This window comes from Mercenaria mercenaria, chromosome 7, assembly GCF_021730395.1.
Source record: "Mercenaria mercenaria strain notata chromosome 7, MADL_Memer_1, whole genome shotgun sequence".
Lineage (NCBI taxonomy): Eukaryota > Metazoa > Mollusca > Bivalvia > Venerida > Veneridae > Mercenaria > Mercenaria mercenaria.
In genome coordinates, this window is record NC_069367.1 from 4,255,798 (window position 1) to 4,327,886 (window position 72,089).

The window sequence follows — 72,089 nt, forward strand, 5'->3', positions numbered from 1 at the left end:
ATTATGCTTATAACAGCTTTAGTGTTTTGTAAATACGTGTTGCTGGGGTATATTTGTGTTGGTTGGATGGGATTGGGGGTGTGTTTGGGGGGGGGGGGGGGAATAGCGGCGGCACAATAATGGTCAGTTACCGCTGACTGATGTTCACGTTTCGTTTCTAGTTTACGTTTGGTTAAACGTCACACTCATCCAAATTCAGGTTATATGGCGTCTTTCCAGATTTCAAAACGTATGAAGAACCGAACCTCTGTGACCCTCCTGGCATCATTTAAGGCACGGGCGGGCATCTTAGTAGAACCACCGACCTTCCATATGTCAGCTGGATGGTTTTCAAACATAACATAGTTCTAAAGTCTTAGTCAGGTTTCGAACCGATAGCGGTTAAGTGCAAGTTAACTCGGCGGCCTTACCCGTCCGACAATTGAAGCCCGACTTTTGCTTTAAAATTTAACTATGCCTTTCTTCTGTTACATAGTTGAACGTGATTTTCGTGTCTGCTTTGCTTATCTAACTGTCGTATATATGGAAATAACACATGGATTTTGTCTGAAGGTGGTACTCCGCATTTAATATAATCTGATGTTTGTATAATGCCACAACTGTCAAATGTGAATTAAAGGCCAATGGTTGCAGTTATCTACATTCTATTCAGTTTTACGAAGGACTACCTAGTAATTAAGTACTACCATCGACCTCTGCAGGGAACACCATAGCATTTACTCCTGCCCACCCATTGTTTTGGTATTGATGTAAAAAAGATATGTGGATATTATATATTTTGAATTTCTTAATATGTAATCAAAGTCTGACCGAGAGAAGTATATTTGCTCTGGTAACAAAAAGGGATAAATATGTTTGGCTTTTGGCTACAAAAGTAATTAATGTAACAAGGATAAATAACGCGTTTGTAACTTTGTTGCTGGGTTTTCCTACCTGATATACCTCAAGAGCTAAAATTATCCAAAGAATTAACGATATTTACAAACATTACGTCATGCATTCTATGACGTCAGTGATATGATAATCTCAGTCTATGCTTTCAGCTGAATAATACAATAAGTAATCTAAAATGGGCGCAATGGTGTAAAAACTTAAATCCACCGCTTTAAATACGAAAGGTGCTCGAACGATAAAACACTTGGTTATTAATAGGACACGGGTACGATTCCCGGCCTGGGCACTGAAACTAAACCTGTACCGGTTATAACTCCTGGAGAGACTAGGAAGTCGGGTACCGGTGCTGTGTACTAGGCAAGTTAAGTAACCAGACTGTAAATCGCCGAGAAAACGTTACATTTGAAACGCGAACTAAAATACATCTAAAAAAACATTTAACTGAAAATGATATAAAATTATTGTGTTTAAAATATCAATTGTAAGCATTTTCGCATGATTGTATTACGTATGTGACAATAAATTCATTACATTTGTGATAAGCATGTGCTGAATTGCTCCCCGCCACCCCCCACCCCCCCACCCCCCCCCCACCGAAAAAAAAAACAAAAAAAAAACAAACTAGAAAAACAATAATATCCGCATTAGAAGCTTGCAGCTGATTATTTATAAACAAGGCAATCTCTTCATATCCTTTTTATGCGCTTGAATCAATTATACGCACTAAACTTAGACGTCTGGGGTTGCAAAATACATTGTCGCCAAATGCATAGCTACAATCTTCAAATGAATTGCCGTCAATTCATAATCTGCAGTAAAATGCAACACAATGGTATTTGTTATACGCAGACATCACTGATATAATGTTTTTATAATAAAGCTTTTCTTTCTTCTTTCCAAGGCTAGGATGCTGCTTGAATGTTTTAACTTACTGTTTTATTTATGTATATTTTAACATTTAGCTTGCTAAATTTCTAAAATGAACTGGTCCATCATTCAATTTGGGCAATACTATTAATTATTCTAAGGGATGTTCACAGAATATTTACTGACTGAATAACGAATAGTGCAGACCATGATAACCATCTTGGTCTGCACTTATCGCACTAGCAACATCACTCTTCGCCAGCAGGCTAAGATGTTAATCCTCATTTTCAATTATTCTCCCTTTCAGGGAATTATGATTCGGTATACATATAAACCAAATAATTTTGACAAGTACACCTGGCTATATTATTTTATCAGTCGGGAGATAGTAAATACTTTAAAGGCGAGCTTTAACGAGCCTTACAATGTTTTTCTTCTGTAAAGGGTCTAATAACCTAATAATGCCACCTATTGTATTTTAAATACTTTAAAAATTGCATTTAATATCAGACTTAACATTAAATACGTTATTTAGCCAATTAAAATCCACTTTAAAGAAGACGCGGGAAGTTTACGTCCGTAAATCAAAATGAGGTTATGACGTTTTAGATTAAGATAGCAATAATATACTTTCAGTTAAGTTTGTTTTCATAGTTACTGAATTGCTTGCATGTCAATAGTAAAACGTATTGCCCTAGGTCCGAGGTATTTGAAAAATATTAAAACATATTGCCCTAGGTCCGAGGTGTTTGAAAAATAGTAAAACATATTGCTCTAGGTCCGAAGTGTTTGAAAAAGCCATTCAGTAAGTTCTTTTATTACAGAACGTTAGAAGTAAATTTCAAAGTGTTTCACTATAATTCCAGTATACATGTGTTTATCTACAAACCAGTCAATAACATAAACTATTGACCCCCAATTTAAATAAAGAGTCATTAAATGATATCTATAATCTATTTATATCACATTTTCTTATCATCTGAACTTTTATTGTGTGAACGCATTTTATTGTCCTTTTGTCTTAATAGTCTTCGTTCTTTTGTCTAGTATTATTTATTATGCATATAAAATATAAGCCATGGATTTGTTGTAATCTACGCCATGAATAACTAAATAGTAATAAATCATCTGCCTACAGTTTGATCTAGACAATCTCAAACGAGACCATAAAGAATCGTACATATTTACAAAAACATAAATTCATCAAAAAAAAAAAAAAAAAAAAAAAAAATACACCAAACATTTAATTCCAAGAATAATCGGAAAATGCCAAAATCTCATTCGGGAGAAAACGTATTTGAACGGAGAATGCAGATTGTCATTACGGGTCAATTAATTAAATATGGTGTCAACTTTTATATTGCGATTTCCTAAATACCACACGAAAAAATATCTATATAAAATACTCATTTAATCAATTATGAAGCGAGCAAAATCTCATGACCATATAAGGTAATTGAAACACACTACTGGACGCACATGCCATTAAAAGGGTCATGAAATTGGCCTTAATTTTTTCAAACGTTTTTAACAGACTTTTAACAGGTCACCATTAAAATTCACGCATTACTTCTTACTATTTAATGGGATTTTCATGACCATAGTTTTAATGCCATACATTAAAAAGCCATGAAATAAGTATATTTAAACCCTGGTAAAATATACCTTGATAAATGACTTCGATGGCCATGAAAAGCTGCTTAAATAAACCATTAAAATAAGTTAACAGGCTCCTTAAAACTGCATGAAATTTTTTAATTGGCATGAAATTAATGTGCCATTAAAAATTACCCCTTTATTCCACATTAAATAGTAAGAACTAATGGGGCCATTAAGGTTTTTAATACTCTGTTAATGGCCGTGAATTATTACAAAATTGATTTATGGTCTCATTAAATATGTCAGATTCAATTTTAATTGGTTCGTAATATTGTAATGGTATATCAAATTAAGGGCCATGAAAATTTGCCATCAGAATTAGACATCTTAAGATAATCAACTTCATATTGATATTTGCCGTATTGATTTAAACTACGTATTACTACACATGTAATAGTATCTATACATATGTACTGTTTTGTAAAATGCTAGAAGAATATTTGTTTCTTCTTTTTTTCTCTTATTATTTCACCAGCCTCGTAACCAGTAACAGCCTCATACAAACATTTGTCTTATTTGTATCCTTATTCTGTCATATGTCCATATGAAATTAGAAAATAAATGGATATTGTATTGTATTGTGTAGTACTGAGAAGGGTTTACAGGTACGGTTGAATAGATCAAGTGACCATGTGGGTAGTTTTAAATATTCAACATTATAATATTGACAAACATTGTGACCAAGTTTTTATTGGTACAGACATAAGGCATCAGGTGTATTCAAAATGCAACTGTTGATGACAATGTCAGCGCACAATGGGCACTCACAATTTAGCTCTACCTCAGTACTTTGTGCTCAGGTGCATGCACTTAAACAGCTAAGAGCAAATGTTTGAGGGATTGCATCACAAGTAGCTTCCCCCATCCCGAATGAAGCATACCGCACTCTTTGATTCATTGAAACGAAGAAGCAATTGATCTGCCCATACCCCAAATGAATTTAAATCAGACTGTAAATCTTCACAATCATGTGTACTGTTCTTTTCTCTATATACCTTAGTTTCTACTCAAGGATTAGAAAATTTGAAAATCATCTTAACTAGTCTGAACACATTTTATAATGTAAATTCCTTACTCCACCAATTTTCTTATACAAATGCTGATTATTTGGACAAGACAACCAAAAACAGAAAAAGTGGCATGCATCGATACATATTTACCCTTACCAAAATACTGTAGATTGATGTTATCAATGAATTAATTTGTTTTCATCCGACTTTCATTGAAATAAATCCGATATTTTGCAAGAACACAATTTGGCAAACATTTGAATAAAATGGCGTAACTGCATCAAGGGGAAATAACTTTAATGCAACTAAATATAACATTATGATATATTTTAGACGATGTGTGAGTAGTATGTGTTTATTGTGATTAAAGTCCATTTTAGAACAATATGGGACTGGAATTATAAGCATTCAACAGGAGTGCAAGCCAAAAGCCAAAAAAAAAAAGAAAATAGACGATACACATTTTACAGAATATAGGATTTAATGGGCATCACTACGCTGTTAAGGGCCATTAAGTTTACCCTTAAATGAAATCGTACAGAACCTGAACATGTAATGGGCATAAAATCAAATTTAAGGGCCATGAATAATCCTGTTAAATTCAAAATATACAAAATTTCACTTTTTTTCTCAAAGCCATTAACTATTTTAGCTACCAAACTAAATTTTTAATGGTATGATTCATGGTAAAAAAATGTGTGTTTTAATGGTATTTTAACATGTAACCCATTAATATTGTGAAACCTGTTCAATAAAGTGATGCAAAAATTAATGGGGTTAATTAACGGTTTTTCCTATTTTAATGGATATTTTACAGGGTTTTAAACCAGTAGTGACAGTTACTTACCTCTGTTTGAAGCGTTTTGAAATAACAAAATAATCTTATATTTAAATAAGAAATAATATATTAAAATAAACATGAAGCTTAAAATGATAACGTGCGAAATTAAAAATGTTCACGCATTTTATCACAACAAGAAAAAGGAGCTAGTTTAAGCATACATTGAGTCGCAACAGTGTTCATTGCGAGTGTAAATTGTTACAACGTTTCTATTAGTTCGAAAGACCAGGCCATCCACTTTTTGCAGGCGCTGTAAGCATGCTCTTACACGCAACAAAGGCAATTACAAATGAAGACTGACAGGTTGGCAAACAATAATTAGTTTAATTAGACTATTATCACGAGAAATGCTCCTGTCATTAAGAGAATCATCTATTAACATTCAATGTAAATTTAAAATTTATTGTTTCGAAAACAAACACAAAGATATACCTCATAAACAACATCATCATAAAATCAGGTCTTTGAATTTTAAGACCAAATTTGAACAACGTTGGTAAAATTAAGCTAAACTGTTACGCAATTGATAATGGTAGCCCTGCTGAAGTTTTTGTTGTTGTAGTAATAAAGCAGAATCCCGCTAACGAGAACAACAGCAATTCTTTTTAAAAAGGGGTTTTAATACCGAGCTTGTCATATTAACAGATCATAAGAGAATTATGAAAATATAAAACATAAAGTTGTCAAGTTATTTAAAAATTACCAGATACACGTGATTTGTGTTTTTAGCATTCATGAAATTCATGATCGAACAATTTGAAAGGTTAAATGTTTTCTTTGTTGTGTGAAAAAAACAACAACAAAAAAACAAAACAAAAAAACAACAACAACAGTTAATTAAGAGAGCATATTATAAGTTGAAAAAATCTTTTGTTTTAAACAGAATAATAAATGAATATATTTTACAATATCCGGTATTTCATTACTATTTCTTACCTCTGACTTGACAAAAAGTGGTATTGTCAGTTGAGTTATAGGTTCTGAAACAGGTGATCTTATCAGCAAATAGCGGGGTTGTGCTTTAAAAGGGGATTGCCGACGAAATAATTCTGTTCTAGTACATAGTGGCTTTATAGTGGTAAATTGGGATTTTCAGTCTATGCTTTTCCAAGGGTATTTCTTACTTGACGTTTACTTTGTTGTCATTTAAAAACACTGCACTTACCACTGTAGTAATTATGCATGTGTTTTTCACGCCTCCAGTTATTTAGTTATACAAAATCATTCGAGGCAGTGTAGCAGTATATACGTAGTCACCAAAGCTGTTAGCAAATACGTTTTCCTGGTATATATATGACAACCGACCGTATTGATTTCAATGCTAGTTGCCTTGAAGTTTGGTAGTTTATAAGACGTTGACTCACAATAAACGTCTTAAAACCTTCAAAATGTATCGTTTACAAATAGCAAGACTGGTAATAAAAGTATGAAGTTTTCGAGAAAATTGGTAATAAATATATAAAGATTGTAGAGAGAACTGGTAATCAAATTGTATACAGAATCGGTTATTGAAATAGGAAGATTTTAGAGAAAAGGTAATGAAAAAATGAGTCTACGAAGGAAGTCTGAATAATAAGTACTTCTTAAAAATATATGATAGACAAACTGCGTATTCATGTTCAAAATCTAAAAAAAAAGATAAATATAAACACATAAATAAAGCAATTGATGTTAATGTTGAACATTAAATAATCGTAACATAGAAGATTTGTGCTAACTACAACAAAGAATGAACTGATCCTAAATCTGTAGTTTTTGAGGATAATACAACAGCTTGTAATAACGGGTTTGTCCTTGTTTTGACATAAATGTAAAATTCAGAATAGAACTTTTCACCAATTCAAGTATTTAGCTTGTAGTTAAGTGTGAATTGTATGTACCGCGGTAATTCTAGCGCGAAAAAAGTGCAATTACGCAATATTTAAGTGTATATTGTTTAAGCAATGAAGCTGTAAGTTGAGGGTTACATTGAATGATATATTTTAGGTTCCAAACTATAAGGAATCTATCCTTCCGATTTTCGTCACGAAGCGACGAAAATCGGGATCGAACCCTCTACGGTAACATGCGATATAAACCGAATGAGATATACTATTGAACTAAAAAATGTGTGTTTCCGGCACGTGCACAGAGCGTCTGACTTCGGATTTTTTTGGAAGAATACGCTTTTCCTTGTGCGCAATAAGCGTCCACATAACTTATCCGAACCGCAAAGTCTTGCACATCAGTTATTTCAAAATCTATCTTTAAATTGATACAAACGCATATTTCTGGGAAAGCGGATGGACGCTTCCGGATTGAGGCAGTACCTTATTACATATTATTATACACGTATTAAATGATTTGCTTGAGGACTGAGGGTCAATTGTTTTTGACTAGTGACCGGCAAGCCATTCAATAAAGCTTAGTATTTCATTTAATTTACATCCGGCCAGAAGTTATTTTATCAGCTTTAATTTTAAATTTTTGACTAAGCGCAGTAAACTTACGTTGAATATCGGTCACATCGCACAAACTTTGCTGCAGCGAATTATATGTAATGTAAAATGTATCTCGGGCGATAATTATTGTTGCAGTCATTTAAGCAGAGGCTGTCTGCAAATTAACTGCTGGGTTGAATTGCTTCTTCTCACCAGAGAATTACTATAATCGGAAATCCCGGAAGTTTCTTCTGCATGAAACACACATCAATGAAGTAACACTTTTTTCCTCTTCGCGACGCTTTATTGAACAAATGTTTATTCCGTATTTGCTTCTATACTCTTATTGACTTACTGTGACTTAGATGGTTATCACAAAAACATTGTAAGGTCTCTATCTCTAAAAACGACAAAACCGTATGACTGGCCACGTTAAGGTAACAAGTGTTTGACTGATCCTTTGCAAGGATTTAATTTTGGCCGTGTTTTCTCGTCTGTCTACTGAATGTTGGGAAAAAAAAAAGAAAAAAAAAAAAAAAAAAAAAAAAAAAAAAAACTACTGAATGTTGGAAAATGAAAGATGATCTTCTGGGTAGGGAAGAGGGTTAAATGAAACTGTTAGAATAGTCACATGTGACATGAAGCTCTTCTAAAGTGGCAAATGAAACAAGCTGAAGTTGACTTGTTTAATATCTGTAATATCAAGCAGACGACATGAAGCCAGACCGTAAAAGTCAAGGACGAAAGTCAGGTTGAAAAAAAAAGCCCGCTGCCTTCGCATCCGCAACTCATCACACTGACATGCACACGACTAGCATACATGCACATCTACCTACAGAGCAAACTAATGAGGACAAAACGAACAAAGGAAGCAAAACAGTTGGGCATCGCTATGAAATGGTCAGTGCTAAAATCACTGGGTAGCTTAAGACCATAAGCCAATGGTTTTATATTTGTTTGTGATTTTTTATGCTTTTCCATAACCGTCCACGATAGGCTAGGCCAAACCGAAACTGCATTTTTTTCAAAAACAGCCCACACAATCCGAAGGACAGTCACGACATGAATGATATTCTGAACTGATACAAAACGTTTTTATTTTGAAGATCTTATGACTGTGCAGTATGTAACAGAACGTCGTGTAAAAGGTGATTTAAATAGATATATATTCGTTTCATTAACATTATGCCCAAAATATATGGCGGAAGAAGTGCATACTATCAAACTTACTGATTCATGAAAGGTATTCATGAAGGACATTTAAAGGTCAAGTCGTCTGGTACCGCAGATGTTAGGTGAAAATCTTTCCAATTTATTCTTCATCTTCTCATTGTCTTGATAATCAGAATGTACTTTCTTCCTGACGATGATACAGACAGAAACTAATATAGCGGAAATAATATATTATTACCGTATGTGAAGTTATATGTTGTCAACAACGTTCACTGGCGAATCAGACAACGCTGGATTGAGTTTGCTTATGTCTTTGAAGATGTATGAAGTTCCGTTTTCGTAACTGTTTAGGGATATATGTATAACATATTTCATAGTGGGCCAGTGGTCTAGTGGTAATACACTTGACTGTCAAGCCAGAAGTCTGGGGATTGAATCCCGGTCCAGGCACTGGAAATTTATGAGATGCTCTTGAGTGTCTCCCACCTAAAAGGCCTGTACTGGTTCTTCATAGGAAAGACGGCTTCGCTATACACCGTTAAAGACCCAGCCTGTCTTTTCTCAAAGAGCTAGGTTAAGTCAGCCGGACATGCTTGTATTTATAAAGAATTTTTCTCTATCTGTTCTGGGGCCTTTATCTTACTTTGTCACTCTGGTCAGATTGCTCTGCGCCCTGTGTGGCTGCGTTTGCTAAATGTAAAGCGCCTTTGAACGTGTTTATCATTTGAAGGTCGCTATATAAATCTGGTGTAATAATTATAATAATGATGATGATAATAATAATAATAATAATAATGATAATAATAACAACAATAATAAATTAATGATGAAAATAATTAAGTATAATATTATGTAAACCGAACCATCAGACATCTTCATTGTTATGTTATAGTTGTACATGAATGACATGTTTTAGTTAGGGCAGCACAAGAAATCCTTGAGGGACACCAGTGTACAAGTATATGGCACCATAAGCCACTCGTTTGTTGTACAGATATACTAGGTCTTTAGTTTATTATGTAGTACTGAAACACATAGTATAAGTTAAAATCAAACAATTCAGGTAAATATTTAATTATTATCATTATCTTACAATTTTCTGAGAATGTAATATAGCAAAACATGACGGTTAATACTTTATATTTTAATACTAGCAGCTCTAAAGTATCTAGCTGCAAGCATTTAGTTTCAGGTTTAAGCAGTATACCGACACAGTTATAAGTTATATTTCGACCTTTCTAGTATTATATGGACAGGTAGAGTAAGACCCCGCAACTGATCCTTCGTGCAGCGTTTCCTGGAAAGAATCAGCGGCCCGTCCGTAAGCCAGCAGGATTGCGTCCCGACATGAAAAATTCAACCTCCAAAGCGAAGAGTTTTCAGTTCCCTAATAAATGGGAATCTATTATAGCAAAAATGAATGTTCTCCTCAATTAACCTAAATGACCAGAAATTTAACAACACTGAGTCCATATCCCTAACGGCAGCAATGTTTTTGTTCTGTCTCCTTCGTCTTCAATGAAACTTTTCAACCCTTAATGCCGCTATAGAACTATCGTGGTCACAAATTCAGAAAATACATATTTTATGGATATCCGCAATGACAGCAGGATATTAAATCAATTGCAACTGGATCTGGATGAAATCGAAATTTCATTGGCATGTAGAATATACATCCGATATAAAGTACTATGTACATAAATTCCGTGCTGTTAAGTAAGAAAACGTTTCTGTGAACAATCAGCGACAGAATTTATTGAAACATTCTCGTAGAATACTCAATATTAATCATGTCATTAAAGCACACCGTGGTAATCGCGAATGTATCATGCAATTATCGCTACTTAATTAATATATACAAGCAAAATTGAAGTTTATGGATGGAAAATTGACCTGTTTTTGCATAAATAGCTCATTCTAATTGAATACTTTAACACACTGAGGTATCCTCTGCAATACCATTTTGTGTAACAGAAATATTTTGATTCAGGTTATAACAGAGCACAAGTACAAAATTAATATATTAACACATATCTGAAATAAGAAATATATTTACAACAAATCATAAATCAATACTTAATACTCGTTACAAACTGATGCATTATATATGTGACTTCTTTACAATCAGCTTTAACATCCTTTGAAAAAAAGCACCATAAAGTCCAGAAAACATAAAAACAACCCCTTTTCTACTAACTCCAAAATACTGACATCATTCACGAATTATTTTAGCCTACTAGTATCTTATAAATATAAGCACAAGCCTTGTCAGGTCGGCAGCCCAGAATTTAGAAGTTTATTGATTACACACTCGTCATAGCAGACCCCACCATTGTACAGAAAGCAGCATGCATTCTCTGCATGCATTGAAACACTTCAAAGAAAAGCTCTGAATATTTAAAATCTTTGCAAAATAACAACATCAATCTTCGCTTGACGTGATGTTATTGTCTCCATTATGAAACAATCTGATTTCCTTTCAAAATATTACTGAGTTGAAATCTACAAATACCCTCCACAAAAAAGTATAATGAAATAAATAAATTTACATATGAAGTAATAGTAAATTAAAATTAAGCAGAAAGTGGAGAATGTATGTGAGTAAACCTACATTCAAAGCATGCATAACATAACGTTTATCAGTTCATACTGCTATAAATGATTCAATTTCAATGATAAAAATCTAGCCTTTCTCCGTTGCATGAAGATTCTGTTTACAACTATACTGTTGTAACCAAACATTTAAAAAAAATTAAACAAATGGTCTTCATTCAAAAATTGTGCACAGTCTATCATTAACGGGTTTCTCAATTACTGATATTATTCTGTTTGTGTCAATTTGTTTTTGAAATAAGTAACACTTACTCGATTTCAGGTTAAGTATCATATATTACTATCTATTCAAAGTCTTACACCTTTTCAGAGATTTGTTTTCAAACAAAGAACTTTCATCCATGCATATAATCAAAGTTAACCCCTGTAGAACGCTAAAAGAATGGTCAATGCACATTTTTACATAGTTTTGTCCTGGTAAGGACTTCTCATTAACGTTAAAAATGCATGCTTGCGTATGTAAAACAATGTGATTAAAAGGCAAATTTTAAGTTAACATTTGAATAATCCCCATAGCCGACACCGCAACTCTCAAGCCAAAGATATATCCTTGAAACAAAGTAGGCACATGTTTAAGTCACTTTATTTAATCGCCTATAGTCTACAGAGGTTCGTGCTTGTTGACAAGACAACCACACTTTATGACATAACACACAGGAACTGACCATGAGTTGCCACTCCCTAGAATTGTTCATAACTCAGCTTGTCCTTTAATATTTTTCTACTCTTGTTATGCAAACACTTGTACTGTCCTTCTTGGGTATACCTTTATCTGTCAATTTTGTATAAAAATATTTCACAATATCAGTTTTGCCGCAATCGTTTATTGACTTTCAGCAAACATGTTTATATATTTCTTCAGTAATAATTGCTCTTCCATCCATCATTCAAATTTACACAGTTTCTTGAAATAAAGTTTATTTCAACCAATCAATCTTTACTCCATTTAAAATGTTGCAACCGTTTTGGTTTTTATCAACGTTTTCTTTCAATAAATCTCTACAGTTCATCTAATTTTGTCAGCGCAAAGTTAAATTATTCGTCTGCTTATTTCCTTGTCGGAGGTATTGTCAAGACTCGCTTGCAAATTATCCAAATTGATAATCCCTGGGGACAAAAATATTATCCTTCACCTTATTATCACTTTGGTAAATCAAGTCAAACTATCATTTAATCATTCCGAGATTCATGGCTTTTGCCGAGACGACGCACACTATGTTTACAGGAAAAACAGTTCCTGAAGCAAAAAAACTCTCACTTGCCTTAAAGGTTCTTTTCTAACTAAACTGTGTACTTACATGCATTTTATTTCAACTCTGTCTGAGTATCTAATATTGATAATTATTGCCAATATGTCTGTCCAGGAAATGAAAATTCAAGTTCATATTGTTCATTGGTGCAAGGAAGTACGTCACGAACGACTTGCGTTGTATGTAAATTGTATTTTTGTACTTGTAGCATGCATTGATGCCAAGTTTTGCTTAACCTATTGTTAGAGACCGTGTTCGATATCATTATTTTCATACCGTCCATATACATGATTAATCAAACCAAGCCTGCAACACTTTAAGTTTTGTCATGCTGGTGAATCTTTTAGTTTCCACTTTTTCTATTTTCCTAATATTACGGAAGAATGTACTTTCAAATGCTTTGGTATATATTCTTCTGACAAACTTGGATACAGTGACGATGAAGTACAAAAACAAATGTCTATAAAAATATTTACAGCACACACAGGAAAATTAATAATCAGTCATGTCATGTAATCAGCAGTCAGCAATTTTTATTTGATAATCAACTTCTTTACGTAAGATAATTTAATTTTGTCAAGGTTTAAATTGGCAGCAATCAAACAGATTATACGTGATTGCAAATCTATCACAAAATAAATAAATAAATAAATAAATATATATATATTTCTTTGTTGTATAATATGATCTGTTTCACTGAAAACCATTATGGTAACAAGGGGCTTCCTATGTGTTATACTTATTTAAGCACATGTGCAATATGCCTTATTAACATATCCTGGAACTAAATGGAATCCCTATCCAATTAGTGTAGAAATATCTTGATGTGAACTTTATTGCACAGGTATCATACGAGAGATCAAATATTCATACTATGTAATCCTCATTACATTAACCAGTGCGCCTGTATGCATCTATTAATTTTTTTGTTGTGTTTAACGTAGCACCGTCACAATTATAGGTCATATGGCGACATTTCATCTTTGATGGTGGAGAAAGACCTCAGGGTGCCCCTCCGTGCATTAGTTCATCACAAGCGGGCACCCGGGTAGAACCACCGTCCATAAGCCAGCTGGATGGCACGCCCCGAGAGAGGCTCGAACCCTCATCGATGAGGGGCAAGTGCTTTGAAGTCAGCGACCTTAACCACTCGGCCACGGAGGCCCCTGCATCGCTATGAAACCTGTTCAAAACACATTAATATGTCCTAAAAGTATACATACACCTGTATACAACACATGAAAATCATATATACGGGTTGGGCAAAAGGGTAGTCCAACATTACCTAGGGCAAATATACTCGGTGATAATTCATTTCTGTAAAATATCAATTATCTCAGTAAACGTTTCTCTAGACGTAAATGACCTTGATGAAACGCCTTTTTGCAAAGCAAGTTAAGAAGACCTGTATCTCTTCTCCCTCCTTAATCTCGTCGGAAATCTGTCGGAAGGAATATTCCAATTCCTCGCTCCGAACACTTCTCTCTGTAGACGGAAATGTCTTTCATTCTCAACCTAGAGGCACATATTTATCGTTTTGTTTGTTTTGGGTTTAACGCCATTTTTCAACAGTATTTCAGTTATGTAACGGCGGGACATATTTATCGTAGCTTCAAATATATGAACGAAGCTATTCTACGATTATTCCCTTAGGAGAGAAGTCGCTTTGGTAACAGTTCATCAAAAAACGCCGATGAGTGTTATTTGTTGAGTGAAGAAAATGGACACAATTTTTGTTTGTTGATAGTTTTTGCCTATCTCGGTGGCTCTGGTTTCGTAGATCCTGATCAGTTCATCTCTCTTACGAACCTACTCGGAGTAATTTGAGAGGCATCTGTTGGTACTGGTATTCTCTTTGGAAAAATTGGAGCTTTGCTTTAACTGCTCAGATTTATTGATAAGTTTTTGATCATCACTATTAAACTGGACTAGAGGGTTTAATCCAGTTTTTTACTTACTTTACTTTTAATCAAAAATTACGCCCCTTACTTTATCTATGTTTTGTTTCTTTTTCCTTTGGATGACGGAATTCATTCAAGGTTTGTATTATAGTTTAACTTAAGCCGTTAATTGAGGATTTGAAGGAGTGCCAAGTCAGCCATTGGTTTGCTTGTTTAGTCTGTATGCTTTAGAAGTATCTTCTTACCTTCTTAAGCCTTCTTAAGCCTATAATGGAAGCGAGTTCAAATGAATATCAAATAAGAACCCAAAAAAGAGATGTAGGAGTATCTCAGAATGGACGATTTTAAGTTTAAATATTAAAACATTTATTTACATTCGAAGACAAAATTTATACTAACTAAAGCATCATGATACGAGTGTTTTTAATATCAACATCCGAACAATTTTTGGAACGGAAACCTTAAAGGGAAAGGAAAAGTTGTTCTTACGTCAATTTCTTCAGCTGGAATACCTTAAATCATTAAAAGCAGTGAAATAATTTTCAAAATCAGAGTAAAAATTAGAAAATTATGAGAATTTAAATATTTGGTCAAATTGTCGGCCATTTTGTTTCCATGGCAACAAAAAACAAAATGGCGGGTTTATAAAATTTTCAGATACACATTTGAACTGTATTTACTTATTTCTGTAAAACAATTTCTCTACTTTATTCCAGGTGTAATGAAAGAATTTATCATGTTTGCACCTTACAATTAAAAACATGAAAAATAATCAATTTAAAAGGTTATTTGCTAAATAATGAATTCAGCAATGTATAAATGACACCAGAAACATACTAAAATGGCTGCCTCCATGATCAGCCATTTTCGTAAATTTCAAACTGCCATATCTTTTTCAATAGTAGTCTGATCTTCTTTCAGCGTTATGAAAGTCATACAGAATTAACATATAGTCAGGCTTCCTTATCCTTTAAACAAATGTTATTTTTTTTTACAAAAAAATAGGTATGATTTTAGAAGACGATTTTATTCACAACACAACTTCGAATACTGATGACAGATTGCATCGGTAGGGGGATTAGTTTGAACTAATATGTAACACAGGGAGTGGCAGATGATCTACTTTATAAGACAACATTCCTATTTATGAATCCTTCGCCGAAACAATGATGTAAATAAACTATTAGTAATTCTAATTTAAAAGCAATAAACAGCCGCGTCGAAGTAAATTACAGTTCGACCCTCAGGCAAGCACTATTATCGATTTGCATGGCCAGGAAATGTAGGAGTTTCACATCGAATCATTTCAATGTGAAATCACGCAATTCAAATGGGTATGCAGATCATCTTGTTTCTAATATTTGAATTGGAAATTTTCCTTGATGAAACTCAAGACTTCATCTCATTAGCGAATAGAATAATTTCTTATTTGTAGTAAATAATCTTGTAGTTTTTTAACATCACCATTAATGAAATCAATAGAATATCAAATGGTGATGAAAGGACTTTGATGACTAAGCTGTACTTAAATTTTCTGATAACTAGTTAAGGATGTCATCAAATATCCTGTTTTAGCGCCCCCCCCACTCCCCCTCACCCTTTTTAACTCAGACGGGTGTGTTCGAACAAATGTTTTTTTCTGTTTAACCTCCATATGCATGTAATTCATTGGAGAACATGAACTTTAGTAATGCTTTTCCGCGTTTAGATAATCGTAGACGGCATTTAGTCTAATTTCATTCCTCCAAACCTCTCATAGATAAAGCAAAAACAATGAAGAACATCCTTTCCCACCGTTGTCACGATGTCAACAAAATAATTTTGACATTTACCACTTATTCAGTAATATGTCTTGAATATATTCATCAACACTCCTACCTGTTGATAAGATGTCGGGCTGATTCCATAAGCAAATCACACAGATACACATACACACTCTGCCCACAGGAGTAATCTGCATTTTTACTTAAAAGGTCACTACTAATAAATAAAGTAAAATCCAGCTGAAAGGCTAAGAAAAGATGGCTAAAAATAATATTCTGGGCGACGTCGTATGACGAAGTTAAAGGTTATTTCAGAAGCATCCAGTTGCTACTCTGAAATTAAAAGAACGGTCTTAATCGCGTGTTCAGATAAGTTAAAAATGACCTTTCTATTTGGAAGGGTATGGGCAGTTATGGTAAATGCATTATCTTTATTGAATTTACGTTTTAAACGTTTTAAAAATATCACACTTGCACTATTTGTGTTATGAAATATATTGTATCATTATATACCTTACTACAATTAGTATCAACTTGTACAGGATAGACTTGCTAATATCTGGAAGCGGACACAATAACTTACTATTGAACATTTATGACGTCATTTTACATCATATCATCACGTGAAAATGTAGATAGTTTATACGATCAACTGCCATAAAATTACCCGTTATTGTGCTTTGACATAATGATAAACGACTAACTAAATGGCAATGACATTCTTTTATATAATTCTAAATACTCCTACGCCTATGTTGTCACTCAGGCTACGCCCTTGCGCAACTGTAGGTTTCCTCATGCTTACATCCATTTCAGGCACGCTATTTAATAATTGTGTATCTAGAAGTTTTGGTAAATATATGTACATACATAAAAAAGCAATATCAATAAAATATGTTACAAATGTATTCCTTATTTTGATGAAAATCTATCAAAGTTCGGAAAGCTAATACAAGATATTTTCATGAAGCAGTTCCGTTTGATATTTTGACAGAATCAGCTTCGAAGTTGGCTTTGTCTTTAATTATTTGTCAAAAGGTAGATAGTTGGTTTTAAATTTAGATTGTAAACAAACCTTACTAAAGCGTTGAAATTTTGATCTTTATTATGCGCCGTCAATTGTTTCTGTTTAAACGCTAGAGGTCAATACACTGACCTAGTGGCCACATAATCACGACACAATTTTCGAATATTTTGGCACAAAGGTAATTAAATCGCGAAAAAATTTCCAACCAGATCTACATGAAAAAAAAATTCCACCCAGATCTACATGAAACCTTATTGGAAAATTTGTAGCTGTAGGTCAAGTTTGACTTTGTGTTATCTCAAGTCAAAGACTAGGTCACTAGGTTAAATCATAAAAGGCTTGATAACTTAAGCAATGTTTTACTAGATCTTCATGAAACATGACATAATAAAGGTATAAATTAAGTTTGAATCTGAAATTTAAAGCTAGGTCACCCGGTTCAACCGTAGGGAAAGTTTGATTACTCACAATAGGCCACCTGAGCTACATGAAATCTGGCCAGAACGTTTCAATACTATCTAGTTCAAGTTCGAAACTAGATCATCTGTAATACATTCTCAAGTCACTTAGTCAAATCATATGAAAACAAAACAAGGATAAACATCAAACAGGGGCCTCCGTGGCCGAGTGGTTAAGGTCGCTGACTTCAAATCACTTGCCCCTCACCGATGTTGGTTCGAGCCTCACTTGGGGCGTTGAATTCTTCATGTGAGGAAGCCATCCAGCTGGCTTACGGAAGGTCGATGGTTCTACCCAGGTGCCCGCTCGTGATGAAATAATGCACGGAGGGGCACCTGGGGTCTTCCTCCACCATTAAAGCTGGAAAGTCGCCGTATAACCTATCATGTGTCGGTGCGACGTTAAATCCAAAAAAAAAAAAATAAATAAATAAATAAAATAAAATATCAAACAGGTAATGCCCCGTTCCAAAAACCAAAAACATAACCTCCCCAAAACGAAACTCAGATGTGCACACTGCCAACACACACACTCCTATACAAAGCGGCCCGCCCGCTTAGCTCAGTAGGTAGAGTGTTGGTCTACGGATCGCGGGGTCGTAAGTTCGATCCTCGGGCGGGGAGTATGTTCTCCGTGACAATTTGATAAATGACATTGTGTCTGAAATCATTAGTCCTCCATCTCTGATATATGTGGGGAAGTTAGCAGTTACTTGCGGACAACAGGTTTGTACTGGTACAGAATCCAGGAACACTGATTAGGTTAACTGCCCGCCGTTACATGACTGAAATACTGTTGAAAAAAGTCGTTAAACCCAAAACAAACAAACATACAAAGCAAACACACGAGGACAAAACGAACAAATAAAGGAACACATTTGGGCACCGCCTTTAAACGGTCTTGTACTCTATATACTACATTTACAAACTGTTTTACTAGAGACAATGTCAGACAATGTCTGTGTCATCTTCGAAACTGTGTCGTCTGCTGTCCAAAACACAAAGTTGTCACTCTAGATGCTCTTAGTTTTCTACCTGATATCTTGAAGATACATACTAGTAATATCTGGTCTAGATTTAGCATTTATGAAATCTAGTTTTCATTAAATTGATACATGTTTTTGATATGATATAAAAAATATAATATTAGATCACATGGAAGAAGAAGCAAATAAGTATATTAACAGACGACTTGAACTTCACGAGTCAATACAAACAGTTAGAAACAAATTTAGTATTGTACTGTAAATATCGTAAATAACGTGTTACCGGGCTACATTATTGATAACACATATCCATGTTCTGAAAAAGTTCTATAAATAGCGCACACCAAAATGTCAATTAGTCCTTTAATCATTTGCACTTTACACTTTGGCCACTGTAAGAAGAATCAAAAAATATCTCGCTCGTATTTACGCACACTAGACACCAACTTTACTTCCAGTTTGATGTCGTATCAGATCATTCACTGTAGTGTATATTGCTTTTGTTATTGGCGTTCTGTTAGTAGTTATCCTGAAGGACAATGATGAGGATGGTCTGAAGTACATTTTCAATATTTTTGGATTAAATACAAAAGTAAGACTACTTCTGATTTTTGTTCTTTTTTTTTGCTTTTTCTATTTATCATTAAATATTTCAGTATTAAATAATTACATCTAATTTTTATATATAGCAGAAATATTTCAAAAGTCTTAGTTAAGAGTTGGACAACTTCGCAAGCAAAACATAACTGATATTGATTGGTATAACAGTTTAAGTTATCAATAACTGTCAAAAATTTGTGAAAAAAAAACTTTCTAAAAATTGCAAAAAGAAAAAAATCTCGAAGTCCTTCAGACTCGTTTATAAATACAAAAAAAATAAAAAATTCGATATACATTGTATTCATATTCGGAACATGACTCAACTGCAGTCTCATAAGACGTTTTCTCTTTCAGAATATGATTCAGTTGTATTTTAGATGTTTTTCTTTTCATTACAACCATGACTCGGTTCCAGTATTTAAAAACGAAACGAAAACATCACTTGACTTATCTGAAATTTCTACTTGTAAAAGAGAACTAAAGTATTTTTTTAATGACAAACTACATATTTGTATACTATTTATGGATACATCTTTAATATGCAAAAAAAGAAAGAAAACAAAAAGGAAAAGAAAACAAAAAGCAAGAGAAACAAAACAAAAACAAGCAAAAACAAAAACAACAAAACACAACAACAATAACAACAACAAAATAACAAGACACAGAAAAATCTAAAACAAATCAGAGATTCTTGTAGGTTCAAAGATAATTTATGCTTTAATGTTATAACACAAGCTACAGTTACATTCATGTTAGTCTTAAACAGACACAATCAAACCAAATTTGCTATTATTTTGCTTGGTTGCATTCTATGCTTCCAAAGGATCTTTTAACAGATTTTATTGAACATATTTTTGGTCGCTAAATATTAGTCAGAAGTCGCAGCTTGCTGTTGATGGTTTTGCTGTATTAATTTTGATAAAAGACAAATAGATCACTAAGTTATACTACAGGTCAGCTGTACCATTTCAAATTTATTCTGAAGAGCTCCAAGACTAGTAGTAGGATGACTTGTTTCCAGTTTGAAAGTATCTTGATAAGGTTTTAGTTTATCATGAAGAGAAAAAAGTTTTTTTTTCATTTTTGACATCATTTCATTTGTTTTCAAAGTCAGTTTGGTAGGATATCTTAGTTAGGTTAAAATCTTTTTTTTATTACAATTTTGTATTTCTTTTTTTATTTTTTTTTGTGTTTATGTCTGACTTAAATTGTTAGATTTTTACAAGGAAAAATTACAATTGTTTGGCCATACAGTTGAAACTGTCGAAAAGCTCGGATAGAAATTCTCACTACAACGTAGAATTTGATTAAACCTTGATCTTTTCAAACTTCAAAATATACGTAGAAAATTCAGAAAATAAAAAGAGAGGGCCGCGTGATTGCTTTTCTTTTTTATAGACGTTTTGAAAAAAAAGTACCTCACGCAATTTCTCATAATGGGAGTCTACGAAAAAATCACAATTTTCTTAACATATTTGCGAATATTTTTTTTTCTACATGTAGAGTTTACTGAAACTTCTCACAGTGATAAACAAACATATGGTCGATAATGTGGTGAAATAAAATGTATAGGTCCGTGTTCTTATTTTACCAGACGTTTCAAGCTGATTTGGAGACATTATTTTGAATTGTTTAACGTGTCGGATGTTTTATATTATATTATAACTTCAGAAAGATAGCAGAAGTGCCATTGTAATAAGTTTACTCACGGGATGCCATTAATTCATAGAATGATTTTCATTTTGTACGCCAAATCCAGGCTTTATTTTACGTTTTCCGAAAAAATGACGTAACAACATTACTTCTGGTTTATCAAATGTGAAGAACTAACTTATTTAAAAAGAAGATCCTATTCCCATCTTCTGAGACCTTCAGTATGTCTAATACTTTAAAGACGTAATTCACGGAACCGCTGTTACGGCTTTGGGAGATCAGAGAGTACTTAATCCGTCTTTATTTGACATGTTTTTCTTTTAGGAGATCTTTGAAAAAAATCAGCCTACGTACTGATCTGTCTTTTCCATTAAACCAAAAAAAAAAAAAAAAAAAAAAAAAAAAAAAAAAAAAAAAAAAAAAAAAAAAAAATAAATAAAAAAAATAAAAAAAAAAGAAAAAAAAAATAAGTAATTGAATAAATTTTAGCTCCTATTATTGTTTGCAATGACCTTGAACTTTCCTTTGTGGTCGTAGCAAAGAAATGTATCACATAACCGCTCTTTTGTATAATCATGTGTTTTCTCTATCGAAACACGTAGGCGATTATTATCTTAAGTACTATGATAAAATCAACAATCTTAAAAGCTAGAGAGCTTGTCTTGATAATGTTCCTTTCTAAATACAATGACTTTCAAAAGTGTCAGCTATCATTACGTGTTTCTCACAGCGTCAATTGTCAATCAATAACAATACATTACCTCATATTTCTTTAATTATCTTCTTGATAGTTTTGAAACCTAAGACGAAGCTGCGGATGTTTCTAAATTATATTCTAGTACTTAATACACGTGTAAATGTTGAGTTCAGCTTAACCCGGGACTGGAGAGCGTGGACGGTAGCTGGCATTTCCACTACCGTCCATGAACAGGCTCTATCGATCCGAGCCTGCAACATTTTTAGTTTATGTCGTGTTGGGTGACGTGTGGTTTTCAACTTCTGTTTTTCTACACTACAGTTGTCTGCAGTTTATACTGAAGTGTAGTTTTTGAGACTTTGCTTTCAAAAAGCATGTCTAAATTTGTGTTATAGACTGAAAGTATTAACTATCCTTATTCACACCTCGGGCAAACTTTAGACGTTTAAATTTCGCCGTTGCAGCGCATGGATTTTACCTACAAAAATACAAATAAAAATTCAATAAAGATTTTAGTGATATGTGCATTCATTTACTTGTTTCACAGTTTTAGATATGATAGGACAACCCGATACACACTTGTTCTTGTAAAGCGTAACATAAACGTATCAATTATTTATAAGAGATCTTCTTTAAATTGATTGTACAAGCGCAATCACCTACGTATATTATCATTAGAAATAAAAACTAGTATGTCTGCGAAAATCTCTTAAAGTAGTATATGAATAAGATAAAGGAAAAAAAAACAGAAAAAAAACATACTGTTCAAATATTCAACCGTTTACCTTTTGAATTGAACATCTCTAAATTTATCTAAATACTTTTTCTATTTGAATATCAACTTTTAAATAACTCCTATTTTATTGTCTGTTTAGTTTAAACACATTCATTTCAAGATGAACATTTATGCATGACGACTGTCAAATAAACATACTAATAGGAAAAGAATTGGAACGGTAGAATTAACTAAAGTAGTTTATCTTCTTGCAGATAAATTACATACAATGATGGCAGGCATTAAATGTACGATCTTAGCCTTTAGCCCGCTAATTTCTAAAATGAACTGTCCATCATTCATTTTGGGCGGTAACATTTATTATTTGAAGGGGTTCTCACTAAAAATTTACTGAATGAATAGCGAACAGTGCAGAACGGATGTGCAGGCTTATTTTGGTCTGCACTGGTCGCAAAGGCAGACTCGCCGCCAGCAGGCTAAAGCTTAAATATAATACATTGGAATAATCTCTTTTTTTAGATTTAGATATTATATTTACTGTACTTAAATGGGTAAGATTCACATATAATTATCTTAAAGAAATTTTGTATGATTGAATTCAATTGAATTTAAAAATGCCTTTGAATAAAGTAAAATAATTGACTGCAAAGGCTATGAAGAATCTTTCTCAAGACAAGGTCAATTACCTAGAAGATAAAGCAGCAACTAGTTCTAAAGCGAATCATTTAACAATTTCTCATGGGCACTTGAAATTTTAGTGTTCACGTATTGTGTTGAATTACTTCACTTGGCCATGGTCCAGTGCCCAACAGCAACAAGTTTAACATACGTTATGCTTAAACTGTATTCGTTATCTTGTCATTGGGAATGAATTATATATCTTTTTTGAAAACATACATTTAATTACATTTTGTATTTATGATTTTCTTTTTTTAGGATGAGTCATGACGTAAACGTTAACGCCACTGTGCTTACAGACCACTTCAAAACAGACATAAAACATGAACTGCTTTATGAAAACATTACACAGCCGCTTTCTGCCGTTCCTTACCACCCAATTACATCTTTTATAGAACAATACACAATTCCAGTCATCTCTCTTCTCGGATTACTCAGCAACACGTTGTCATCAATTGTGTTTCTACAGAAGCCTTTGAAAAATAGTTCTTGTAGCATATTTCTGGCAGCGAGAGGTTTCTCAGACAATGGATTCCTGTCAACATTATTGATTATTTGGATTTCACAAACGTTTCAACTTCGATTAGGAACACTTAGTTCTTCATGCAAAATAATCATTTTCATAAGTTATGTATGTGGTTGTATCTCTGTGTGGCTGGTTGTGTTTGTAACATTTGAAAACTATATTCGAATCTGTAAGCCATTTGTTGTTAAACGTGTTTGTACAACGACTATGGCAGAAATTGTTGTTGCTTTGTTGTGTCTTATTTCGGCATGCTTCTACAGTTTCTCTTTCTGGGCAATGAGTTCTGACAATTGCGTTCCACTTTCACAACATGTCAACACAGTTCAGGCGCTCATATATACAGACACTGTTATAACACTCGCCTTGCCTCTCTGTTGTATTATTTACCTTATGGCTGCGATAGTATGCAGCCTGATAAAATCCTACCACATTAGTAACCGGCGGAGAACGTCAGGGACACACAAAGCTACGAGTCCTCTTGCGAAAGTGACAAAGATGCTATTTGCTGTGACTGTCACCTTCTTTTGTTTGAATCTACCTTCGCATATAAACAGACTCATCATTATGATATCTTCTTTTGTGGATGAAAACAACTATCGAAAAGGTTATTCAATTCAGGAAGAAGCTATACAACAAATCACTTTGCTCATGTCATATCTATCACTCTCATTAAACCTTATAGTATATGTCATATTTGGAAGTAAGTTCAGAAAAGTGCTCTTAAAAATGTGCCCTTTATGTGCAACAGTAACAACGAGCAGAAGTGGAGGTCAAATGCCAGCTTTCCAGCATGACGACACAAGAAAAAATAACATTTTAACAAATACACCGGTAAATAGGTCTCTCACCGTGCTTTTGACGGACAAGGACTGGTCTTCAGAGTTAGTGCCTCTGCGCAGTGCATATACAAATTAATGAATTAACTGCACAGATGTCATTCTGTTACCTTCATTAACGCATGAAGATAATCGAAAGAATATATTTCAATTCTATATTGTAATCTTGGAATGAAATTAAATGTAATTTGTATCTCCTGTTATTAGAAGAATGACAATTATATGTCATCGGTACTTTTTATTTATTTTATTTTTTTAGATTTAACGTCGCACCGACACATGATAGGTCATATGGCGACTTTCCAGCTTTAATGGTGGAGGAGACCTCAGGTGCCCCATTATTTCATCACGAGCGGGCACCTGGGTAGAACCACCGTCCTTCCGTAAGCCAGCTGGATGGCTTCCTCACATGAAGAATTAGGTATGTAAGTTTTATTGACTTCTAACTTTAAGACATGCTACAGAATAAATGTATTTTATTGTATTTCAATGATGGTAATTCAACATGCATGGAAAAAATGAGAAACACAAGAGTTAAGTTACAAATTTACTGTACTGTATACATATTAGGCCAAGACAATGTGTTTAATGTCTGAATATATCATTAAGTTAATGTAATTGTATTCACAGTGCTTGATGTACTGAGTTTAGACAACAGTTTTTTTTTTCTACAGTGTATTTTTTACATGTTTCTTAAACTTTGTTGCAAAAATTGACTGAATAATTTTGCAGCTGAAATTGCGAAAATACAGTAATTTAGGGAGGACCTAAATTGTCCACATGTCATCTTGTAGAATGGGTGTACTATATCAGTGTAATCAGAATGATTTTCACGAAGTTCATGTGAAAGTAAAAAGTAGATCACTACGTAAAGCAGGGTGTTTAAGTATTAGGTGTTGGAGTTTCAGAATTGTGTAGGTTTGTGCTGAAAAAATCGTCTGTAGACAATAAGATTTTAAATGTGATAATGCACTTAATTTCAGTCCCCTAAGCAACGTAACAGAGAACTGGTAAGCATTTGACGTGAACATGGGTATAGGAGGCGGATGGGGGAGGGTGTCATTTTGGCATTCATAAGTCAGCAACAATTGCACGGATTTAAAGTTTGACTTTAATTTCTATACTTTCTAAACATAATCACCATTCCATGAAATAAACTGTACTGTGTATAGTTTATCAAACAATAACTTCCTCTAAAAGCACATATTTCCGCCGAGTCAAAATTTCGTGAATTTGAAATTTTGAGTATGTTCGCGAGGGTTAATATTCGCGAAATTGTTTATTTGGTATCCTACTTTAATTTGAATTATACTAATGGTAAAATGTAGGGCTTTGCGAATATAACAAAATTAAATAGAGAAAACTGGAAACTTCACAGGTAGCTAAACACGACAAAAACGAAAATGTTGCAGGCGGTTTGACTGAGCCTGTTCATGAACGGTAGTGGACCTCGCGAAGATTTCTGCTTATACCGTAAGTGAATTGCGTAAATATAAAATCTACATGTTTGCATGTGTAAACAGTACTACATGTAAAGTATTGAAACAGTCTAAATTTCTTTGGATTTAGATTTTCTTCAATTTAGTCATAAAAGATGCTCATTGGATATTTTCCAAAATTGACAAAAGATAAAGATACGTAGTCCGTTGACCGTTATGGCAAGCATGTTTTACAAAGTATAGTAGAAATTATGGACATCAGTGCTTGAATAGTCTTAAGTCTTAAGGGTGCTTGATCAAACGTTACATTCCATCAAATTTGTCTAGGCTTTCTTACAAAAAATAATGGTACGATATTCCTAATAACAAGCTGGAATTATTATTCCCATTTGTATATTTATTTTATACTAGAATGTATTTTATTTACAATTTAGAGAGAGAGTATTCATGCAATATTGTGCTAAAGTATCACAAAGTTTCACAATTATTGTTACACAGTTCAAGATATTTGACAGAAAGTCTCTTCATAGTTGCGGTGACATGAACAACAAACATTCCCAGTAAACTTCAGAAAGTTTGCAAAGGCATAATAAATAAAAGGATAAAACATTTTAAGATAAATTAATTCATGGACAAAAAGTAGTTCTGAGACAGCTGCGCAACAATTCGTTCAATGGAAGTAAACATTTAGATATTTCATAGGATTGTGTCTGATATCCAATAGATAGCAGAGGAACAATACTGTATTTTGTAAAGAAATCTGTAAATTACTATTACTATCGTGGTTATATATTTGCGCAGCAGAATAATTGCATGATTAAATCTATCAGAAGATCCTTTGAAAGCTAAGAACGCAACAAAGCGGAATAATAGCAGACTGCCATTTTTGAATTCCTACAACCAATGTTTATTTGATTAGTATCAGAGGATGCTCTCGAACAAAACAGCATGTTATCAACAGGTCCTGAATGCAAATAACATCTTTATTGTTAAACTAGAAAACAGAATGTGTGACGCAATTGCCCATAGTTTAGTCGAATGAGGTATTTTTTCGTGGCATTTATCTGATTGTTTATTCTAGTAAAACTTCTCTGGTTAATGTAATTTATAGGTATGCAGACACTAAAAAGGAAAATGATGCGAACAAAAGGTAGTCGCATAATGGTGGATTCAAACAAGTTCTTTTTTATTTGCTTTTCTTTGCAATGTTTTGGTGAAATATAATACAAGATCTATGCTTGACATTGAAGTAGCATTTTCTTAATGAGATAATATCATTATAATATTTATCACGGAAACTAAGGTCATACAACACGACTACAATTTGGGGCCTCAGTTTGTATTTTACAGTGAGTTTGTTTGTCCAAAATGATTCTCTTGCACCAAACATGACCCCCACTTTTTTCGAATTAATTTTGTATTCAGTGCTGACTATATTCTTCATAAAATGTAAGTTTGAAATCAATGTCATTTAAAATGAGTCCTCCATGAGAAGTTTTTAACTTTATGTAAAATAACGAAGACCAGCCATTAAGTGTGTTCTTGCCTATAAAGGAACATTTATTATATTGATATCTGGCCAGAGGAATGTTTAAAAATTGGACAAAGCTAAGAAAATAAATATTTTCACCGTTTTTGGTTTGTGTGTAAACAGTCTCCGGATTTAGGTTGCAATTCTGGAATTTTCGCAAACTCAGCTAACTTTGGTTTTTGCTTTTGCCTTGATTTGTTGATATCTAACAATAGTTCAGCTCTTTCTTATATCAAAAGATAAATCTAAAAAGTTAAATGTCACGTATTTTTTATTTATAGTCTTTCATCAATCGAAAGATATATATTGTACATTACTCATGGATTCAGATTTAAAATTGCCTGTTCGCCATTACCGTGGGAGTTATCGAATACATTATCCTTACTAATAACTTTTTTATAAACAAATTAATGTTATTTATTTTAATATGTTTAATGATTATTTGTTCTAAATATACGATTTACACTAAACAACAAATTATTTATTTAAATTATGTTTTACGGTTTACCATTAGTTGCTCCGCGCTACGTCACGTGCATCGCATCATAACACCATATAATGTCGTGACGTCAGGATGCTTTATAGAAAAAAACTATCAATAGTTCTATTACGTTTCCTGATTTCTTTTACATTTCATTATGATACAATATAAATATTTATGATCATTTTATTATTTTTATACATCTTTACCTTTACTGAAGAATATTTTGCAACGGAATTCCTATCATTTATAATTCATATCATTTCGCATTCAAATGTAGTTCCGTACCAGTGAAAAATAAAAATGATGTTTTCACTATTTGACGCAATGGAAATATCAATTTTATTTCACTGGTGAATGAAGAGCATAAAATAAATAGTTATCTTAAGCAGAAGCTGTGCAACGCAACTTGAATGATCCAAACAACGGTTGTGATAGTGATAAATGGGACCTACAGTGTAACATTTTAAAACCTAAAGGTTGATGGTCTTTCGAAAAGCGAACAATTACGTGCAGACGTAAAATGGACATATAAAATGTCGATTAAGAAGATGTCGAGAGTTTTAATTATTTAGGTGTACTTTTAGATTCGAAGCAATGAACAGCTGATTACAGATAAAGCCCTCAAAGCTATGAACACTCTTCTATGTAAAATCAATGAGATTTCTCCAAAGACATTTTGTCAGCAATTTGATGCTTTTGTCGCTGCAATTTTATGCTATTCATCAGAAATATGGGGTTACACTAGAGCAAAAGAGTTGGAAAAAATACACTTGAAATATTGCAAAAGGATTCTCAATGTTAAAGTGTCTACCAGTACTGTATACATTTATCGTGAGCTAGGACGATACCCATTTTATGTTAACCGGTGCATACGAATAATATAATATTAGTTGGAAATTTTAAAAACAGACAATTGCATCTTAAAAACATGTTATTTTACTTCAGTTAAAGACTGTCGAATAACAAGAACAGTTTGGCGTCAAACGTAAAAAGTTAATTATATAAATGTGGCTTTGGTTATGTTTAGGAAAATCCTAGTACAGGTGAACAAAATGCTTTCTAGCGTATTTCAATATTGCGGTGCACTTGCTTCTGAAGTCGAACAATTAACTGAGGAATAGAAAAATAAATAAATGACTCTGAAGAAGTTTTTTTAGATGAAATGTGCGTAACATGGGAATACTGTGATAACTGTTGTTATCAAAGATAATAAATAACCTGAATTTTACAAATAAAGAGTTAGTAGGAACTTATATTTATCTTTTATTCATCAATAATCATTATAAATCTGTTTAAGATTCGTGACAACATTTATCTAACAAATAAAACAAGAACATCAAAAGACTGTGTTCCTTCATTACAAATGTACGTACTACAAAACGTTACGACATGCGTTGTTGGAATATGGCTTTCCTGTCGATCTGAAGCAAGTGTCAGGAGTTTTCTAGCATTTCTAGCATATTTTTTATCGATATATATGACTTCGCTGGAATAAAATAAACCATTTTTTTTATTTGCACTAGTTAAGAATCATTTATGCTGAAGGCGTTTTACGTAAATATGACGTTAGACGCTTTAAATTTATCTATAATAGCTAAAAAATAATAATAATAAATAATTAAAAATAAATAAATAAATAAATAAAAAATCTGTTACATGCACATTAAGAAATTTAATATTTCATTATGTTTGGTTATTCAAAGGAGTAGGAAATGAAAATCTATTTATTAGTGAACTAAAACAAAAAACTAAGGATACATTTAGTAAAGACTGGAATGCAGAATTAATTAACTCAACACGTGCCTCAGCATATAAAAGGTTTACAGAATTTAGTTATGAGTTATATATCTAGATATAATAGTTATAAAACAAATAGATATGCTTTGACAAGATCAAGAGTTTCTGCACACAGATTAGTGATCGAGAGAGGAAGATGACATAAACCTAGTAGAAACATTGAAATATACGAAAGGGCACTAAAATTAGATTAGACGATGAGTTTCATTTTTTGTTGGAACATAGAATTCAGTACATACTCAGATATTACTGGAAAAGACCGAAAATTCTGAAAATAATCATCAGAGAATCCAACAACAATAAAAATTATCAACGTATACATTTAAAGCATTGAGAAAAAAATTGAATATTTTACTAATCACTTTTCTCTGTCTGCCACTGATTTACACTAGATCTTTAAAGCTTATCTCACACTAAAAATTAAGACTATTTGCTATTCTCTGGTTGTTAACTTTTTTTCTCCCCAAACGGTTGACAAACCATCTTTACTGTACTTTTTATATTATTTAATGTTATCAAAATACTCAATTCACATTATGGAACCAAAAGACCAGAACTCACAAACTTTCGATATCGTTACATCGGCTCATGCAGCAGACAACTAGCATAAGTATGAAAAAAAGTATATACCTTTGTCCTCTTTTAGCTTCAAGCCCCAAAATTTATTTTTCCCAACCATCTGGATTCCTGGCATAGGACAGCCATCCCCCATTCACCTTGCTAAAAGCGACATTCATATACATAATAAGATTGTACATTTTCTTGTTTATTGTAATGCATTTCAAGTATATGCCTTTTAGACTAAAAATACAGTACTTTTCGTATTAAAGTAATAGTAGGTTATGTAACATTGTTCTGTACTAGGCGAGTCCAATATCGTTTTCTCAGCTGGGTACGAGTCCAAATATATCTCGTATTGTACAGTACAATGTTAAATAACCTTTTTATTCTATATCTATTTTATCTTAGTTTAATTTATTAAAAATGTTCTACTGAATATTGTATTATTGCCTTTTCTGTATTTTTCAGCTTGGCATGAGTGTAAATATATATAATACAGAACAATGTTAGGCCCTAAATAATCTTTTTATTTTATATTTATTTCACTTCATACGTAATATACGTAATTCATTTAATGTTGTTTTTCTGCGTATCAGTAATAAATAAATTATATGATGCAACCTCCTTACAACAGCCATTTGGCGATTTGGGTGGTTATTATACGTGGATGAGACATTATGCCCACTAACGACTGTATAGATAAAATAGATATAAAATAAAAGGGTTTATTTTACTAGTTTAATATGTACATTCTGATATATCACAGAATTAAAATGTAAGCAACTTCGTTGTCTATGGACCTGAAGCTATGTATTTTTATATTTCTAAATATGAAAAATTAACATAAAAATTACAGAGAGAAAAAAAGCATTTTCATGCATTCTTTGAACTCAGTACATGTACGGGAATTAATGTAATTTTGTGTAATATATCTTACAATTGCCAACCTATTTCTGTAAACCTTACTGGAATTAACTGAGCTATAAATTTTCGAAACCAAGCTTAGACTATTTTTTATACCTCTATAGTAGGTAAGAGTTTTTTGTTTTACATAAAAATACATATTGCTTTAATTCTAATAATACAATGTCCACTTTACTTTCATTTTTACAAGATCCTTAAAGTGCACACATATAATTTAATCTAAAATTTGGATAAAATTCTACGTCTTTCTTGAAACATACTGAATCAAGGGTATTACTTTACTGCAGTCGTGTAATAAGTGCGTTAGAGTTCCTTCATTTTCCTGACAAAATGTACATATTAAATTGTTTTTATAATGATCATTTTGAACAAAAGATAATTGGTTGTTAGAATTCTGTGTAATATTCTCGTTTGCAGCCACTGTATGTATCTTTCTTAAGAACAATTAAAAACATAACTAAAAATTACTTTCCAGTCAGTATTGCAATGTTCATACAATCTCAGACGATCTGTAGTAAAATTTAGTGAAAGTTTTCTATTTTAAAAGATACCGGTAACCCTGTTGTAATAATTGTATTTGTGATATGAAGAGTTTTACCATTTAAATTATTTAACTTTGAGCAAGCTCTTTCAAAACGAATAAGTAAACGAATTAATCATAAATGCTCAAGCTTTTTGCATTTAAATTTATCAACATAGTTTCATCAGTGTATATTAAATGTATTGTAGATATAATTACCATGATTGACAAGTTGCGGAGGCCAAACAGTTTATTTTCCAAAGTTTACGTCCATCGAAGTAACATTGCACATTTTATTGTAAACGAGTTACGTGTCCAAAAACGAGTCAAGTATCGTAAAGTAGGGTACGATGATCTTTATGATTGAATATGAATGTCAAAAATAATAAAGGTTATCTTCATATCTAAAGATAACGCTATTGAATTCGACCACCTGTGATGATGTAAACTTATACAATAGATGCTTGTCATGTATTCGTGTTATATTTGCATTTATTTACATGTTGCAAAATTCATTGTCTTTTGTTTGAATAAACTATCTATCCATCTACAACATAGAGCAGCTAAAATTACTTTCTTAAACGATTCTGAACACGCGGCACATTCCTTTGGCAATCATGGGTGTTAGACAAATTAGATCAGTGCTATTTTACGTTATGTGTGTAATTTTCGTTCCGGGAAGTGCATCGGAATTCAATGCTGAAGACTTTTATGAAATATATTCTAAAAGAATGGATGATATTATGCTTGAAAATAAACTACTGAGGCTCGAGTTAGAAGAGGCAGTTCGCAATATGGGACATCAGGCTGACAGGATAACCATCGTAGAAGAAACCACCAAGATAATGGAAAAGCAGGTTGACAAAGTAGCAAATTTAGAAGAAGCTACCAAAAAGTGTGAAGAAAAAGCTGACAGGATAGCACATTTAGAACAAACCACTAAACAGATTAAAAAGCAAACGGAAAAAATAATCAACTTAAGAAAAGTCACCAAAAAGATGAAAAAGCAGGCTGGCAGGATAACGAAGTTAGAAGAAACTACCAACAACATTAAAATGCAAACGGACATAGTAGCCAGTTTTAAAAGAGCCACCAAAAAGATGGAAAAGCAGGCTTGCAGGATAAAAAAGTTAGAAGAAACTACCAACAACATTAAAAAGCAAGTTGACAAACTAGCCAGTTTAGAAGAAGTCACCAACAATATGGAACAGCAGGCTTGCAGTATAACTAAATTAGAAGAAACCGTTAATAAGATCGAAAACATTGCTAAGGGAATCATGAACATTGAGAATGTGCAGCAGAAACTGAACAATCAGATAGCAAAGCTAGAAAATAATACTTTGAACAATGAAAAAGCTATCTCTGATTTGACACTTCTTGCAAGGGAAAATGACATGAAAAGCGTTAAGGCATCAGAATCGTCTATAATTGCTTTAAAACATGACGTTATGAAGCTGTTTACTGCGGTTCGCAAAATGGTACCCGCAGAGAAAATGTTTCTACGTGGAATGAAAAAGTCGTATGACGAGAAACTCTCAATTTTCACAAACGAGGTGAAATTGCTAATGTCAACATTGAATGATAAATTTCGAGATTTTTCAGAAACGCTTCAAGAAAAAGTAGATAAAGAATCGGTCCATCACACGAAAAATTTGAAAACAAGTAATGCTGAAATCCAGCAGCTAGAAACAAGAATTGTGAACGTTGAAACAAGGCAAGGTAAATATATTTTAAATTATTTCATATCTACATAATATGACACCGGTAAATAATGTTATATTGTTAACAATAAAAAACATCTAATTAAAACTCTAATCCATGCATTTATCAGACAGCAGAGGTGCCAGACCCATGTCAGTAAATCTTTGTTAAATCGGTGTGAAGTTGGCAGTACCTCAGTCGCAGCAGGGCCAATCTGATGTCAGACTCAAACTTCCAGTAGAAATAGTAGTTTTAAATACAGTGCGGCTAGCAGTTAAAGTTAGTAATTGCTTCTGCTGTATGTACAATTTCCGAATATTGAATTTTGTCAAACAATCATCATTGCCTTCAGGCAAATCACGTAACAATGGCAAACCATGTAAACCTATAATTCTGTCAAACAACTACACTGTTTACATTTTAGCAGATGCGCGTCACAACACCAGGAAAAGAAGTATATTTAGTATTACTGATTACCGGTATTTGTTATTTCTTGCATGGTTTACAAGTAAAATGTGTCATATTTAACTATTGTAAATAGACTTTGTTCAATAAAATTCAAAAATTAAATAAATTATAAAGTAGCTGAAAATCAGCCGGATTTATACATGATGACAGGGGAAGTAACACTGTGTTGGAGTTTGCTGTAGGCAGTTACAGCAGTTAATACAGACCTGAAGTTAAAGCTGTTTTTCCAATTTGATATTGTTACTGACATCAGGTATTTTGTATATCCACATGAGTTTCCCTTTTCTTAATGTTAATTAGTTGACTGTTATTCTATCAGCGTCATAATTACCTATTTATTACCTGCTTAAAATATGCAGGATGCATCAGTGCAATATCTAACTGTGATATAATTACCTCCCCAGATTGCTTTCCCAGGCTTGTTAAAGTGAAATGGGAGGGTTTCGTATATTTTCTAAATAAACTAAGCATATATAGTCACTTATATTCAAAACGTTATCTACATATATAATACTTAACTAAGAATTCTCACAAAGATACGGATTACTATCTCGATATTTCGAGTTAATTAGTCGCAATTTCGAGTTACTATGTCCTGATTTCGAGTTATTTACAATAGTTTACGTTGATGTATAGGACCTGGCCAAGATTAGGTATCTGATGTATCCATCGGGTAACCCTATAGGATCATATGATTAAGATGCCCGGGCAGCGTTTTCCAATAAAGATATCACTTTTTAAACCATGTTTAAGACTTGATTAACTCGGTGTTTTGAATTAAGTCCCTCGAAATTTCGAGTTACTTAACTTTCTCAAAAGTTTGAGTTTGTATCTCGAAATTTGGAGTTAGTTTCTCGAAATTTCAAGTTAATAGATAAAACGCTCCTGTCACTAATGCTATTCAATACAATGAAGTAATAGGTGTGTAAAATAAATGAATTCCCCAGCGACGATGGGGTCTAAATTAATCTGAGGTGTAGAGAGTCAGTTCGGCCATCCATGTAGAGTCATTTTTTGGAATATTTCATTTTCTACAGTTTGGCACCACCTCCCCAAAGTATCAGCAGACCTGATGACCATTGACTTGATGAGAAAGTTGTTTCACAGTACACATGGGCTGCTGCCATTCTGGGAAATCCCTTGTCTGGGAAGAACCTGAGACGAGGGGTGAAATGGAGGTTGACTTCAAGCCTTATAGCTGACGACAGGGGGTGGGGGAGCTCTATGGAACCAGAGTTTTGGGTTAGAACGGTTTGCCGATGTAGAGGGTGACGGTTTAGCTTGGTGTTTATCCCTGACAAACTCATGAGTGGGATTTAACTTTGATCTGAGGCTGCTTTTGGAATTTTGCCATTTGTATCAGTTTGGCCGCCCCCAGTTCTGCGACAAACATTGAGTTTTGCCTCGGACTTAGTGGCCGTTGTGAAAAGGGTTGTCTGTCAAACAGCACGAATAGAGGAGTCCCTTAGGAACCTAAGTTTGTGGAAGGACCGGGCGACCGTTATTTTCGCTACGATTGATGAGGAGCCAGCATTGTTACTATCCTGGAAAAAATATATTCTCGCATGCAACCCGGACTTGAGACAGACGGGGTGAATGTAATAGATATTTATATTGGCATATCTCAATTTGATTCATCAAATTGTGCGTTCACAGAAAACGCAACTTTCAAATGCTTACTAGCTTGTCATCAATAAAAATTACTTGTGTAATTTCCATTGATTTCTGCTTTACTTGAAATTGTTAATTTCAAAATGACATTAAAAATTAACTTTCCGCAACCACTGTATTCTATTAATTCAAAAATGTTATGACTGTTGGAAAAATACAATTTAGGCAAGTCAGTTATTGTCTGCCCACATGATTTCTTTTCTTGTTTAATTTCAGCCATATCGAAAATGCTTTTCAATAACATCATTTGCTTGCAATAGTAGTCTTTAACTGATATAGCCGATGGTAATGGTAGCAGTTAACTGATGTTGCTGGCAGAAGTAATAATTGCTGGCAATAGTAATCATTCTGTAAATTGTAGCAGTTAAAACTGTATTTTCAGTTTAAAAAAAAGTTCATTTCCTGCCTTTTCAGTGTTTTAATTAAATATCTGTACCAATGTGTCAAAATATATTTTATTATTTTCACTGTTAAAGAATTTTATATTTATATTTATAATAATGTTAACTAACGCCTGGTCATACATTTTTAATATTGCATTTGTATTCACGCAGTTATATATATATCGTGTGATCTGGCTTATGGGAACATTCTTTTCTTAGATAATCTATGATTGTTCCCGAATTCCTGGTAAATCTAAGAAAAGAAAGATCCCAGAAACCAGGTATGTCTAACGGTACTTTACGGGATGAATAGGATTAGTTTTATCTTGCTAAATACCATCAAATATCTTCTATCGATTTTGTACTCAAAAACTATATTTATAGACATTTCTTAAAGGCTTATACCTAAAGAGACACAAGACTGGTTCTATGTCAAAAAACGAAATATATTCTAGATGATTCAAAATGATAAGAAAGTCATAGGGTCATTGTTGATATTTATGTCTGTAATTTACAAACATATAATCCATTTTGAAATATAAATTCCGTAATTACATAAACAGATGCATCTCAGTTCATATGATATAGCATTATAATATTAACATACACAGTGTCATACTAACATAACATTTATGTCACCTTTTTGATATGTATTTACAATATGTAAGTCTTTACATTTTATTTTTCTGTTTATACAGGAAAAAAGGCAGCTTTCACAGTTAACGGTGCGTATGGACAAACTAATGGAATATTAAAATTCACGTCTGTAAAATTGAACGAAGGGTCCGTCTATAGTAGCAGAACAGGGCAGTTCACGTGTCCCTTTCCGGGTCTCTACGTTTTCATTGCGAGTATCATTGAAACTAGCAGGGGTGATAATTTCATATTTTGTTACATAAGAAAGAATGGTGCTGAATACGTCAATATGTATTCTCGGCAGGGCACAAAAGACAGTAAGTTTGCAACCGACGGGTGGGGACCAGTAACAGGAGCTGCTACAGTACATCTGGTGAAAGGAGATCGTGTATATGTCTGGTGTAGGACTGCCACCAGAAAAAGGCTTCACTGGTCCTCATTTACTGGCTTTCTAGTCAGTGCTGATCCTTAAGATTACCATATTATCTTATAATTGTGTAAACAGAAACGCAGTAACCTCGTACAATTGGATTTTGATTAATGGAATTAGTATTTGATTGAATCAAAGTTACATCTTACAATTTAAATAAGTAAGTACATGCACATAATTATTTAATTAATTATTCATGGTTGTTTAAAATAATTAATTATTGTTCATAAACAAACGAGATCCTTAGAAACATGTGATACGTGTTCTAAATGCTGATTCTTTAATGGAAGTAATTTATTCAAAGTATGGCTTTTGAAACAATACACAAATGAATGAGAAACGGCGGTCAGGTAGTTTGGATCACTCATCCTAAGTTTCCAGGATAGAATTCATGACAGTTCATAAAAGGTGCGAATCCAAACACGAGAAACAAATTTTTATTAGGAAAGTGAACGTCTGATACACTGTACAGTAGAGACGCAATTACAAAAAATAATATTCTTGAAAATAGTTCCAAATATTTCAGCAGGAAAAATATTAAACGTTCGGAACTTGGAAACTGGAATACAATTTGTTTCCACCTGATTGAATTCCTAGTTTGGAATAGTCTTATGAGTGAATATGCATTTGTGTATTATACTCGAAAATATTTGTATGTTGGAATTTGAATGACAGCAATATGCGAAATGTTGGCAGTGGTCGACGACGTCATCGAACACTTTACGTCAAAACATTTGGACGCTTGTCCGGAAGAATTTGATGCAGACGAAATACGGCATAGCGTATGAATCTCCCACTTCGAAGTTGGTTTGGCAGTGAATTTGAGAAAAAGTATATTGTTACACTAAATTGCTGCCGGGAAGTAGAACTGTTTCCATATTCCATCACTGTACTTGTATGTTTCTTTTACGTTCTTGCATTTGTTGAATAAATCGACTCGGACATTTCACGTAGACTGGCATCAGTCGTTAGAGTCATTGAATGTAAAGCATCTGGCCATAAAATCAATCCTCTCTGATACCACTTTCTAAATTTTTTTTACAATATCTCTTGCCTCTGTCTCTAACAACTGGACAAATGCGATTCTGAACCGGACAGATTTCATACTCACTAGTAATCACCATCTCATTAAGATCATTGCAAGCGTGTTCGTGATGTAATGTAACCTTTGGCTGACTGCCCCAAGAGTTCAATAAGCAGTGCTTTGCTTTTATGACTTGGTGAGTAAGGTAGAGAGAGAAATCAATTTTCACTAATTGTAAAAGATCCCAGTAAGTATAAATAAATTACAATTTAAATTTGAAAATGTATAAATTACATCAAAATACTGTCAATTTAATTCTATTTATGAATTGTTTGAACCCTTGATAAGAAAAAACAGTCGGAAGAGATTTGAAATTGAAAAAAAAAATCTTTTTTTTTCAAGATACCTTCAAATCATTTTTGTGAATGAATCAATACACCGCCAAAGTTTTTTTACTTATGTCAAAGGGTAGATTAATCTCTGCAATAAGTCACAAAATTATTTTCCAATCTACAGTCCCCATGCAGATATATGTTAATTAGACTGTAGTGGTCCCTGTGAATGGCATGGTGCAATGTATTACATCAATTATAATTCTGATTAGATAGTGAAGACATGCTGTGCACTAGGGTGCTAAGTAATAACAATTTATAACAAATGACTTGAAAACTGACCAACATAATTGAAGGTGGCAACTTTAGAAAATCATATCAATCTGAAAGTTTATATGTCATATGTGTAGAGAAATTTTTTCAGTCATAGTTAAAATTAAGCCTGTTTAATCAATCAGGTTGTTTAACTCATTCTGCCCTAAAGCGTTATCTCCACTTCTACTCTGCTGATATTTATCTGTCGGCCACCTAGGAGGCTGATAAGCCGATCTACCCTGAATACCTAGAGATGTTTTGAGAGATAACATTGATTTTGTAGTTTTTTGCTTGGGCTATTGTTGTTAATTAGTGACATATGACATCAAGTATGTGTAAATAGGTATGGAATTTGCACTTTGTAAGTAAATTGAAGTAGCTACGCAACAAAGATAATTTCATGCAGCTGTGTAATACATTCATTTCAACAGACTGTTGAATAGACCCAAAACATCAGATTTTGTTTGGGCTTAACAAAATTTATAAAATGCTAAATTTTATCATGCACGGATTTAAACAACAAATAAGAACAATTCTTAAAACATTTTTAAATAAATAAATAATATAATATAAATACGATTGTCATTTTCTAACACTGATTGTACTCAGTTATACGCATCCAGACAATTAAAACGCATCAAAATAAAGTTATTTCTCATAAAAAGTAGTGTATGTATCTAATATGAAGATGTAATTAAATGAAATTAGATGAATATTTTAACTATTTTAGACAAAATTACAGCGCTGAAAATGATATTTATTTATTCATTTATTTATTTACTTATCTTTCTTTTTTTTTGTTTCGATCATATAAAGAATCATCCGTAATATTCAGGCTTTCGAGAAATCACAAAATATAACTCGAACGACGCTCGCATTTACAGCTTTCTTCAACGAAAGCATTTATTTTTTTCACAACATCCGGTTTTATTTATGTCTTAGAAATGTTACGCAACTAAAATTTTGATTGGTCCAATTTATTAGAAAGAACATTAAGATTTTATTTAAGACCAATGAAATGCGACGACTGAAAGCGTCACGCGGAATTCAGAGCTATTATTAGACGCATGTATGCGGCGTGCGGTTTCCAGATGTAGATAACAACACCGCCTAGAAGCGGCACGCGGTATACAGATAAAAAACGACCGACGCATAAATGCGTCGTTCGTAAAGAATGAGTTAAGGAAAAAACAATATAAATATGATTTCAACTTTCCATGATTTAAGAAAGCAGTAACGTTATAAAGGGTGTAGGAAAGTTTGTTCCAACTGGAAAAGTAAATCAGCAAAAACACGAAAAGTAAGACCTGCATAGTTTTCAGTCATATTGAATGCTGATTTGCTTACTCAGTGCTGCTACAAAATGTGGTTAATTGCAGTTTTTAGCTCGACATTTCGAAGAAAATGTAGAGCTATTGCACTCGCCCTGGTGTCGTCGCCGGCGTCGGTGTTGGTTAAAGATTTTGATAAAAGTAAAATATCTCTGTTACTATCAGAGCTATTGATTTGAAACTTAAAATAGTTATTTACTATCACAGTCTACACCAGGAGAAATAATCCCCATAACTCTGATTGAATTTTGACAGATTTATGCCCCTTTTTAATTTAGAACTCTTTCGTTAAAGTTTTTTGATAAAGTCAAATATCTCTGTTACTATCAAAGCTTTTGACTTGAAACTTAAAGTAGTTATTTATTTTCACAGTCTACACCAGGAGACACAATCCACGTAACTCTGATTTGAATTTTGTCAGATTTATATCCCTTTTTAACTTAGAATTTTTTGGTTAAAGTTTTATATAACGTTCAATATCTCTGTTATTATTAAAGCTATCGACTTGAAACTTAAAATAGTTATTTACTATCAAAGGCTACACCATAAGGAACAATCCCCATAACTTTGATTAAAATTTAACAAATGTATGCCCCTTTTACTGGCAAAGCTCTAATTCAGAGTCAAGCAGCGTGCTGTCTTACGGACAGCTCTTGTTCTTGAACTGGTAACTTTTAAAAACTGTGATAAGCTACATTTTTCTTCTGAAATACAAAATGATTATTCTTCAAGCTAGTATAGATAAATTGTCTAGTTTTTGGAAACGCTCGAAGTATTCATGGTGTCAATTTTTAAACAATAATGAAAATGGTACTTCCGGTCTGGTTAACATGCTAAAATATTCACATACACAAAGAATGAAATTCCTTATGATGCTTACTTTTCCTAATATAAACCGAGATGTGTTATGCGTACATTTTAACTGGATTCGCGATTTGGTAAAAAAAAATTGTGCAAAAATAATCACGTCTGCAGTATTTGATAAGTAGTATTTTTATGAAATTAAGTTCAACTGTTGACAGAAATAAATGAAAATTAAGCGGTCAAAATAATTCATGCAGGAAATATTTATATTTTAATACACATGGTTTTAAGGAAATTTCATGAAAATATGTTATAACACTTCACAGACAGATGAAAATGTAATGTACAATAATATGTAATTTATCCCCAATCAAATAACATACATACAAAAGTGCACCAATTAAATGTTGAATTCCTGTTGAGATAAGCCACAGTAAATGGGTGGGTGCAGGGGTCACAGAAAGAGGAAAAGGGGATTTTGTAATGGGCATGTGGACATATTTTTTTAATAGAATGGGAAATGTAGGTTATAGACTGATGTCTACCCATGTCGGATACAATGCCTGAAAGTGCACATAGGATCTTCCTCTGCATTAAATGTCACCATTATAATTATTACATACACCGTTTCAGGTAAAATTTCATACTACTTGTATTTCCATGTCCTTGTTTTAACTGACCACAGAAATGGTTATGCCATAATAGTTATTTGAATTTTTGAATTGCGCAGAACGTCTGGCTACAAAAAATTGTTCTTTTGTAAATCGAATTAGTAAATCGTAAGTAGTATAATGCGCAGTTTAAACTTTCAGTAGTTTTAAAAGTCCATAATAATTTATTGTGAGACGTTAATTATTTTTATTAACTGTTACAGGCAGAATTTGTTAATGGCAGCCTTGATTGTTATGATGCATCAATTTTCTTTTTTTGAAAAAGTAATTTTCATTTGACTGTAATGATTTCTTAAAGCCAAACTAGCGATTTCTAAAGCAATTTTAATAATATTATATTGAAAACATAAACTCCTGACTCCTGTCATATTTTCTACAGTAATGTAAACAAATAAAAAACAAAAAAAAAAAAAAAAACATTTCGAAAGATTTGGATGTTAAAAAAAGTTCTGCAGCAGCTATTCAGCAATTATAAATGCCTAACCAATCACTTCAGTTCTGCATGAAAAAGGCTTGGCTTTCTTTCAATTCTAGAGAAAAATCAAACATCTGGTACAGGTCATTTGAAATAGTTTATTCAATTAATCTTGTTGCCGGTCAGTTTGTGGTGGCTATTGACAGGTGCTACTAATGGCTCTTCATGATGTTATATAACCTCAGAATCGCATTTTATAAGTCTGTTGAGATGAGGCTAGAGAGAAAATGTTTTTCTGAGAAAATAATTTAGTGTCAGTGTGAAGAAATTAATATTTTTACAGACTATTTGATCTCAACAGACTTTGTAAGTCTACATTTCACGTACTGATCCATAAATAAATAGGACCCATCTACAGGATCACTAAGACTTGAAATTTGACCACAGCTTTTCCCCCTTCTGGAAACATATGCGATCAACACATGACGTTTGGTGGCCGTAGGATAAAGCGTTCTCAAATAACTGACCAGTTTCGTTCAGTCTTGATTCATGTGTCATCATCTATTTTGACATACTGACCCCAAAACAATAATAACAAGCTTTTAGCCAAAGACATTAATTACATAATGCTAGATATTATTTGCGCTTAGCTAATTAATTAAAAACTGAAATGCTAACTTTCATAATTATAAGAAAAGGGGACATAATATAACAGAACAGGATAACTGTATTGTTTTGTACTTCCATGATGGTAGAGGAATAATTTGCATAAAAAAGTGTGAAATACACGTATTTAGTTACAAACTGTACAAAAATGTCAATGGACCCCTAAGGGTGTCCTCAAACATCCTGCGGGAGGATACAGCTATTGCAGGAAACCACCTTTATCTACGTTACCTGTACGGGACTTTTCTCCAACTTCAGATTTGCGTTTTTTTTTAGCTTAACATTGAATTACCGGGATCGGTTGTACATAGTTTCTTCTTTACTGCTAGAAATAAAAACTTGTCTAGCCGCATAGTTAGATCCGAATGGATTTTATGTAAGCTGGGATCTGTACTAAACAGTCTTTTTATGTTTGAATTTTGTTTCATTCGATTTACCATTTACCACGTCTTCAAGGTTGATGAAAGCCAGCTGGTACTGGCTTCTGAAACCCGCTTGTGAGAAATTTGTCTTCTTGTTTACTTCCTAGCGTTAATAAATTTTGTCTAATTTATAACGATCATTTATCCACAGTCTGTCTATCTTATTCTTGAAAATATTAATGGATTCACTAACGACCACATCTTCTTGCAGTTTATTCCAGTCCTCAATACAGCGATGAGGAAAAGCATTCAGTCTTATTGACTTAAGACACCTAACCTTCATAATTTGATAAATATGTCCACGTGTCATGTTATCATTAAAGGTAAAAAACTTATTCACATCAATGTTCTCATATCCATGGACAATTTTAGACAGTTGAATTAGATCGGAACGACGGCGTCTATAATAGAGGGTTGGTAAATTTAAACGTTTGAGCCTTTCTTCATATGGCAGATGTTTGATCTCATGAATAAGTTTTGTACTTCTTCGTTGTACATTTTCTAGAATTTGCCTAAGTTTTTTAGTTGAAGGATTCCAAACAGGAGATCCGTAGTCCGGTATAGAGCGGATTTGTGTTTTATAAAAGCACAAAAAAGTGGTTCATCCATATATGTAAATGTACGTTTAATCATTCCAAGAAGCTGGTTTGCCTTGTTTTTTTTTGTTATATGTTTATCAAATTTCAAATTTTATTGGAAAAGAATCCCCAAATCCCGCTCGTCATTTATTCATGTGAGTATCCAGAACTGTCTTTAATCTTGTAGCTATAGTCATGTCTTACATTGCCAAACTGAATGCATTTACATTTAGAAACATTAAATTTCATCAGCCAGTCTTCACTCCAGTTACATAATATGTTTAGATCTTCTTGTAATGACTGCTGCTCTGAAGTATTACTAATTCCTGCATATTTTTTTGTGTCATCTGCAAACATTTGTAGTAGATTTCTGGTTTGATCTGGCATGTCATTCATGTAAATAACAAATAAAACAGGACCTAAGACAGTTCCCTGGGGAATCCCAGACGTAACATTTTGCCAGTCAGATTTTTGTCCATTAATTATGACACGTTGTTTACGACCAGTAAGAAAATGTTCAATCCAATCTAAAAGTTCTCCTTGTATTCCATATTTTCGAAGTTTTTCAATAAGTCGTTTGTGTGGAACACTATCGAATGCTTTTTGTATGTCTAAGTAAATCATGTCAATTTGCTTGCCTTGATCATGAAATTGTAGTATATCATCAAGAACGTCTAGTAATTGTAATACGCAGCTACGTTTATTTCGAAATCCAAACTGTGATTCACTAAATAAATTGTTAGTTTCCATATGATTCATCAAAACATCCTTAACTGATCTTTCACACAATTTGCATGGTACTGATGTTAAAGATATGGGTCTGTAGTTAGTACATTCTGTTTTATCACCTTTGTTTTTGTATAAAGCAGTAATGTGTGCAGATTTCTAATCTTCTGGGATTTTACCATATTCAAAAGTTTTGTTAAATATTGAACAGAGGGGAGGATTTAAAACAGTTGCACATTCCTTTAAAAGTCTTGTGGGTATTTGATTAGGACCCATAGATTTCGAAATCTTGAGTGAATTAAGCCTTTTTAGAGGGGCTATGGTAAATACCACCTAATAAAATCTTTCTATTATTTTTCAGTCGTAAAACAATCTAGCAACTCTCTTTGAATGCGTGGTTGTTTAAAGTCTTACATTCATCAAATGATATTTATGTCTTTTATGTAACTTCCAACACCTCGGCCACACATTGTAGCCATCAATTTTCAATTCCACAATCTGCACATCTGTCGCTATCTGATGTTTCAACAATAGAATCATTTTCAGAATTTCTACTGTGCAAAATCGTACTTGGACAACATGAAACATTATCCACATGGTCACTTTCGCTATACAAAACTGAACTACAAAAACTTGAATCAGAATTGTAAAGATTATTGTCATTCAAAGTAATATATGAACTGTTTAAGTCTTCTTGACTTTGATTAGAGACAAACGTAAAATTAACATCTGAAAAACTTGAACTTTGTGAACTAACTGTAACACAACTATTATGTACATTTGAGCACAAGTTTGAAGAACTAGTATCTGTTGCTACGAAAGATCTGCTTGGCCATATCCCTAGCCTTTGCAGCCCTTTGTTCTTCATGCACTTTCCATTTTGCATACCGTAGTTTTCTCGATGTCTGATCTTCTTCCCTTTTTCTACGTGTCATATCAGATTGACAATAAGTATGTGCGTATTCACCAGATTTTTTCTTGTTAACAGTAGCTGTTAATGCACCCAGAACGTTCTTCTTTGTTGCAACATTATTAAAAAATACTTTGATCGGCCTAGCTGGTAACCTTTTAGGATTATCATGCTCGTCTTGTTTATTAATGTTTGCATTACTATGAGCTTCATTCAGATCTGCTGCTTTCTTTTTTTTCTCTTTTTTTGTTGTTTTGTTTTAATTTAAATGACTTAGCATTGTAATTGTTATTTTTTACATTTCAATAATTTAGTTTTAGCATCAGTATAATTGTAGTGTGTATGAATAAAACACTAGACTAAAAAATGTTTAGTTTCCCAGGCCACTTTTTGCAAAATTCAATGACGCAGTGCGGATTCTTTTTTCTTTTTTTTTCTTTTTCATTAACGACATTGGACGTTTTATATGGAATCCAGTAATGTACATCCATTTTAACATACTTATTTCAGAAAGACATTGCATCTTACGTAGATAACAATTTATCAGAACAATACTTGTTCTGAAGGTTGCATTGTGCACTCAATAGATTCTGATAAAATTACTATATATATATTAAACAAGAAATTGTTGAAGCATGGACACCAGACGAGATTGACGACAGACAAAACATGATCACAAAAGCTCACATTGTCACTAGGTGACAATTGAGCTATAACAAATTATTTATCAAAAGAAATTGAAATGAAAGCACCATGAAAGTTTATATATAATATGTTTAATAATGATTTTCAATTTATTTGATGGGATAACTATGGTGGAATGTTGGCACATTAAACCAATGTCCGGCAGCCCATATCAAACTCTGGTTTGTGGTGTAGGGGATACAGTCCTGGACTTGTAATCTCTGAAACCCTTGACTGAAACAGGGTCGTACGTTCTTTATGTGAGAAAGTACGCAGTTTCTTATGGACTTCAGGGTCTAGCACTGGTCTTTCCCAGGAGTGATGGTTAGGTGAACTGACAGCCTGATATAACTGAAATAATGCTGAAAACGGGCGTAAAACCGAACACAGAAACTGACTCATATAAAAAATAATAATAAATAAAATAAAAAGCAAAAAAAAAAAAAAAAAAAATATAACCACTTCTTTTATATACGAGGGGCTTTCAATATGTAATGTTACTCCGTATGTAGTTCCGTAACCGCTGGTTATTTTTAGATGCGATTTTCGGCACATTGTAGAGCAATTTTTGAAACAATGATATATAAAGTAAATAAAATCGGAGGTTCAAAGTAACAAAATATATAATTTTTAGTGGGTGACTCAGGTATAACTAGAAACATCATTACATAAATTTTTGGTTTGTCCTGGGCATCCAGAATCTCAGAAAAATAGAATAACTTTCCATCTTGAATGGGTATTGAGGGCGATTAATCAAAGTTGCAAGAACTAGTTTTGCAATCGAGAATTAAGGTACTAGTATCAACTTAAAATACAAGAATTTTTTAAACGGTGATTATCGCACCTGTCAAAATTGCAGAGGCTTTTTGTACTCACCTTATCATTTTTTCGAGTAAAAATGTACACACTCAATTAAAAACTGTTATAAACTTTTTTGTTTTAGTTTTCAATTCTTTTTGTGAAGATCATGATTAGTTCTAGTTGTTGAATAGTATATTCAAGAAAGTACATATTACAATCTCAATATTTTGGACATAAAATTGTCTAGTATACCCGAGTACACCTCACTCAAATGATTATTGTTTAACTTTGAATTTACAAATTTTTTATAATTGATATCTCATTGTGTTGCCAATACATTGCTCTATAATGTGCCGAAAACCGCATCTAAAAATAACATGTAGTTACGGAACTACCTACGGAGTAACATTACATATTGAACGCCCCTCGTAATTGTTCTCAATGCAATAAAAAGATATCAATTTGTATTTCTCAGTTTCGTTTTGGCACGAATCATCAATGTATAATGAACGCTTATAGAATAAACAGAACAATAAACGCCTATTAATCAAGATGAACAGAGCAACCGTTCTTGACAATTTATTTGTCCTCACTTATTTTTGTTCTTTCGAACTCATTAGTTGAATTTTCTCATTTCTCGAAAATATAGCTATATTCGCATTTAAATGACATCTCACATTGAAACGAAAACAAAATTATAAACATGTAATTTCTCTAATAAGTCTTTTATCTGCTTAAATTTATAAGAATAAATCAGCGACAATACTAATATGAAGAAATGTAAAATGTTTTCGTATTGAAATGAATTTCTATTTGATTTTCCCTAATTTTGATAGCCTTACAATTTGCATAAATATTATGCTTAATTTTCTAATGTCTTTCTATTAGAGATACTGAATGTGGACATATTTGGGAAGAGGTGTTTGTTCGCAAAAAATGCAAATATAATTGATGTTATGAAGTCAGTCGTCATTTTGTTGTAAAATATGTTAAATTGTCTAAATTTGTTTTTATATATCTTAAGCAGTGCATTGTAAACACGCACTAGAATTGTTCACAAAGGAGTGTTCTGTCGTGTTTTGTATTTTACCAAGCTGCTACAAGACCAATGCAACCAACAGCGTTTTACCATGCAAGTTATATTCACCCTCTCGAAACCTGTCCAGGTTAATGTTCCGTTCATATGTTTATTTCATACGAGATTACTCCTTAAGCTATTGAAATATATTAGTATTAGTATTATCTTTAAAGTTGAGCCCCATGTGGTTCTAGGACGATTTGTGTATGAAAAGAATTGGAACCACTGCCTTACCCTTGCATGATCGTAAGAGGCGACTAATAGGGTCTTAACACTTGGTATTGCAGTAACTCTTTGATTCCAGCAGGTATACAAATTTTGATTCCATACCTCATGTTTTTATTTCGATGTAAATGAGATTTGGAATTAAAATTTGTAGTCCTTTTTGGCGCCATATAACCTAAACTGTGTTGGTGGGTCGTAAAACCCAAATAAATAAATAACTTTAAAGATGAAAAAATATGCTGACTTTGAATTTACTATGTGTCCGTTGGTACATATTTTACTTCGTTTGGATACGAGATCGCCCAGCTTTGCACATCAGTACAAACGCTGGAGACGTGCGTTCGATCCTGTTTTTTGAAAGATGCTTTGCCCCGGGCATTTTCCCGTATCACTTTAGGTTTTGTACCTTTAAAAAGTTTTTGAAGGAAGAACAGGTTGGTTGTTTAACTAACCAACCGCTGTTCTGTTTTGATGGCACAGGAAAACATCTGTATTCAACAACTTGGATTTGCGAACATTCGCAAAAAATGTACTTCAAGCAATTCTACGAGCCAAGACTGCTTTAGGATTTCTGCATTATCTCCAACAATTTCCACATTGGTATAGAACCTTTTTCTCCTACAATTGCCTGAAACATTCTTCAAAGTTGCTCTAGTACTTTGAAAAATACTCGCGGCTTCGGACTTTTGCGTAAAACTAAACTTCTCTTAAACTGTCTGCGTTTCTTTTCATTATTCGTAAATGTCCTCATCCGAACACACCGTATTTTTTGATTGACTGATATTTTAACTAATTATTACAACTTGTTTTAAACAGCCACCTGCCTTAAGCAACATGATTGTTTCGAGCCGTGACTGCTTTATAAAGTTATGACTGGATATATATGACATATAGGCTGATGAAAACACATCGATCCATGCTTAGAAATCTGTAATTTGTTTTCATTTACTTACATGAGATAGTATCGTGTACTTTATGAATGTCTTGAATATTCATTACTTCTTATCCTTTGCTATCAGTGTGAAACCAAATGAGAAAAATTCATTTTTAAATTATTTAATCAAGTCGTTGACGTGAATTTTGCAATACTCTGATTAAATACACAAACGTGGTAAATTCAAGGTCAACATATAAATCATCTAGTTTATAATTGAGCCATGCCATGGGAAAACCAACATAGTGGCTTTGCGACCAGCATGGATCCAGACCAGCCTGCGGATCCGCGCAGTCTGGTCAGGATCCATGCTGTTCGCTAACAGTTTCTCCAATTCCAGTAGGCTTTAAAAGCGAACAGCATGAGCCTGACCAGACTGCGCGGATGCGCAGGCTGGTCTGGATCCATGCTGGTCGCAAACCCACTATGTTGGTTTTCTCATGGCACGGCTCATATATATTTCCTAACAGGTTCAGTACATTTACAATAAATACATCAAAGGTGAGGAAAAATTAATGAATAGACATGGATCGTCTCTAAGGTATGATGATGTTAAGATGTGGCTTTAAATAATCAAATGGCGAGGACATAATGTGGACGTAACTCTATCGTAAAATGTATACTTCACCATTAGATCCAAAATTCAAATTTAAAAACACGATCAGTTTCTTCATATAATTTATGTAAACATGAAATTAACAAATTAACCCGTGTGTAGTGTACATGTACTTTGCATTAACTTTAAAATAGTACAGGTAAACAAAGAATAAATATGTACTACCACTAAAAACTGGCAGTTTTTAACACTCAGCTGTAACTACATTTCATTTAATCATAAATGTAGCTCTGTATGTAAAGTTAGGTTAAATACATTAATGAGGATTTAATACATCTACATTAAATATGTAAAGATAAAATATTCTAGTGAAAAATATGGCCAATGGATATCTTTAGAATAAGGTTAAAAAGTCGGGATATGTTAGACATAACTCACTTAGATGTAAATACATTTCCCCCAGGAGAGCACGTAATAGTATGCTGTTATGGCTTCCAGGTAGTGAGTTTTACGACTGAAGTGGATCGGTGCATGTAGGTGATACAAAATGATATCGTGGAAAATATTTTGCTTATCCAGGAATTATGGACAGCGAGTGCACATCGTATTGCTTGAAGACGTTTTGTACATTAAATTTTTCATTTCTCGTGTTCATGTAATAACCCTGTTTCTGCGGGTTATTTTCCATTCCATTAAGTTGATATATAACACAAACAGAAATTAAACTACATTCTGAAATAAAAGTATAGAAAAAAAATACTTACGAGGGTCCTGCATAATGTTTTGTCATTGGGTTGGCATTTCTTAAGTGCTTCGTTTTATCAAAATTATTTTTATTACAAACCCTATTCCCCATTTAGCGAAACACATTTTTGTAGCCTTATTACCCTATCGCGAAAAGCAGAAATAGTTTTCTTTTGATATCTGTTGGAGACCCTGATATATGGCGCAGCCAAGAGAATTTCTGGACTTTATTTATTTCCAGAAAGCATCTATCACAGGGACTCAGGACACATGAATAAGGTGAATTGTACTTGTTGGGTTTTTGAAGCAACCCGTCTATAATATTTTTCCGTTACGGCTTCATTTTGTTGTGGGCCTACTTTGCAAATGCTTGGCTCTTTGGCTGTGTTTGTGGTGCACTGTCCTTCCGAAAAATCTGCCCTTACCTTTCATTTCTTGTTGGTAATCCATAAAACACGAACTTACAGCAGTAACGAACTAGAAAATGCTTTTGTAAAATAGCGCATGTCTCCCCCAATGCAAAGTCCTATAGGCAAGAAGTCAATAGGGGTCAGGAGCGAAAGTCAAAGAGACACTGATGGTTGGCTGCAATAGGGATCCTCTACTTGGCATGTCCAGTCATCCCGCTAAATTTCAACATTCTTGGCCAAGTGGTTCTCAAGTCACTGTTCAGGTTCCTGTGACCTTGACCTTTGATCAAGTTACTTCAAAATAAATAGGGGTCATCTACTTTGCATGTCCAATCATCCTATTAAGTTTCAACATTGTAGGTCAAGTGGTTCTCAAGTTATTTCCAAAAAATGATTTTACATGAACAGGCCACTGTGACCTTGACCTTTAATAGACTGACCTCAAAATCACTAGGGGTCATCTACTCTGCATGTTCAATCATCCTATGAAGTTTCAACATTCTGGGTCAAGTGGTTCTCAAGTTAGTGATCGGAACTGGTTATCAATGTTCTGGCCTCTGTGACCTTGAACTTTAACGGAGTGACCCCAAAAACAATAGGGGTCATTTACTCTGCATGAACAATCATCCTATGAAGTTTCAACATTCTGGGTCGAGAGGTTCTCAAGTTATTGATTGGAAATGGTTTTCCATGTTCAGGCCCCTGTGACCTTGACCTTTAACAGAGTGACCCTTAAAACGTTAGGGGTCATCTACTCTGCATGACCAATCATCCTATGAAGTTTCATCATTCTGGGTCAAGTGGTTCTCAAGTTACTGACCGGAAATGATTTTCCATGTTCGGGCCCCTGTGACCTTGACCTTTAACAGAGTGACCCCAAAATCGATAGGAGTCATCTACTCTGCATGACCAATCATCCTATTATGTTTCAACATTCTTGGTCAAGTGGTTCTCAAGTTACTGACCGGAAATGGTTTTCAATATTCAGGCCTATGTGAGCTTGACCTTTAACGGAGTGACCCCAAAATCGATAGGGGTCATCTACTTTGCATGTACAATCATCCTACGAAGGTTCAACATTCTTGGTCAAGTGGTTCTCTAGTTATTGATCGGAAATGGTTTTCAATGTTCAGGCCCATGTGACCTTGACCTTTGACAGAGTGACCCCAAAATCAATAGGAGTCATCTACTCTTCATGATCAATCATCCTATGAAGTTTCAACATTTTGGGTCAAGTGGTTCTCTAGTTATTGATCGGAAATGGTTTTCAATGTTCAGGCCCCTATGACCTTAACCTTTGACGGAGTGCCCCAAAATCAATAGGGACCATCTACTCTTCATGACCAATCATCTTGTGAAAATTCAACATTCTGGGTCAAGTGTTTCTCTAGTTATTGATCGGAAATGGTTTTCAATGTTCAGGCCCCTGTGCCCTTGACCTTTGACGGAGTGACCCCAAAACCAATAGGGGTCATCTACTCTTCATGACCAATCATCATGTGAAGTTTCAACATTCTTGGTCAAGTGGTTCTCTAGTTATTGATCGGAAATGGTTTTCAATGTTCAGGCGCCTGTGACCTTGACCTTTGACAGAGTGACCCCAAAAACAATAATAGGAGTCATTTACTCTTCATGACCAATCACCCTATGAAGTTTCAACATTCTGAGTCAAGTGGTTCTCTAGTTATTGATCGGAAATGGTTTTCAATTTTCAGGCCCCTGTGACCTTGACCTTTGACGGAGTGACCCCAAAAACAATAGGGGTCGTCTACTCCAGCAGTCCTACAACCCTATGAAGTTTGAAGGTTCTAGGTCAAATGGTTCTCCAGTTATTGCTCGGAAATGAAGTGTGACGTACGGACGGACAGGGCAAAAACAATATGTCTCCCCCAGAGGGGGGGGGGGGGGGGGGGGGGGGGGAGACATAATTATGAGCTTCTAATAATTATATTATTTATATTAATTTATATTATGATTAATATAAGTTCTAGTTACTTAAAAGTAAATCTGGTACGTTTTCCGTTGACTTTATGTCTAAAACAAAATATTTTCCCTTAAATACCACTATCCTTAACAGCAAGGCAATGTTTTATAATATTCAATAGCTCAACTATGTAAAGTCTACTTATCCCGTCGTCTAAAATATCGCTATGTTTACTACATAAAACATTTCAATGTTGCACTTGTTGGCATATAGAATAAATTGATTAATTTCTACCCAGTCCCAAAATATTTCTATAATCCTTTTTAAAAACAGGTATGTAAAAGTATCATAATTCGTATGTGAGGCACACAAACAGATGGTAAAATCCGTAAGTAATTAGTTTAAAAATATATTGGCATTCAATGGTTTTTTTACTTGTATATTTGTTTGGGCAAAATCTATTTTCTCTATATCACAATTACTTGTCTCCACATTGTCGCTTAATAGTACATGTAGTAACATTTACTGGAGAACTGTTTTTATAACTCGATTTTCACATTATCTGCGGGGAATGCCAAGTAATTTACTAATCTGATTACGTCTTCATATGCTGATAATAATCATGCAAAATGTGATTTAAGACATCAATGCGCCTTTTCTTGTGCTAGACAGACAACTTAAATTTTATTCTTTGAAAGACAATCGTTATTAATATACAGACAGAGCAGACTGTGATTTGCTTTTCTTCCAGAACGTCCGTCTACTTTCTGTTCAGAAATACACTTTAGTCTAGTGTAATAGTAACAGTTTTGTTTGACGTTTACATTTGACGTTTTAATGTTGGATACCTTGGTCATACTGGTTTTGTCCTGAATAGGTAAAGAAAAGAGAAGTTTTGTAGTAGGTTAAGCTATCATGTGATAAAAAATAATATACTGTTGTTTCTACATTAAATCTATCTATCCAACCTTTTTGCGAAATGAAAGGCAAAATAAAGGTGTGTGTAATATATTTTTCTTTATTACTTTATTAGGTCACCGGCTAATTAAAATATTGCCGGACTTTGCCGGACTTCATTTATTTTATTTTTTTACGAACGACGTCATCTTTTTTTCTGGAAACTACTAAAAGACATATAACCTTAATGTTAAATAAAGGGCAAAACGTAGGAGTAGAATAAATTTTGCTTTATTAGGTCAGTGACTAAATGAACTTTTGCCGGACTTCTTTTCCGATTTTATTTTTAAACCGACGCCGTCCTGTCTTTGAGAATATCTGCTGAAAGAAATGATTATGCAATTATTTTTATTAGGTGCGTGAGTTTATGTCACTTATGTATAGCGTAGGCATACCGCGTTTGGAATTACCACAAAAAAGATTTTATAATGGAAACGTTCGGAGAAACGGAAAATGACTCATCTATAGCATTTGTTCAGTTTTAGCTTTCTGCACTTAAAGCAAGGAATATTGCATCTGGAATGTAATGCTATGGAATAAGATCATCGAGAAAACAGTTGCCTACTTTTTTCTTTCAAGCGGCGTTATGGCGTGTGTAAATTTAAGTCACGTCTAACGTTAACTTGGTGAGAATGGGTATCCGACTTGCAACTGAACTTCGGATTAAACTTCACTTGGTAGTAAATGAAAATTATTCATTCATGTTTAGTAGAACAGAGAGGTCGGGTACAAAACACAAGGTTAGCATTTGATTTTTTCGCCTTTATTTTATAATATTAGGGATTTTAAAGACCTTTTTCAATGCAGTACCTGTGTAATTTGGAGGGCGTGTTAATTTTTTAATGTAAGTCAGACACATATCTAGCTGGTGGTAAATCTTGAATTTTAATTGAAAATGATTTTAGATCAGAAGGTAGCATAAATAGAACATTAGGTTACTGTCTTATAAATCAAAATTTATTAATAAAATCCCTAAAATCTTCGCTAGAGCCTCTACTTTTATTACGTTCTTCGACTCACTTAATAAATTTAAATTTATAAGACGGTAACTGTATTACGGAAACCATAGGAGAAAGGGAAAATAGATCATCCGTAGCGTTGTCCAGGAACGTAGCTTTATGCTCTTAAATTAAGGAATATTGCATCTGGAATGGAATGTTATTGAATGAAAGTGTTTTTCATTGATCGTTCCAGTGCGCTGTTTGACAGTGTTCCAGTTTTTGTTTGGTTTGAACTCGTTATAGAGACTGCGTTTTGGGTCATGGCTTTCCCTGTTGAATATTCATCCATTTTTCCTCTTTCCATTACACCCACCCCTTTCCCCTTTTATATCCCTCAATCTTATTTTTATACTTTACGTATGATTAAAATGTAATTGTTGATGGATTTTTGAAGCAACCCGTATTTTTCCGCTACAGTTTCTTTTTGGTGCGGACCTATTTTGCGATGCATGGCTCTATGGCTGTGTTTGGGGTGCTCTGTGCTTCCCGGAACTCTACCTTGCCATTGTTTTTTATTTTACGTCCATGTATTGCGCGTGCACATACATTCTGTTTTCGTCCATCGTCCATCAACTACTGGGTGGATTAATCTTAATCAGTTTGCTTTCTTTAGCAGAATTTATTCATTAGACCGTCGTCCGGCTTTTTACTTACGATAAATGAAACAAGATAAGAAAGAGAATATCCGAAGAAGTTCCTTTACATAATGCGTTTGTGACATTTGACAAAATTTAATGTAATGTCAGTGAGTGCTATTAGTAAAGGTTATGATACCGAAATAATATGAAAAGTGTGATATTTTTGTCTCGAAAATCTGTGTGATAATGATAAAATATACCTGCTATAACATGGGAAAGAAGCATAAAAGTTCTATTTTGGAAACAAAATTTTATTACGTGAATTACGCGCCTGGGTCAGGATTTAGGGAAGAATATAACAGTAATAATCGCAATACAAAATACTTTGTACAATGGACGTGGTACGTGTAAGATAATTAAAGACTTCTTCATTCAATGATCAGTCTTATGTTTTCGCAATATCACACTTTGTCAAACTACCAAAGCAATGTTTCATTAGACACAACAACCTCTTTTAATTTCCTTTATTTAATTTAGTAAAATATAATACGTCATGGCTCTTTTTCTTGATAAAAGATACCTAAGTAGCACTTATACTCAAGTTGGATACAATGTTGTAAGTGTACATAATATCCTATCAATGTCGGATTGGAGTATTTCTGCAGCCGAAACAGGATGATCAACAATTATATGCAAGATGGTATCGTCAGCAAAAAAATGAACATTTGAGCCCAAGTCTTCTATAGAACTTCTAATCCATCATCGAGAGCTTTACAGAAAGTATTGTACAAGTATGTGAGCTGATTCGCTGCTGAATTGCCTGGTGTGAACCCAGATTGTAAAGACGAAGGAAAGTTACTATCACGAAGAAAGTTTAAAAGATACTTAAATATAACGCGTTCAAAAATGCGTTCAAATACATTTTCTATGCAACAAAGCAACGATATCGGTCGGTAGTTGCTGGGTAAGGACGGGTCGTCTTTTTTAATGTAGTACAAACGTTAGCATCTTTCCAGGTTTGAGGTACCTTACTGCATTGTAGTGAACAATAAAACAAAAAGGAAATTTAAGCACAGGAGCAGTTTCGCGCAGTATACGGTTGCTAATTCCATCAGGTCCGGCAGCCTTGTTGATATTAAGGGACTTCAGAGCGTCTTCAACCTCTTGAGGGGTAAGAATGATAGATAAAATCTGGAAAGTAGATCCCTCGGAAGCACCGAGAACAAGGCAAACAATGAAAATTGCAGACTCTGTTTGATTGAGTCCGTCATGAGCAGTAATGGAAAATGCAACACTGCCCACTCCCCTAGCATCGGCTTAAGCAGTATTCAATCTTCAAATCTAAATGAGTTGAAATCAATGATCCCGAGTAGAGTCGAGTTTGTTTCTTGGTTATTGATAGTAAATGTTAGGAAGATCCTTATTGAAGTCGTCAATCGAAGACTGGTTACAGAAGAAGTCATTCAATAGATCAGTTTTAGACCTAGAATCGAAGACTAGTTCATGAGTGGTTGGATTTATAAGTGGAGAAACGTTTTTCTTTTTGTCAGATGGAGAGATGAAGTATTTGATAAGTTTCCACCAATCTTTGGCAGTAGTAGTATCAGATTTAAGCGAATCAGCCAATTTTTAGGAAATGATTTTGTTTAGCAGTACGAACAAGTGATACTACGCGCATATAGCCAAATTGCGCATTTGGTAAATCGCGCAGCGCTAATAACCAATTTGTTATCTGCGCAACGATTTGTAAATCGGGCAACCTTATATATTTCTTATATGCGCAGGGTAACTGTCTTGCGCGTTTGGTAAATGAGTCTGCGCTTTTAACATATGGATGATATCTCCCGATAAAATTGAATATCATTAGAGGGTTAGACTTGTAGGCCTACATAAAACTGTTTAATTTTAAAACTTACGGTGATCAGGCACGCGTAAAGGTGTGAACTGACTGTGCTTAATTTGTAAAGAACAAGAAAAACATTTTTTTTTAAAGTAAATTAGCGTATTTATGCGGTAATTTCATTGAGATGCTCACGTCCCTGGTAGTTTATGGACTAAAAATTTCTGTTGACGACGGTATTATTAGTCATTTGTCATAGGTGTTAAAAAACTTTAAAATGATACAAAATATCCAAAGTATATTTAATAACACAAGTTTTTTTCTTTATTTTTTTTTCTTTACTTTTTAACTTTTAAACGCCGTAGCCTGTGCGGAATGTCGATCCAGCGCTAATATCAAAACCTGAAATGACACCGATAATTTTCGCCAGAACGTGAACGAGTTTTTGTTGCTGCGCAAGATGTGCCCTGCGCTAATAAAAAATCTGGAAATTACTCTGATAATATGAATAACTGCCATAAACCATGCTAACTTTTAAATTGTTTAACAATAACAGACTGATATTGCAAATCTTGGTTTTAAAAATGTGTCATTAATTTATTTCAACATCAGTAAATTCATGGGAGCCGGTCCCTAGGTTTCAATATCTGCTGTATGATACAATATGCAATAAAACTCAAACATGCGTGAAGGTGTGATTTCCTTCGGATAGCCACATCGTCCTCTCTATTCTTTTTACAACTAAGGTATTTTTACTTCATTCGATCACACGCAGTCATTTTATACCGGATATAGAACATAAAGGATCCGAGACTTACATAAAAGACTGAATTGCCACACACTTACCACAATTCACCATATCGCTTTTTTCATCATATTGAAATTCTTTTTTAACAACGTGAGCATATCTCTTGACATGGTCAAGATTAAAAATAAATCAAAAATAAGCAGAATTAAAAGACGATTCTTACAGATCTTTTATACTTATATCATTTTTTAATGTTTTATAGTGAGACAGATAGAATAACTAATAAGTTTCGTCAAAATGTGAACGAAATTGTACATTTACATTTTGTAGGTGCGCAAGATGTGTGTCCTGCGTTAATAGAACTCTGAAAATTACTCCAATAACTTGAATATCTTTTATAAACCATTTTAACTTTTACTTCGTTTTTCGATTACGATCTAAAAATGTAGCTTTTGAAAATCTGAATATAATGTTTCATCCGTAGCCTGCGCGGGATGTTGTTCCTGCGCTGATAGCAAATTCTGAACTGACGCCGATATTTCAAACATATTTCAATTCTAAAAGATACTATTTATGTAACTTCATAAAAAATGTTTTCGGAGTAGAAAAAAATAGAAAGAAGCGTGATTTCCGTCATAACGAAAACGATATATTACATTTGTTATCTGCGCAAGATGTGTTTGCACTGAGCTAATAAAAAATCTGGAAATAATCCTGATAACTTGGATATCTTTCATAAACCATGCTAACTTTATCATTGTTTTGTGATTACAGGCTGAAATTGTAGCTTTTGCCAAATGAATATTTTGTTACATATGTATCCTGCGCGGGATGTCGGTCCTGCGCTAATAGCAAATCCTGAAATGACGTCGATATTTCAAACATATTTCATTTCTAAAAGATACTATTTATGTAACAACTTAAAAAAAAATGTTTTCAGAGTAGAAAATAATTAGAAAGAAAAGGGGTTTTCGTCATAAGGAGAACGAAATATTACATTTGTTATCTGCGCAAGATGTGTTTGCCCTGCGCTAATAAATAATCTGGAAATAATCCTGATAACTTGGATATCTTTCATAAACCATGCTAACTTTATCATTGTTTTGTGATTACAGGCTGTAATTGTAGCTTTTGCCAAATGAATATTTTGTTACATCTGTAATGATCTTGCGCGGGATGTCGGCCCTGTGCTAATAAAAAATCTGGAAAAGATCCTGATTACTTGAATATCTTCAATAAACCGTGCTAAATTTAATTTTGTTTTATGGTTACAGACTAAAGTTGTAGGTTTTGCAAAGACAAATCTAATTTTAATTCTGTAACCCGCGCGGGATGTCAGTTCTGCGTTAATAGCAAATCCTGAATTCAAATATATGTTTAATTTATAAAACATATCATTTCTGTACCTTTTAAAAATGTAGTAGAAATAGATAGAAACAAGAGTGATTTCCGTCATAACGAAAACGAAAAATTAGTATGTTTTAATTTTTCTGTGCAAGACGTATGTCCTGCGCTAATAGAAAGTTTTAACATTACTCCGATAATTTCATACGCTATGTCAACTTTAATTTTGTTATTACAATTACAGACTAAAATTGTAGCTAGAATATAAAGTTACTTCTACATAATTCGTGGGATGACAGTCTGCACTAATCGCAATTCCTGAAATGTCAACAATATACCAAATATATGTCATTTCTTACAATTCTAATTGATATTATTTTTTACATGCTTTTATAATGCAAAATAAATAGAATAACCAGTAAATTCCATCAAAACGTGCACGAAAGTTAACATTTTTGTAGCTGCACAAAATGTGTGTCCTGCTCTAATAAAAAAATCTGAAAATTACTCTGTTTACTAGAATATCTTTCATAAACCATGTAAATTTTAGCCCCGTACGTCCAAATGACCAGATAGCAAAGAAATATTCCTGTTTTGTTGAATTTATTCAGTAACCTGTACAACTGATAAATACAATCCAGATGAAAATTGCTTCTAAATGCAATACTGGTATGCTTAAGTCTGATGTAATTAACTTTAATATTTTCAAGCAATGATAGTAAATGTAAACATGGAAATCAACTGTACTATATCAGGGTGTGTTATTTGTGCAAATTTTTGTCACTTTATATGTTTCATTCTAATATGCCTGCCTCTGTTAAAACACTCTCACGATAGAATGACGTCACGTTAACGTGCGTTGACGTCAAAGATTTTGTTGCGACAAAGAAAAAAGCGCTTGTATATTTATCTTTATCTTTTGTTTTAGATTAAGGGCATACTAGTATTGGAATCGAAATAATACATAGCAAAACCATGTTTTAACACTCTTTATATGATATATAATTATGCCTGTCCCCATCTAAACCCACATCTTGTTTAAAAAAAATGAGTCGTGTTATTACATGTATGTAATCTGACATTTATAAAAGTAGTAGTAGTTGTTGTTGTTGTTGTAATCGTAAATCAAAGTAAAAGTTAATATGATTTATAAAGGATTCAAGTTATCCGAGTAATTTCCAGATTTATTATTAGCGCAGACACACATCTTGCGCAGATAAAAATGTAGTATTTCGTTCTCTTTTTCTATTCATTTTGTACAGTATTCATTTGAAAGTTACATAAATAGTAGGTTTTATGAATGAAATATATTTGAAATACAGTGTAATTTCAAACTTTTCTATTAGCGCAGGACCGACCTCCCACGCAAGTTACTGGTGTAACATTATAGATCCATTTAGATTTGTAAAAAAACTATAGTTTTAGTCTGTAATCGTTAATCAAAGTAAAAGTTAATATGATTTATAAAAGATATTCAAGATATCAGAGTAATTTCCAGATTTATTATTAGCGCAGACACACATCTTGCGCAGATAAAAAATGTAATATTTCGTTCTCGTTATGACAGAAATCACTCTTTTTCTATTCATTTTTTTACAGTATTCATTTGAAAGTTACATAAATAGTAGGTTTTATGAATGAACTATATTGAAATACAGTGTAATTTCAAACTTTGCTATTAGCGCAGGATCGATCTCCCACGCAAGTTACATGTGTAACATTATAGATCCATTTAGATTTGTAAAAAAACTATAGTTTTAGTCTGTAATCGTAAATCAAAGTAAAAATTAATATGATTTATAAAAGATATTCAAGTTATCAGAGTAATATCCAGATTTATTATTAGCGCAGACACACATCTTGCGCAGATAAAAAAAAATGTAATATTTCGTTCTCGTTATGACAGAAATCACTCTTTTTCTAATCATTCTTTTACAGTATTCATTTGAAAGTTACATAAATAGTAGGTTTTATGAATGAAATATATTTGAAATACAGTGTAATTTCAAACTTTTCTATTAGCGCAGGGCCGACCTCCCACGCAAGTTACTGGTGTAACATTATAGATCCATTTAGATTTGTAAAAAAACTATAGTTTTAGTCTGTAATCGTTAATCAAAGTAAAAGTTAATATGATTTATAAAAGATATTCAAGATATCAGAGTAATTTCCAGATTTATTATTAGCGCAGACACACATCTTGCGCAGATAAAAAATGTAATATTTCATTCTCGTTATGACAGAAATCACTCTTTTTCTATTCATTTTTTTACAGTATTCATTTGAAAGTTACATAAATAGTAGGTTTTATGAATGAACTATATTGAAATACAGTGTAATTTCAAACTTTGCTATTAGCGCAGGATTGACCTCCCACGCAAGTTACATGTGTAACATTATAGATCCATTTAGATTTGTAAAAAAACTATAGTTTTAGTCTGTAATCTTAAATCAAAGTAAAAATTAATATGATTTATAAAAGATATTCAAGTTATCAGAGTAATATCCAGATTTATTATTAGCGCAGACACACATCTTGCGCAGATAAAAAAAATGTAATATTTCGTTCTCGTTATGACAGAAATCACTCTTTTTCTAATCATTCTTTTACAGTATTCATTTGAAAGTTACATAAATAGTAGGTTTTATGAATGAAATATATTTGAAATACAGTGTAATTTCAAACTTTGCTATTAGCGCAGGACCGACCTCCCACGCAAGTTACTGGTGTAACATTATAGATCCATTTAGATTTGTAAAAAAATCTATAGTTTTAGTCTGTAATCGTAAATCAAAGTAAAAGTTAATATGACTTATAAAAGATATTCAAGTTATCAGAGTAATTTCCAGATTTTCATTTAGCGCAGGGCACCGAACACATATCTTGTGCAGCTACAAAATATAAAATTTCGTTTACGTTTTGATGAAAATTAGGCCTACTTTCTATTCAATCGATTTTGTACTATAAAATAATAATAATGATAATATAGATAAGATCTGTAAGAATTTTCTTTTAATTCTGTGACTTTTTTTATTTCATCTTTTATCTTAGACATGTTGAGAGATATGCTTCCGTTGGTAAAAAGAATATTATTGTGAAATTTCAAGATATTTCAATATAATAAAAAACGATATTTTGCTAAGTGTGTGCTCGGGTGAAGTAGAAAATTATAAAAATAGCCTAAAACATACCAGAGGACGACGTGTGCAAGCTGGAGGAAATCACGCCTTCACGCATGTTTGGGTTTTATTGCATCTTGTATAAGATCGGAGGTATTGAAACCCGGTGACCGGCTGCCGTGAATTTACTAATGTAGAAACAAATTTATGACACATATAGTTTAAGTACCAAGATATTCAGCATTTGACATCTATATTTATTAATAAATTGACCAACTGAATGATTTATCAAACACGAAATGCAAACTTCTGATATATAAAGTTACATTTGTTATTTGCGCTGCGCATTTGACAAATCGCGCAGATTAAATTTATCCTGCGCAACGATTGGTAAATCGTTGCGCATATAACCAACGTACAAAAATTTGTTATATGCGCTGCGCGTTTGGTAAATAGCGCAGATTGGTTATTTGCGCTCAACAATACTATTTCATTACGGATTTTTCTGAGTTTATTCCAATGAACAGGGTTCTGAGAATGCTTAGCTGTGTGGTAGTACTTTTTATGTTTCCGAATTTGTTTCTTTATTTGTTTGGTGATCTATGATTTATCATTAGGTTTGACATTTATATTTCTTGATGGTATGCACTCCTTTGAAAGTTCAAGTAATTTGATGAAGTATAAATATCAATGTCATCACTTATACTTTATCTGTTTATTGCTTACAGTGTGTATTTTCCGGTAAAGAGATGTCCGATTGTTTTTAGCTCACCAGAGCACAAAGTGCTCAGGGTGAGCTATTGTGATCGCTCACCGTCCGGCGTCCGTCCGTCCGTCCGTCCGTCCGTCCGTCGTCCGTCCACACTTTCCTTTAAACAACATCTCCTCCTAAACCAACAGGCCAATTTTGATGAAACTTCACAGGGATGTTCCTTGGATGGTCTTCTCTAAAAATTGTTCAAAGAATTGAATTCCATGCAGAACTCTGGTTGCCATGGCAACCGAAAGGAAAAACTTTAAAAATCTTCTTCTCAAAAACCAGAAGCCCTAGAGCTTAGATATTTGGTGTGAAGCATTGCCTAGTGGACCTCTACCAAGTTTGTTCAAATCATGACCCCGGGGTCAAAATTGACCCCGCCCCAGGGGTCACTTGATTTTACATAGAAAAATCTTAAAAAATCTTCTTCTCGAAAACCAGAAGCCCTAGACCTTAGATATTTGACATGTAGCATTGCCTAATGGACCTCTACTAAAGTTGTTCAAATCATGACCCCGGGGTCAAAATTGACCCCGCCCCAGGGGTCACTTGATTTTACATAGGAAAATCTTCAAAAAATTTCTAAAAATAAAGCAGAAGGCCTAGGTCTTAGATATTTCACATGTAGCATTGCCTAGTGGACCTCTACAAAATTTGTTCAGATCAGACCCCCGGGGTCAAAATTGACCCCGCCCCAGGGGTCACTTGATTTTACATAGGAAAACCTTAAAAAATCTTCTTCTCAAAAAGCAGAAGCCCAAGAGCTTAGATATTTGACATGTAGCATTGCCTAGTGGACCTCTACTAAAGTTGTTCAAATCATGACCCCCGGGGTCAAAATTGACCCCGCCCTAGGGGTCGCTTGATTTTACATATGAAAATCTTCAAAAATTTTCTTAAAATAAACCAGAAGGCCTAGAGCTTAGATATTTCACATGTAGCATTGCCTAGTGGACCTCTACAACATTTATTCAAATCATGACTCCAGGGTCAAAATTGACCCCGCCCCAGGGGTCACTTGATTTTACATAGGAAAATCTTCAAAAAATTTCTAAAAATAAACCAAAAGGCCTAGGTCTTAGATATTTGACATGTAGCATTGCCTAGTGGACCTCTACAAAATTTCTTCAAATCATGACCCCCAGGGTCAAATTGGCCTCGCCCCATGGGGTTACTTGATTGTACATAGAAAAATCTTCAATATTTTCTAAAAATAAACCAGAAGGCCTAGAGCTTAGATATTCGACATGTAGCATTGCCTAGTGGACCTCTACAAAATTTGTTCAAATCTTGACCCCCCAGGGTCAAATTGACCCAGCCCCAGGGTTTACTTTATTGTACATTGGGAAATCTTCATAAATTTGCTTAAAATAAACCAGAAGGCCTAGATCTTAGATATTCGATGTGTAATATTGCCTAGTCGACTTCTACAAACTTTATTCAAATCATGACCCCCGGGGTAAAATTGGCCCCGCCCCAGGGGTTACTTGATTGTACATTGGAAAATTTTCCAAAAAATTTCTAAAAATCATCAGTTTGACATTTGAAACATATTACTCTGGTGAGCGATCCAGGGTCATCATGACCCTCTTGTTTATATCTATTTCTGAATTCTGAACTGAAGTCTTACTGTTTCTGTATATTTAATATGAAACTCGGGTAAACGATTTGCACGATATCGATGTATCAGTAATAAGACATAGGCACGATTTTTGTTTGCTTTGGGGTTAGTGCCGGTTTTTGATGACCGGCAGTTAATCTGACAAGGTTTCCTAGATTGTGTACCAGTACTAACATGTTCTCCGTAGGTAACTGCCAACTTCTCCACATGAATTAGTGGTAGACGGAGAATTATTTTAGACACAATGTCTTTTATCAATCGTCAATTTGAAAAAGACACAAGTCTCTCATGAGGATAGAACTCGCGACCCCGTTATCCTTAGATCTTCGATATCCCTTTTGAGCTAAGTGGGCTGAAGACGATTTTTAATGAGCATGTAAGTCGATCACCTGCAAGTAAGTATTAAGGTTGTACGTTCCGTAAAACTAGTAAACAAGCTATATTAAAATGAATGAGAGGAGAACGACTTCTAGCTTCATATATAACGCGTCATTCAGAGAAATATATCGTTTTTGTCATTGAGTTAATGAATCTGAAATGACAGCCAACAAAGTACAGTAGTAGCGGCGAAACTTTTGAATCCCTCTCAAATTATTAGTGTTATTATTATTTTCCAGATTTTTATAGCGCTCTTTTCATCTATAATACATGTATAAACGTTCAAAGGCGCTGAAAACAATCTTAACTCAATAAACTTATTTACGTCGAACAGTTGCCAGTATTTCTATTTTCCTTTACATATAAACATCAATTTTGAAAGCAAACATATAAGTTCCTTTTCTCAGATACATTATTGATTATAATGATGTTCATAGTAGAATCTACCAAGAACTCACAGAAAGAAGAATAATAAGAATGCATTTATAAACTTTCTTCATTCTCTGTGTTTGTTTACATTACCAAATCAGAAAATGTACAGCTTTGAAATAACCAGCCCAGTAAAAATTAATTACCTCAAGGACATAAAAGACTTGACGGAAATATGTGTCTCAAAATGATTCCAGAATGATAATACAGACAATTTGTGTGTTAATTATGCTTTTAGAAAGATGATGGAGATAATGCGACTTCGGAAGTGTATCAATTGAAAGGCTTTTAGTCACAAGTCATACATTTGTTGAGGTTAGTAAAATATATAAACAAACTTTAAAATTGTAACCGAACTAGTTTTTGTCTGAGAAGAAACGCATTTTCGTACCTGTACTATTATAGTAATGCGTTATGCTATCTCCAGCTGTTACGCGTTGTTGTTTATTGCACACAACATGTCTGAACTATAATGACAAGGTACCACAGATCAATTGAAACATAGATATGATAGACATTTAGATTAACACGTGATTTTCCTACATCATTAAATAATTAAATAATTGCCATTAAAGTGCATGATGGTCTTCAGTGCTCAGGCTATGAAGCACGTTTCGAGCAACTATTACCTAATGTCACAGGGTAAACAAGTATTTGCCTCTGAGTAAATGTGGCTTCTTATATAGGACCGGTGACAATGACCGCTCAAATTATCTAGAACAATGTAAATCAGAGAGAAAACATGTTTTCTCACTAATGACAAGATACGATGATCTTATACGTTGGAAACACAGCATTAGCAATCAATCTCAAATTCTAACACGACCAGCGAATAAACTCCATACATGTAGAGCAAAATCTATCTCGGGTTATTCTGCAATAAACCAGTCGCGTGCAATGACGTCATCCAATTCAGGTGCGTAGCACGGTCGTTTAAAGTAGGTACCGTTCTTTCTAACACTGTTGATACTAGTATGTCGTGTTAGAATCGAAATAACAAGTTCCCAAGTGTGATTTATCGTAGAATAACCCGAGTTTATCGTTCTTATGCGAAACAATATATCACTCAGGCCTACGGCCTTCGTGATATATTCTTACGCATAAGAACTCAAAACACGGGTTATTCTACGATAATCCACGTTTGGGAACTTATTATTTCTTAAATTGACAAAATTCAAGTTGAGATTCACTAAAACGTAGGATTCACATCCACCAGGATTACTGCTGGCAAAATTGATGTAGAGATAGACCCAGACATTTTCAGCCAAACATTTTCAAAGATGTAAATAATGAAATTGAAAGTCCAAATAACCAAAAGGATTTTTACAAATGTGAAATTTATGAAATATTTGTTTAATATCAAAAACTTAAATTTCACATTTATTTTAAGTCTGTAATCTGCAAAGAATGAAAACTCATACCGTTAGTAAAGCAAGTACTTACAATCAGAGATTATCTATTAGTTTACTTCACTTGCAATAACACTATTGAGTGGAAAATAAAAACGATATAACACACAATATCACAACAAAACAGGCACTTTTCTCACTAATTAGAAAAAGCAAATATATGATGCAATAATTTAATATATATCTATAAAAATTTAGTGATGGATAGATTAAAATAGTAGAAACCCAGTTGACTAGTAATATGAATTAAGGCACAGCCTAGAATGAGGATTTATCGTTATAAACTGAGCGTAGTGCAATCCTTTTGTTTGTAAAAAAAAAAACGACAAGAAGTGTGTCAAGCCGCGTGCGTTGTTATGATGACGTACTTACTGCAGGCCTTTAGGACGGGCACCTGCGATGTCGGTGTAATTTTTTTATTGTTTGCACTTCCACGTAGAAACTTGACGGCCTTTTCAATTCCATACTGTTTAAAGATATTTTTCACTGAATTTCTGTAACTGATTTTGGGTGCTCTGTTATTCATGCAGAACACCAGTCTGTGGAAAAGACATAAAACGGAACCGGAAGACAATTAAAAAAAAGAGAAAAAAAAAAATGCCTCGGCATATTCATACAAGAAAGACGAATAATTTTATATGGGTGTTACCGTGTCGTGTATAATCATCCTCCCTTAATTAATTTTTGATGGAATCTTATTGGCAATTTGACTTAATTGAAGAATGGGTATGCATGCCGCATGGTATTTCAATTTTAGAATACAAATGTAGGCATTTTAAGTCAGTTAAGAAGATAAAGAGACTTACTAAATGGAATAGTACAAGCATTCGATATTCTCTTTTCAGACGACTAGTCTCCTGCTTTTCTCGTGTAACTGAAATTCCAATGGGTAAAGGGAAAAGTATCCTATATTAGCACAACTGTTGGCGTATAATACCAGCAAAAGGTTATTTACTGTGACAACGATATCACCAAAAAATTTCATTTTTACTAGATCAGGGGAAATAACTCTGATATTACAAGACTGACTCCACCAAGAAAACTCCTATGGGTGAATACAAAAATAAGACAACCAACCAAATTATATTTCTTATTCGAAAGGTAAGGCACTAGAAGGAAAAACGACTTTAAGGACAATAAGCCTACCACATTTAGGCAGATTTGTGCTGCAAAATTAGTTAAAGTATCAAATGCAACACAGAAGATCATTAGCTTAACCTAGTTTCTGCAAATCATTGCAGTTTGTCCAAGAATTGATGTCATCGCCTTACACATGATGAATGATTTTTTTCTCATTTTGCTGCAGTAATCAGCCTTAATGACTAAATAATTCATGGCATTAAAGTACATAAAAAGATTACAAACTGAAATTTTTTCAAATTCCTAGCAATTTATTCTTGTTAATTTGACTTGATGAATGCAAGGCAACAAAGAAAACCTTCAAGCGATTAACCCACATCTTGTGATTTGTGTGTTTTTTTAAATAATGCATCAGCGAAAGGCAAAATGCCGATTTACATGAAACTTAACGATTGACCAGTTTCTAGTTTCCAGAATTACGGGAACATTCGAGTTTTCGCAGTTTTACTCCTGCACTTTTATAAACCGTTGCAACGATTTACTTCTGTAAACGTTGTTAAATATAGAACGAGAAGCGACAGTATTTTTGTCACTATCATCACATTGGCTGCAAACTGAAACTGCGTAGGCGCATATTTGTAATATGTAATATTTGTAAAAGAGAGCGCACACGTAGCTGGCATACAGTAACAAAATGGCTGCCATAGCACATAAAAATGATTCAGGGTAAAGAAAGTGGATATTTAACGTCGAATATTCTAAAATATGGTCTTGCATGCGATCGTATTTTCAACAGCTGCTTATAGACAAACTGTCAGGGAATGTGACACCACTTATTATACATGGATTTAAAGGTAATGTTAATGTCTTTTAAATGCATGTAATTCAAAGTGCATATGTTGAGAATGGATAGGGAGTAATAAACAAATTTGTACATATGGTATCAAGGGAGAAATCGAGGGCTTAGAGCGAAACTGGTCCATCTGTATATAGAAATAGAAGCAGATAGACCAGTTTCGCTCTAAGCCCTCAAAATGCCGTTAGCGACCATGATAAACAACACACAAATCTTATGCAAGGGAATATAACACCATTTACTGCACATCATATTAAAGGTATTATTCGAAAAACAACAAAATTTGATTAAAATATATTGTTATAACATCAAATATGCTACATAAAATATTTGTTAAAATCTGACACCATGGTGTGTGGGTTAGTCGCTTTGATTGGGATAATCAAATTTAATATGCTTGCAAATAAGTATCATCATATAGTTGCTAATTGTAAAGAATCAGAGATATTTTAACAACATCATATCGAATTTGTTTTATAAAACATAATACGTTTCGCACCTGGATTACTGTGATATTCATTTTGGAAAAACGTTTATAATGAACACAAACAAATATATAACAGTGTAAAAACAAGCCTGTCGCACTATTTTATGTAAAACATTTCAAGATTTTGATCAAGCTTTGTACTTAGTATTTGATGGGCGTCTTTTTTTCAGAAGGCATGTTTTATATATAAAGTGTCAACTGATTTATATCCTTGGAAAGAAATGTTTCTGCAAAAGCCACAAACAATTTATACATCCTTAACATTGCATTCTAATACTAACTGATTTTTAATATACCAAGTACAAACTGTGAAACATTTAAAGGCAGTCTTTTATATTCAGGCCCAATTTGCCAATAGAAATAAAATCTTCATCTCCAATTTAACTGTTACTGTGTATAAAATTGATCGATGGATGAATCAATTTTAATGCTAACAACATTTCACAATTATTATATTTTGTTTTATGCATATATACTTTCTTTTATTACTGTTAAATGTTTGCTCCTGTGATTATAATACTGTTCATTACAGTTTAAGAGGGACCCATGGAAGATTAGCTTAGATTAATGGGTTACTCTCTGTTAATAAAGAACTTACGTACTAACTTACTTACTTACTAACAAAATCTTAAGTTGCTATCGTTCTCTGTACATCATTTTGTTATTCTTTTACGCGCATTTTTTCATTGCATAACAAACACAAAATTGCATGTCCGGATAGTTATATGAAATTTCCTTCTGAACATGCATATACATAATCAAACAGTGTTAAGTATTTAAACATTATATCCGTATGGTTGCAATTACATATGACCTATGAATTTTAGAGTTCTTGAAAGATGAAGTACTCTAATAGTCACGCGTGACTTTACAATGCTACCGTGCTTGTATCGCAGGGGTGTATATAGTGGTAGGTTATATTTTACAACAGCTCTATGGTATATCGTTTTTGTTATTATATACCGATCAAAATTTTGTCAAAAATTCTGCTTGTTTCACAAGTATAAACAGTTCAATAAATAGCGCACATTAATACTTCACCCAGTTCTATTTTAAGATTGATGAACATTGAAGATTTCGTCCCATAACAAAACAACAAAAAGGTGGATGTATATAGTAAGAGGGTCATTACAATAATAGCTTGTGGACATTGCAAAGTCGGATCGCCCTATGCGCTTGCGCGCCTCGAGAGATCCGATCTGACAAAATCCACTCTAGCCGAATGAATCCCAGATTGAGCTACTATTATAATAATTATATTATTATTATAATTATTATTATAAATATACGAGATAGATGACAGACGCGTTCAAAGGCGCTTTACATATAGCAAACGCAGCCACACAGGGCGCGAAATTCATCCTCTACTAGTATAGACACAAAGCAATCTGATCAGAGGGACAGAATGAGACAAAGTCCCCAGACCTTTAAGATACAAATTGTTCGGCTAACAGTCTGGTTCTTTAACGTGCCCGGTGTATAGCACAAATAAACGTGAAGCCGCCTTTCCTGGGAAGATGCGTCATCATTATCATAATTCAATAAATAATAATAAATATACGCAGCTAACGTACTTTTTGGAAACCTGTCAAATGTTTTGATCTCCGAATACTGCTCTTTTATTAATTTAATACAGACTGGATTTAACATTAAATAATATCATGTTCATATTCTTCAGAAGAAATATGTTAAGGTAATGGGCCCGTAAGGATAATCGGCAAGTTCCGTGCCATTTCATATCTTTCGTATGCGATTTCGTAATATTTCGGCCATTTCATACCGGAGAATGCCGATGTCGCACGCGGAGATTACGTAAAAGAACGGAAATTGCCGAATTTCATTTGTGTCCACTACCTTAAAATGACTAAGATACACAAAATAATAATGGTAATTGTAATTATAGCGATACTATAAAAGACAAGTAAATAAATAAAAATCACGAGAATAAAAATACTTACAATGATAATAATGATAATGATTTTAATGAGAATTTAATATTTAGAAATGTTATAATCATAATTATCCTAGTTATGATATCAATAATAACAATAAAGAAAATAATACTGGTTATAGAATTCAACCTTGTTGATTTGATTACAACATAGCAATGATAATATCGATAATAATAATAATAGTAATACATGTAACTGAAATAAAGATAATGTCGATAATGTTAATATTTATTGAAACAATAATAATAACGATGATGTTGAAAGTAATAATAATAATAATAATAATAATAATTATTATTATTATTATTATAATAATAATAATGGTGATGAGTATCTGAATTATGATAATGATTAAAACACTATACATGCATAAAATTTGAAAAAATAATGTCATGATTTTATCATTGTTTGAAATGATGAATTCAGCCACACCATACAAGGAAACTGATTAATAATATAAGAACTCATATCGTAAGTTTTCCTATGAACAAAAAGTGTCGGTAGTACTAAACGTTCCATTTGGAAAAGAAAATCAGAAAAAAAAGCCAAAATGTAGACAATTTATCACTAATCTGGAGATACTGCAGAGCCGGAAGTATATAGCCTAAAAGGTCGTAAAAGTGCAAGTAGAGAGGAATACTAATGGTTCTATTAACTCTATGTTCCCTTGATTTAGCAACCACTTCCTTGTTTATTTGAATATGAGAATTTTGTTTGGTATAAGAATAGATTCAGTCAAACCTTATTTTGTTTGGTTGCTTTCTTTGCTATTTTTAAATGATTGCAAGTATTATTCTATGTGTACCAAAGATCAAAGCGATTGACCTTTTGATTGTCCGTCAACCAATT

General features: G+C 33.3%; 2 protein-coding genes across 2 annotated transcripts; both read left to right on the forward strand.

Moving 5' to 3' along the window:
- The first annotated feature begins 19,391 nt into the window (after window positions 1-19,391).
- Window positions 19,392-24,934, forward strand: LOC123555683 (FMRFamide receptor-like). Its single transcript, XM_045346273.2, has 2 exons — window positions 19,392-19,454; window positions 23,485-24,934. The coding sequence occupies exon 2, from the start codon at window positions 23,486-23,488 to the stop codon at window positions 24,665-24,667; it is 1,182 nt and encodes a 393-aa protein (XP_045202208.2). The 5' UTR covers window positions 19,392-19,454; window position 23,485; the 3' UTR covers window positions 24,668-24,934.
- Window positions 24,935-32,389: 7,455 nt separating this feature from the next.
- LOC123555682 (golgin subfamily A member 4-like) lies at window positions 32,390-38,064 on the forward strand. Its single transcript, XM_045346272.2, has 2 exons — window positions 32,390-33,563; window positions 36,766-38,064. Exons 1-2 carry the CDS (start codon window positions 32,462-32,464, stop codon window positions 37,173-37,175), a joined length of 1,512 nt encoding a protein of 503 aa, XP_045202207.2. The 5' UTR covers window positions 32,390-32,461; the 3' UTR covers window positions 37,176-38,064.
- The last annotated feature ends 34,025 nt before the right edge of the window (window positions 38,065-72,089 follow it).

Coding starts and splice junctions, on each gene's coding strand:
- LOC123555683 (XM_045346273.2), top strand. CDS start 23,486: ATGAGTCATGACGTAAACGTTAACGCCACTGTGCTTACAGACCACTTC.
- LOC123555682 (XM_045346272.2), top strand. CDS start 32,462: ATGGGTGTTAGACAAATTAGATCAGTGCTATTTTACGTTATGTGTGTA. Junction 33,564..36,765: donor GAACGTTGAAACAAGGCAAG/GTAAATATATTT, acceptor CTGTTTATACAG/GAAAAAAGGCAGCTTTCACA.